The sequence below is a fragment of the Salvelinus alpinus genome, chromosome 21, assembly GCF_045679555.1.
Source record: "Salvelinus alpinus chromosome 21, SLU_Salpinus.1, whole genome shotgun sequence".
NCBI classification, from domain to species: Eukaryota; Metazoa; Chordata; class Actinopteri; order Salmoniformes; family Salmonidae; genus Salvelinus; species Salvelinus alpinus.
Genome location: NC_092106.1, coordinates 5,794,926 through 5,867,014, shown reverse-complemented (window position 1 = coordinate 5,867,014; position 72,089 = coordinate 5,794,926). Strand labels below are relative to the sequence as shown.

At 44.3% G+C, this 72,089-nt stretch overlaps 2 protein-coding genes across 2 annotated transcripts in view; both read right to left on the bottom strand.

Moving 5' to 3' along the window:
- The window catches only part of LOC139547670 (calpain-9-like), a 38,878-nt gene extending 6,515 nt beyond the window's left edge, over positions 1–32,363 (bottom strand). Inside the window, exons 1-17 of the mRNA XM_071356653.1 lie at positions 32,004–32,363; positions 27,113–27,182; positions 25,779–25,897; positions 18,671–18,804; positions 18,337–18,508; positions 18,011–18,100; positions 13,900–13,979; positions 13,564–13,641; positions 13,276–13,460; positions 12,428–12,654; positions 12,312–12,323; positions 12,060–12,139; positions 11,633–11,755; positions 11,513–11,549; positions 11,306–11,380; positions 11,167–11,212; positions 10,364–10,425 (exon numbers count right to left, since the gene is read on the bottom strand). Of these exons, the coding sequence (XP_071212754.1) occupies positions 10,364–10,425; positions 11,167–11,212; positions 11,306–11,380; positions 11,513–11,549; positions 11,633–11,755; positions 12,060–12,139; positions 12,312–12,323; positions 12,428–12,654; positions 13,276–13,460; positions 13,564–13,641; positions 13,900–13,979; positions 18,011–18,100; positions 18,337–18,508; positions 18,671–18,804; positions 25,779–25,897; positions 27,113–27,182; positions 32,004–32,201 (1,788 nt within the window). The 5' untranslated portion in view covers positions 32,202–32,363. The remainder of the gene's footprint in view (positions 1–10,363; positions 10,426–11,166; positions 11,213–11,305; positions 11,381–11,512; positions 11,550–11,632; positions 11,756–12,059; positions 12,140–12,311; positions 12,324–12,427; positions 12,655–13,275; positions 13,461–13,563; positions 13,642–13,899; positions 13,980–18,010; positions 18,101–18,336; positions 18,509–18,670; positions 18,805–25,778; positions 25,898–27,112; positions 27,183–32,003) is intronic.
- A 7,685-nt stretch (positions 32,364–40,048) lies between these two features.
- On the bottom strand, positions 40,049–57,426 carry LOC139547668 (calpain-9-like). Its single transcript, XM_071356652.1, has 22 exons — positions 57,110–57,426; positions 51,655–51,724; positions 50,578–50,696; positions 47,755–47,888; positions 47,385–47,556; positions 46,835–46,918; positions 46,619–46,704; positions 46,465–46,542; positions 44,644–44,837; positions 44,306–44,502; positions 44,194–44,205; positions 43,925–44,004; positions 43,700–43,822; positions 43,572–43,608; positions 43,389–43,463; positions 43,250–43,295; positions 42,619–42,680; positions 42,292–42,360; positions 41,565–41,643; positions 41,260–41,376; positions 40,724–40,776; positions 40,049–40,412 (listed from the first exon to the last, which is right to left on the bottom strand). The coding sequence occupies exons 1-22, from the start codon at positions 57,305–57,307 to the stop codon at positions 40,386–40,388; spliced, it is 2,112 nt and encodes a 703-aa protein (XP_071212753.1). The 5' UTR covers positions 57,308–57,426; the 3' UTR covers positions 40,049–40,385.
- Between the last annotated feature and the right edge of the window lie 14,663 nt (positions 57,427–72,089).

Below are 72,089 nucleotides of genomic sequence, written 5' to 3'. Positions count from 1 at the left end.
CTGACATGACCCAGACAGGGTTTTTTCCTACACTCCAGTGTGGCAATGATGTAATGGCCTGAAAATCAAGCTTGCAATGGTGACCCCAGAATGGGAAACAAAAACAGAACTTAGTCACCCACACTGAAAGTGCAGTTTAGGGCCTTTCTATCGTACCAAACTTTCATTTTCATTTGCGCCTTCTCCCGATTCTCACTGGCAAACTCACGGGCGAGGTGCAATCTGTATCAATAACTGCTAACGTGCTCCAACAGATTTGTTTTTGTGTTTAAGGTGTTGGCTTGCAACAACCTCTCTCTGAGCAAGCTCAAAGATTCATAAACAACCTTCCGTGCTGCAAACAGCAAGAGGAACCCCTTCATCACAGTCTTTCTCAAACTCAAAGCACATGTCATTAAAACGTCAGAGTGATGTACAATGTGAAACCGTGCAGATGTGCGTTCTTCTACAGCTACAGTGGCTTGCGAAACTATTCACCCCCTTGGCATTTTTCCTATTTTGTTGCCTTACAACCTGGAATTAAAATGGATTTTTGGGGAGTTTGTATCATTTGAGTTACACAATATGCCTACCACTTTGAAGAAGTGTAGTATCTGGGATCTACATCTGTTTATATTAGTTACTATGCTGTTACTAAGCAGTGATGTATTACGACAGTGTACGTTACTACACCTAATAGGAAATGCACATGCGCACTAGTGTGCCCGGGAGAACTGTAGAGCACGAGAGGTTTTGACTAAACGAAAACTAACTGTACTCCGTCTCCTGCCTGGTCATTTCTCCACAACACAAATATTACAGTGGCGACGAGGTGATTCAACTTCTTTAACGGACATTGCTTGAAGGGAAGAATGTTGCGTGAGTAATGAAACTCAAAATAATTATGTAATTCGTCAGTTATTTTTTATTTTCTTTCGCCAGTAAAAAACGGCTAAGCACTGCTAGCAGATACAGTGTTCAGGAGCTGCCAAGTAGCAAGACTATTGGAGTCCAGAATAGCGACACTGCCCTCTGGTGGTTAAATAAAATAAAATAAACTGTCATTGAACCCATTGAAATTAGGCGATCTCGGTGGAGAAATATTGTCAAGAAGGAAAAAAAAAAAAAGGAAGAAGGAACGTAACACGGTGTGTACATTATTACAAATGAGTGCAGTGAACGGAGTAATTGCAGAAACTTCTGAAGTGAAGAATTAGATGAAAATTAAAGAATACAAGGAATAAGGAAACTGAACAATTAACTGTGAAAATGGCAACCATTGGTCGAGTACCAGAGTTTGAGGCTACAAAAGAGGATTTTGGAGCGTTTTGAGGGTTGGAAGGCTGCAAATGAAATCAAAGATGAAAAGAAAGCAGACGTATTTCTCAGTGTTTTGGGTCCAACTGAGTATGGATTGCTGAAAGGTCTCATTGAACCAATAAAAGCAGTGGAGTTGAACTATGCAGAACTGACTGAAACTCTTTCAAGGCATTTCAAGCCTAAGCCAATTCTCATTGCAGAACGTTTCAGATTTTACCAACGTCACCAGAGTCAAGGGGAAACCGTGGCAGACTACATCCTTGCTTTGAAAAGGCTGGCAAGTACATGTGAGTTTGCACAATTTCTTGATGATGCTCTTCGAGACAAGTTTGTATGTGGTCTCACAGGTGAAGCATATCACAGAAGGCTTCTGTCAGAGAAGGACCTGACCTTTCGGAAAGCCTGTGATATCGCACTTGGACTCGAGCTTGCCCACAGGGATACTATTGAGCTATCGGGATATGCAGAACGTCAGAAAGGTGTTCATAAGGTCAGTGATGCACGTGGTGAAAAAGGCTCACAAAAGTCACACTTTTCTCAGTCCTGTCCTCAAGGTTACACAAGAACAAAGCAGCCCACATCTCAAAGGTCTAAGCCAAGTTGCTACAGATGTGGGGGAGATAATCATCAGCACAGTGAATGTCGATTCCAAAATGTAAAGTGCCACAATTGTGGAAAGGTTGGACATTTACAGAAAGTGTGTAAAGCCTCAAAACGCACAGCAAGAGCGCACAAAGTGTCAGACGCAGCACAAGAAGAGGAAGGTACAACTGAAACAGTATTGGAACTGTTCACAGTGTACACAGCTCAACAACAAAAAGATGGAATCTATCTCAACATGGAGTTAGCGGGAAAGCCAGTAAAAATGCAGCTGGACACCGGAGCGTCTGTATCTCTGGTTCCAGAGAGACTCTACAAAGAAAAACTGAAAGAGTGCCCTCTTCAGCCAGCGTCCATCCGCCTTTCTTCATACACTGGTGACACTATTCCTGTGTTAGGGCAGATCCAGGTACCAGTCCGGTATGAGGGGAAGGAGTGGACGCTACCGCTTGTCATTGTTAAAGGAGAAAAATCAGCCTTGCTAGGCAGAAACTGGCTACAAAAGATCAAGTTGAACTGGGGAGAAATCTTCAGTCTGAGAAAGGACAAACCAGTGAGTCAGGCTACACTCACTAACATGCTGGAGAAGCACAAAGAACTTTTCAATGATGGCTACGGCGAAATACAAGACTTCACAGCAAAAGTCAGAGTGCAAGAAGGAACCAAGCCTATCTTTCACAACCACGTCCAGTTCCCTATGCTCTTAAGGAAGCAGTAGAGAAGGAACTGGACCGCCTACAGAAGAATAACATAATCACGAAAGTAGCGAGGAGCGACTGGGCCGCTCCGATTGTTGTAGTCCCAAAGAAAGACAAGACCGTCAGAATGTGCGGTGACTACAAGGTCACAGTAAATCGCTGCATACTACCAGAGGAATATCCACTACCAAACGCTGAAGATCTGTTTGCCACTCTAGCTGGTGGGAAGGTTTTCAGTAAGCTGGACCTGGCATTCGCTTATCAGCAACTGAAGCTGGATCCGGAGTCAGAACAGTATCTGACCATCAATACACACAAGGGGCTATTCAGATTCAATCGCTTGGCCTACGGAATCTCGACAGCTCCAGCGATATTCCAACACACAATGGATCAGATCTTGGACGGTATAGACAACGTTGTGTGCTTCATGGACGACATCCTCGTGTCAGCACCAACCATTGGAGAGCACCTTGCTCCTGAACTATTACGGAAAGTTTGTGGCAAACTTGTCCACATTGTTGCATCCGCTTCACCAACTGCTGCAGGCCGATACAAAGTGGAATTGGTCCCCACAATGCGAAGAAGCATTCAAGACTTGCAAACAGCGTCTGCTAAAGAGCAAGTGGCTTGCCCACTACAACACAGAGATGAAGCTGAGACTCGCGTGTGATGCATCTCCATACGGAGTAGGAGCCGTCATCTCACATGTTCTATCGTCAGGTGAAGAACACCCTATTGCATTTGCATCACGGACTCTGTCACCAAGTGAGAAAAATTATGCTCAAATTGAGAAGGAAGCCCTGAGCATAATATTCGGAGTGAAGAAGTTTCACAAATACCTGTACGGAAGGAAGTTCCAACTGCTGACAGATCACAAGCCTCTGTTGGCCATCCTTGGACCAAAATCAGCTATACCAACCCTTGCTGCACTTCGAATGCAACGTTGGGCTCTGATATTGTTAGCCTACGACTACGAGATTGAGTACAGACGATCCAGTGATCACGCAAATGCAGATGCACTATCAAGACTACCATGCAATAGTGACTCCGACAGTGAAGATGATAGAGCAGTCTTCCAGATCTCTCTCATTGACGAACTGCCCATATCTGCTTCAGACATAGCAGAGGAAACAAGGAAAGATCCAGTGCTTTCCAAAGTCTTGGACTTAACATTAGGAGGTTGGCCAAACTTCGTAAATGACGATAAACTTCGTCCATTCATCGACAAGAAAGACCAGTTGTCCACTGATCAAGGATGTGTTCTGTGGGGATCAAGGGTGGTGGTACCTCAAAAATTCCAGAGGAGACTGCTATCTGACCTGCATGAGGGACATCCAGGGATCACTCGAATGAAAGCACTCGCTCGCAGTTATCTGTGGTGGCCTGGACTGGATCAGGACATTCAACAGCATGTAGGCCACTGCTCACCTTGTGAAGCTGTTCGCAACAAGCCTGCTGCTGCACCTCTTCATCCATGGTCCTGGGCTGCGACACCTTGGGAACGCATCCATGTGGATTACGCCGAGATTGACAAGCAACATTTCCTTGTTGTCGTCGATGTCCATTCCAAGTGGATGGAAGTGTTCCCTACTCAACTGACCACAGCTGAGAAGACCATCAATCTTCTCAGACACCTGTTCGCATCCTTTGGACTAGTCAAGGAGCTCGTATCGGACAATGGCCCTCCTTTCACGTCAAACGATTTTGAAATGTTTCTCAAGAACAATGGAGTAAGGCACATCCTGTCACCCCCTTACCATCCGGCATCAAACGGAGCAGCGGAAAGAGCCGTGCAAACCTTTAAGAAGGCCTGGACTAGACTCAAGGTTCAGTCTGTGCCCACCCACCTAAGGCTTCCCCGGTTCCTGTTTACTTACCGTAACACACCACACACAGTAACGGAATGTACACCGGCTGAACTGTTTCTGAGACGCCAACCACGTACCCGCCTGACATTGTTGAAACCAGACTTGTCAAGCACTGTGGCAAAGCACCAGCTACAGCAGAAGAAAGCTCATGACAGACACTCAAAGACTGTCAGAGAATTCAAAGAGGGAGAGAGGGTGATGGTACGTGATTTCAGACACCCCAAGAGCCTGTGGAATTCAGGTGTGATCTTGCAACGCAAAGGACCTTTGACTTACCAAGTCCAAATTGGTCATCGCCAGGTCAACGTTCATGTGGATCATCTGCTACGGTCCAACGCCCCAGCAGAGACACGCCGAGAGAACAATAACGACCCCCAGGACTATTCTCCTGACTGTGGACGTACGGGAGAGACAGAGCCTGACCTTCCACCCGAACCTGGCCCACCACCGGAAGCCCAGGAGGAGCGGAGATATCCTATTCGACAGCGAAAGGCACCTCAAAGCTTGACCTGTGAGTTGAGCTGTTTGAGGTAACAGACAGTAAAACAAACAAACACTTTAATATGTCCTAGATAAAAGGAAAGAAAAAGGACATTACCTGGGTTAGTTATTAGGACACAAACTCCATCTTCGGGGCAGAATAATCCCCTGGATTTGTGCTGGGCTCTGAAAAGTCTGCTTCAACCCAGTAGTTGAAAAATGTTAAGAATGCATTGTTCAGATATTGCATTAGTAGTTCCCTAACATATTTACCTTGTTCTCTGGGAGTTAAACACTATGGGGGAGGAGTGTAGTATCTGGGATCTACATCTGTTTATATTAGTTACTATGCTGTTACTAAGCAGTGATGTATTACGACAGTGTACGTTACTACACCTAATAGGAAATGCACATGCGCACTAGTGTGCCCGGGAGAACTGTAGAGCACGAGAGGTTTTGACTAAACGAAAACTAACTGTACTCCGTCTCCTGCCTGGTCATTTCTCCACAACACAAATATTACAAGAAGCAAAATATTTTTTTTTGTGAAACAAACAAGACAAAAAAAACTGAACTTGAGCGTACATAACTATTCACCCCCCCCCCCCCCCCAAAGTCAATACTTCGTAGAGCCACCTTTTGCAGCTGCAAGTCTCTTGGGGTATGTCTCTATAAGCTTGGCACATCTAGCCACTGGGATTTTTGCCCATTCTTCAAGGAAAAACTGCTCCTGCTCCTTCAAGTTGGATGGGTTCCGCTGGTGTACAGCAATCTTTAAGTCATACCATAGATTCTCAATTGGATTGAGGCCTGGGCTTTGACTAGACCATTCCAAGACATTTCAATGTTTCCCCTTAAACCACTCGAGTGTTGCTTTAGCAGTATGCTTAGGGTCATTGTCCTGCTGGAAGGTGAACCTCCGTCCCGGTCTCAAATCTACTCGCCAATGTCCAGTCTCTTGACAATAAGGTTGATGAAATCCGAGCACGGGTAGCATTCCAGAGAGACATCAGGGATTGCAACGTGCTCTGCTTCACGGAAACATGGCTAACTCAAGGGACGCTAACGGAGTCGGTGCAGCCAGCTGGTTTCTTCATGCATCGCGCCGACAGAAACAAACATCTTTCCGGTAAGAAGAGGGGCGGGGGGGTATGCCTTATGATTAACGAGAAGTGGTGTGATCATCATAACAACACACAAGAACTCAAGTCGTTCTGTTCACCTGATCTAGAACTCCTCACAATCAAATGTCGACCGCATTATCTACCAAGGGAATTCTCGTCAATCATAATCACAGCCGTATACATTCCCCCCCAAGCAGACACATCGATGGCCCTGAACGAACTTTATCTGACTCTTTGTAAACTGGAAACCACACACCCTGAGGCTGCATTCATCGTAGCTGGGGATTTTAACAAGGCTAATCTAAAAACAAAACTCCCTAAATTCTATCAGCATATCGATTGTGCTACCAGGGCTGGAAAAACACTAGACCATTGTTATACTAATTTCCGCGACGCTTATAAGGCCCTCCCCCGCCCCCCTTTCGGAAAAGCTGACCACGACTCCATTTTGTTGATTCCAGCCTACAAACAAAAACTCAAACAACAAGCTCCCGCGCTCAGGTCTGTTCAACGCTGGTCCGACCAATCTGAATCCACGCTTCAAGACTGCTTCGATCACGCGGATTGGAATATGTTCCGCATCGCGTCCAACAACAATATTGACGAATATGCTGATTCGGTGAGCGAGTTCATTAGGAAGTGCATTGACGATGTCGTACCCACAGCAACGATAAAAACATTCCCAAACCAGAAACCGTGGATTGACGGCAGCATTCGCGTGAAACTGAAAGCGCGAACCACTGCTTTTAACCAGGGCAAGGTGACCGGAAGCATGACCGAATACAAACAGTGTAGCTATTCTCTCCGCAAGGCAATCAAACAGGCTAAGTCTCAGTACAGAGACAAAATCGAGTCGAAATTCAACAGCTCAGACACAAGAGGTATGTGGCAGGGTCTACAGTCAATCACGGACTACAAAAAGAAAACCAGCCCCGTCGAGGACCAGGATGTCTTGCTCCCAGACAGGCTAAACAACTTTTTTGCCCGCTTTGAGGACAATACAGTGCCACTGACACGGCCCCCTACCAAAACCTGCGGGCTCTCCTTCACTGCAGCCGAGGTGAGTAAAACATTTAAACGTGTTAACCCTCGCAAGGCTGCAGGCCCAGACGGCATTCCCAGCCGCGTCCTCAGAGCATGCGCAGACCAGCTGGCTGGTGTGTTTACGGACATATTCAATCAATCCTTATCCCAGTCTGCTGTTCCCACATGCTTCAAGAGGGCCACCATTGTTCCTGTTCCCAAGAAAGCTAAGGTAACTGAGCTAAACGACTACCGCCCCGTAGCACTCACTTCCGTCATCATGAAGTGCTTTGAGAGACTAGTCAAGGACCATATCACCTCCACCCTACCGGACACCCTAGACCCACTCCAATTTGCTTACCGACCCAATAGGTCCACAGACGACGCAATCGCAACCACACTGCACACTGCCCTAACCCATCTGGACAAGGGGAATACCCATGTGAGAATGCTGTTCATCGATTACAGCTCAGCATTTAACACCATAGTACCCTCCAAACTCGTCATCAAGCTCGAGACCCTGGGTCTCGACCCCGCCCTGTGCAACTGGGTCCTGGACTTCCTGACGGGCCGCCCCCAGGTGGTGAGGGTAGGTAACAACATCTCCACCCCGCTGATCCTCAACACTGGGGCCCCACAAGGGTGCGTTCTGAGCCCTCTCCTGTACTCCCTGTTCACCCACGACTGCGTGGCCATGCACGCCTCCAACTCAATCATCAAGTTTGCGGATGACACTACAGTGGTAGGCTTGATCACCAACAACGACGAGACGGCCTACAGGGAGGAGGTGAGGGCCCTCGGAGTGTGGTGTCAGGAAAATAACCTCATACTCAACGTCAACAAAACAAAGGAGATGATTGTGGACTTCAGGAAACAGCAGAGGGAGCACCCCCCTATCCACATCGACGGGTCAGTAGTGGAGAAGGTGGAAAGTTTTAAGTTCCTCGGTGTACACATCACGGACAAACTGAACTGGTCCACCCACACAGACAGCGTTGTGAAGAAGGCGCAGCAGCGCCTCTTCAACCTCAGGAGGCTGAAGAAATTCGGCTTGTCACCAAAAGCACTCACAAACTTCTACAGATGCACAATCGAGAGCATCCTGTCGGGCTGTATCACCGCCTGGTACGGCAACTGCTCCGCCCACAACCGTAAGGCTCTCCAGAGGGTAGTGAGGTCTGCAGAACGCATCACCAGGGGCAAACTACCTGCCCTCCAGGACACCTACACCACCCGATGTCACAGGAAGGCCATAAAGATCATCAAGGACAACAACCACCCAAGCCACTGCCTGTTCACCCCGCTATCATCCAGAAGGCGAGGTCAGTACAGGTGCATCAAAGCAGGGACCGAGAGACTGAAAAACAGCTTCTATCTCAAGGCCATCAGACTGTTAAACAGCCACCACTAACATTTAGCGGCCGCTGCCAACATACTGACCCAACTCCAGCCACTTTAAAAATGGGAATTGATGGAAATTATGTAAAAATTTACCACTAGCCACTTTAAGCAATGCCACTTAATACAATGTTTACATACCCTACATTACCCATCTCATATGTATATATACTGTACTCTATATCATCTACTGCATCTTGCCATCTTTATGCAATACATGTACCACTAGCCACTTTAAACTATGCCACTTTATGTTTACATACCCTACAGTACTCATCTCATATGTATATACCGTACTCTATACCATCTACTGCATCTGCCATGCCGTTCTGTACCACCACTCATTCATATATCTTTATGTACATATTCTTTATCCCTTTACACTTGTGTGTGTGTGTAAGGTAGTAGTGTGGAATTGTTAGGTTAGATTACTGTTGGTTATTACTGCATTGTCGGAACTAGAAGCACAAGCATTTCGCTACACTCGCATTAACATCTGCTAACCATGTGTATGTGACTAATAAAATTTGATTTGATTTGATTGATTTGATTTGAAATCTCTGGAAGACAAACAGGTTTCCCTCAAGAATTTCCCTGTACTTAACACCATCCATCATTCCTTCAATTCTGACCAGTTTCCTCATCCCTGCTGATGAAAAACATCCCCACAGCATGATGCTGCCACCACCATGCTTCACTGTGGGGATGGTACTCTCGGGTTGATGAGAGGTGTTGAGTTTGCGCCAGACATAGCGTTTTCCTTGATGGCCAAAAAGCTCCATTTTAGCCTCATCTGACCAGAGTACCTTCTTCCATATGTTTGGGAAGTCTCCCACATGCCTTTTGGCAAACACCATTTTTTTTTTTAAGCAATGGCTTTTTTTCTGGTCACTCTTCTGTAAAAACCAGCTCTGTGGAGTGTATGGCTTAAAGTGGTCCTATGGACAGATACTCCAATCTCCGCTGTGGAGCTGTGGAGCTCCTTCAGGGTTATCTTTGGTCTCTTTGTTGCCTCTCTGATTAATGCCCTCCTTGCCTGCTCCCTGAGTTTTGGTGGGCGGCCCTATCTTGGCAGGTTTGTTGTGGTGCTATATTCTTTCCATTTTTTAATCATGGATTTAATGGTGTTCCGTGGGATGTTCAAAGTTTCGGATATTTTTTTATAACCCAACCCTGATCTGTACTTCTCCACAACTTTGTCCCTAACCTGTTTGGAGAGCTCCTTGGTCTTCATGGTGCCGCTTGCTTGGTGGTGCCCCTTGCTTAGTGGTGTTGCAGACTCTGGGGCATTTCAGATCAGGTGTATATATACTGAGATCATCTGACAGATCATGTGACACTTAGATTGCACACAGGTGGACTTTATTTAACTAATTATGTGACTTCTGAAGGTAATTGGTTGCACCAGATCTTATTTAGGGGCTTCATAGCAAAGGGGGTGAATACATACGCACACACCACTTTTCTGTTTTTAATTTTAAGTTTTTTTTTTCATTTCACTTTACCAATTTGGACTATTTTGTGTATGTCCATTACATGAAATCCAAATAAAAATCTATTTAAATTACAGGTTGTAATGCAACAAAATAGGAAAAACGCCAAGGGGATGAATACTTTTGCAAGGCACTGTAAGCTAGATATAACAGAGGTGACACCCATTCGATGTGGCCAATATGCTAATGAGCTAACATCCAGCCTCGATGATCTAGGATCAGTTTAGCCTTTTAGATCATAATCAATAAGATTATATGGACGGATCCTAGATCAGCAGATCTACTCTGACATGCTTTGTGGATACGGTTCCTGGCAAGAAAAACAAAGCCTGTGAGATGTAAGGGGAAAGGTTGTGACAACTGGCCAAATAAAAGGATACATCCTCTCCAAAGATGAGCTGTCTGCATGTCTCCAGTGGCAGCTGGTAGTCTTTCTCCAGAACTGAGAGAGAGGGAGAGAAGAGAGTAGTTTACGAAGCAGAGGATTGTAATGGTATACTAGCTATGAGGTTTTGCCTAGAAAAGTAATCTCTGTTTCCCCCATAAAATGTGTCTGTGTCTGCAACATGGTTTGACTAAATTAACATATCACCTTATAATGACAACCTGAGTTCATTAAACCCCCTAAGGTTGATGTCCGCGGAAATCGAATTAGCATAATAATAAAAAATCCCCATAGAAATCTGTCAGTTTAAGCCAGAGATAAATGTTTTTGCATTGGATGCGTCTCAATCCACCACATTCGCCTACGTCGCCCTTCCGCATCTGAGGAAAAAGGTGACAGAGCTAGAGCAGTGTTTGTCAGACCATGAGACATCCCCCAAAAAATCGGTCTTCTCCAAAAAATCTTCTGTAGCGTCCGAACGGTTTGCTCTTTGACCCCTACAAGCGTCTTGGGGCTCGTCTGAAGTTGGGCTCTACAATAATATGACTCTCACGAACACATACATGGTGGTTGTTGTGCTCTAGGACGCCCACAGGCCACACAAGATTCATCGTTTAGCTGTTGTTTCATGTCGTGAATCTGTTATTCAACGTGTTTGTATTGAACAATAGAAGTAAGGCCAAAAATAATTGTCTTTTTTTTCTTTTTTAATATATTTTTGGGATTCTTCAAGGGGTCTTAAACCCCCCTCCGGATTAGACAGGGCTTAGACTCTTATGGGTTCATTAATGATCTAACCTGAGTTAACCAGCTTCATGAACTCCTTAGCATTCAGCTTGTCATCCTGCCAGGGAGAGAGAACAGGAGGTTAAGACTGTCTAAGGGAGACATTTATCTTCTATGATTGAGTTAGATTTAGAGATGAGAGAATTCCTACCGGCCCCGCCACCTCATCAAAGGTCTTCTGTACTCTCTTGCGATCCTCTGGCAAGACTGGTGGCATTGACATTACCTGTGAAGGACACACACGCACACGCACACACACACACACACACACACACACACACACACACACACAGAGTTGGCTTGGTGAACTGGAGAGCAGGACTGCAGTAGAAGTAGGCTTCAGTAAGGTTTAACTTACCATGAGGAAGCCAGTGGAGCAGGTGAAGTCTTGGGTCCTGGAATACAAGGAGGAGCACCATCAGTCTGTTACTAATTATCTTCATCAGCATCATCCTCCCCCCCACCCTCCTCTCCGTACCCCAGATTGTTGCCAGTCTTGGAGTAGACGCGGAGGAAGAATTCTGCAGGCACGTTGGGCATGTAGGTGGAGGCCAGGATCACGTAGTTTCCCGGGTCCAGCCTCACCTTCCTCCACACAGCCCTACGGTGACAAAAGAAGAAGACAACCTCTATGGGGGAAAAAATGAATGGTAGTATATTTGGAGGTCCTTTTATGATTGTGTTTTTTGTATTTTTCTTTGTGTGTTTCCTATACCCCTGCCTTGATTGTAGTATCTGTGTAATTGCTTGGTCTTGTTATGCAGGGCTCTCTTGAAAAAGAGACATTGGTCTCAATGGGACTCCTCTGCCTAAATAAAGGCTCCAAAGAAAATCTAATAATAAATGTATTGACTGTTTTCATAAAAATGTGACATATTTGCAGCAAAGACTGGCTACTGAAGTACCTGAGGGGCTGGTACTTCCCAGAGCGCCCCACAGGATGCTGGTTAGAGAAGAAACTCTGGTCCAAACACAGGCCCCGGAGCTACGAGAGTGGGAGGGTAGAGGAGAGAGGAAAAAGGCAGAGATGGAAAATATGGAGTAAAGGAGATGGTGGAGAGAGAAGGAGCAGCGACCATGGTTGGTCGATTTTAAAAGTGTAGTCTAACTAAAGTAAATAGTTGTGTTTTTCAAATACTTTACAATAAAATACTCACCTCTGGAGGAACCTGCAGAGACAGGAAATACATCAGATTAACTGAAAATGTAGAACATTCACATTCACAGCACACACAGGGACAACACATTCTCTCTGTCTCTCTCTCTCTCTCACCCTGTAGATGTGGAAGGCGATGTGGAGAAAGTAAATTTTTTTCCTCTTTCTCCGGTCTTTCTGCAGTAGTTCCACCAGCACGGTGCACTGCTTTGCTTTCTTCTTCTGCTTCTCTGCCACCATCTTCTCCTCCGGGGTCATCTCTTCATCCTCATCTTCATCATCTTCTTCTTCCTTGTCCTGCTCGGCAAGGACAAGCTGGAACTGGGGATTCTTCCAGAAGGATCCTACGAGAGAGAGAGAAAGAGAGAGAGAGAGAGAGACAAAGGGATAGTTAGATAACGGGGGTAGAGACAGGTTTGATGAAAAGGAGAGGAGTAAATGAGTGGATGAAATTTCAAACATTCTGCCATTGGAACGAGCTGTTCTCCCTGACCGTCTGGTAGACGGTATCGGAGCATGAGGTCTGATACCAACAGGCTCAGAGACAGTTTCTATCTACAAGCCATCAACACTTGAACTGGACTGACTACCTGCTCTGATTCTCCCGAACCTTAGCACACATGCACTCACCCACACAAACACAAAACACACATTCATGCTACACACAAATCACAACTGTTGCTACCAGACTCTTATTATACTGCTCAGTTTATCCACTTCCCCGCATTCCTCCCTTCCCCAATACACATGTAAATATTGGACTATAAATTGTTCCTTCCTATATTATACTTATGCTAAAATGATTATTCTATTCCACAGAGCCATTTATGTTCGTATTCTTGTATTTTAATATTGATTATTGTTGTTGTATTGTCGAGAAGGAACCTGCAAGTAAGCATTTCATTGGACGATGTATACCATGTGTATCCCGCACTCATGAAACTTGAATCTTGAAACACACTCACGACGGTAACTACGACTGCCCCCTGCAGTGGAGCCCGATACCCAGGAGCCTTTGTGGGAGCTGAGGGTCCATGCAGAGGTGGGGGCAGCAGGTAAGTCGGGTGTGTCCTCGTCCACAATGGGTTCAGGGTTCATGCTACACAGCTCCACTGTGTCAAACAGCCTGTTGAAGTCCTCCACATTTATCCTGACACACAGAGAGGATACAGACTGTCAGTGTGTGTGTGTGTGTGTGTGTTATTTTTGTAGGTATGTTTGTGTCTACGTCTGTTTGTAATGCCAGAACCTACCAGAACTCTCCATCCTCACTCTTTTTCAGCTCAATCCTTTTCTTTTCAGCAGCATCCACATCATCCCAGTCTTTACTCCTAATAAAAAAGAACTCGCAATTAACCATCAAGTATTCTCACAGCTTGCTAGAGCATTGTGAACTGCGGTGGCGCAATGGTCTGAGCATCACGAGTTCAATCGTAAAAAAAAAAAAAAAACATTTTTGTGAGTGCCAAGGAAGGCATATAGCGACGTTTTATGGACCTTTCGAAACGTTCCAACATCAAAGTCTATTTCTATCAAAATGAAACATGTGCACGCACATACCTCGTACGTGCACACATACTCTTCCTTACTTGTCACTCCAGGGTCCAGAGTACTCCACAAAGCCCCAGGGATTCCTCAGCCGTAGCAACAAGGCCTCACCATCCGGCTTCTTCACCTGAACCACACACACAATGGTAACGCTTCATTTTAAGGGGTCCTTATTACAGTGTAGTAACACTATAACAAGTATTGCAATTCATTGTGATAATTCATAGTTACATCCTGTACTAACAGTATGTAACTGGTGGTAATTGCAGTCTGTAATCACAGAGAACGTTTGTTCCTGCACTACATGCCCAAGAGTATGTGGACACCTGCACGTCGAACATCTCATTCCAAAATCATGGGCATTCATATGGAGTTGGTCCACCATTTCCCCCACTCTCTCGCAGTTCGGCGTTCCAATTCATCCCAAAGGTGTTCGATGTCGTTGAGGTCAGGGCTCTGTGCAAGCCAAGTTCTTTCACACCGATCTCGACAAAACATTTATGTATGGACGTCGGTTTGTGCACGGGGGCATTGTCATGCTGACACTGGAAAGGGCCTTCCCCAAACTGTTGCCACAAAGTTGGAAGCACAGAATAGTCTGGAATGTCATTGTATGCTGTAGCGTTAAGATTTACCTTCACTCCAATTTGCATTCCGCCTCAACAGATCCACAGATGATGCAATCTCTATTGCACTCAATACTGCCCTTTCCCATCTGGACAAAAGGAACACTTATGTGAGAATGCTGTTCATTGACTACAGCTCAGCGGTCAACACCATAGTGCCCATAAAGCTCATCACTAAGGTAAGGACCCTGGGACTAAACACCTCCCTCTGCAACTGGATCCTGGACTTCTTGACGGGCCGCCCCCAGGTGGTAAGGGTAGGGAACAACACATCCTCCACGCTGATCCTCAACACGGGTGCCCCTCAGGGGAGCGTGCTCAGTTCCCTCCTGTACTCCCTGTTCACTCATGACTGCATGGCCAAACACGACTCCAACAGCATCATCAAGTTTGCCGATGACACAACAGTGGTAGGCCTGCAATGTCTGACTGTCTCGCTCTCCTTGAGCAAAGGCCTACTCGTCTCGCACACACGATGATGTAAACACAGACGCACTAAAATTCCAATCCAATCTTGGCTGAAATGAATTTCCCAGAGGGCCTCCCGAGTGGCGCAGTGGTCTAAGGCACTGCATCGCAGTGCTAGCTGTGCCATTAGAGATTCTGGGTTTGAGTCCAGGCTCTGTCGCAGCCGGCCTAGACCGGGAGACCCATGGGGCAGCGCACAATTGGCCCAGCGTCGTCTGGGTTAGGGGAGGGTTTGGCCGGCGGGTTTGGCCCACAAGGTCTCGTACTCCAGGATCGGAAAATGCTTACAAGAAACAAACAGATGAAGACAGATGTTGTCGATTTCCATTGTTAATGTTAAAAAGACGAGAAAAATACCATCGTTTTTTCTCTGAAATAGCTAGCGAGCTAACTCGGCTACTCACCATACACATTTGAGTCATCACTATTAAAATAGTTATTTTATGTTATTGAGTAGGTCTATACCTTTGTTTATTTGAATGAAATTATTAATACAACAATAGAAATCCTTATTATTTTGTAAGAAATGTAAGGTATTTTTACACGTTGCAATAAAGTTAACTAAAGTAGAAGCTCATCTTTTGTTTGTTTTCACTTGGTAATGAGTGCTAAGTAAGTATATGGCAATTGCTCATAGGTAACTTTTTATGTAGGTAACGTACTATGTAGGCACACAATAATTACAAGTAAGTACACCTCAAGATACACAGGATTTAGATAGTTCAAATTAAATGTAACAGCTAGTAATTACATTGTACTGAGGCAGATATTACATGCACTCTGTGTTTATCCTCTCACTTGGATGTCGCTTCCAGAAGTTTTCAAATGAAAGCCAGGCTGTTAGGATAGGTAATGTACTTCACAAGTACACATTCATTACAAGTACATTATCCTCAAGATACACAGGATTTAGCTCGTTAAAATGAAGTGTAACACCTAGTAATTACATTACACTCTGTGGTGTACTAGTGGGTTTATTCTCCAACTTGGATGGCAAGGAGGTTAATCTTGTCATAATGGCAACATACACATTATAAGTAATATCTTTATTATGATCTTGGATGACACCCGTATGGTAGTCAATGAGGTTCACCTATATTTGATCTGTTTTTGTAAAACAGGAGACAAAGGGCTGTGAGACAGAGGTTTAATCTTAGACACATGAAAAGTGGGATGTAGACGGAGGGTGCTGGGCAACAGAAGATGAACAGCAGTGGGGCTAAGGATTTTAGAGATGGGGAAAGCGCCGATAAAGTGGGGGGAATGTTTACGGGACTCCACCCTGAGGGGCAGATCCCGAGTGGAGAGCCATACCCTCTGCCGGAGACGATAGCGGGGGTCCGGTGGTGCGGATACCTGGAGGTGGTCTTAAGAAGAGCGGGCCGGGCTCTCTTCCGGGTACGAACATCTGGGCCGAGGGTAAGCTGACGTCTTCTTGCTCAGGGAAGAGCGGAGACTGGTAACCCAAGGAACCCTCGAAGGGCAAGAGACCAGTGGCCGAGCAGGGAAGGGTGTTGCAGGCGTACTCCACCCACACAAGTTGCTGGCTCCAGGTGGTGGGGTTGGCGGAGACGAGGCAACGAAGAGTCGTCTCCAGGTCCTGATTGGCTTGCTCCGACTGGCCATTAGATTAGGGATGAAACCAGAGGACAGGCTGTCCAATGACCCAATCAGGGTGCAGAATGCCTTCCAGAACCTGGACGAGAACTGAGGACCACGATCGGAGACCATGTCGACCGGAGGTCCATGGATCCGGAAGACGTGCTGTCCCATAAGCTGGGCCGTCTCCTTGGCTGAGGGCAACTTGGGAAGGGGAATGAAATGTGCGGCTTTGGAAAACTTTGGTAAAATTGAACCGAGTAAATAACAGAGCACAACGAGCCTGCCTTGAGTTGAGGCGTTTGGCGGTATGAAGATATTCTAGATTCTTATGGTCGGTCCACACTAAGAATGGGTGTTCTGCCCCTTCAAGCCAGTGCCCCCACTCCTCAAGGGCCACCTTGACCGCAAGAAGTTCCCAACTACCAACGTCATAGTTCCTCTCAGCGGAATTAAGGCGATGGGACAGGAAAGCGCAGGGATACAACTTTTGGTCCTGGGCAGAACGTTGGGATAGAACGGCCTCCACTCCAACGTCCAAAGCATCGACCTCCACCACGAACTGACGGGACGGGTCCTGATGGATTAGGATGGGGGCACTGGTGAAACTATCATTATTTTTACTGTGATGTCATTGAGGCCCCGGTAGTTGATACACGGACGCAGGGTTTTGTCTGTTTTTTCCACAAAGAAGAACCCTGCGTCGGCAGGGGATTCAGAAGGACGAATGCTCCCTGCAGCCAGAGAGTCCTCAATGTACTCCTCCATGGCCTTGGTCTCTGGGCCAGACAGAGAATAAAGCCACCCCCGAGGCGGTGTGGTGCCCCGGAGGAGATCAATGGCGCAATTGTCGGGACGATGCGGCGGAAGGGATGTGGCGCGAGCCTTGTTGAATACCTCCCGGAGGTTCTGGTACTCTGCGGGATCGGCGGAGAGATCCGAGACTTTTCCCAAGCCCGCAGGAGGATGTCTCGGGGCAGGCTGCGCCGCCTTAACACAATGTGCGTGGCAGAACGGGCTCCAACACAGGATAGAACCAGTAGCCCAGTCAAAACCACAGGAACATGAGGAGATTTAAATGAGTAGAAACTGTAAAGAGGCAGAAGGACATCCAGTGCATCTATCCACAAGAGATTACAGCCTTGTGACAGTTGTTACTGAATTGGATGCAGCTGAGAAGAAACATTAGTGAATTTTGTGGAAACTTGCCCATTTGTAACAAGCATTTGTTGTTACACCTCTGTAATTACAGACTGCAATTACCACCAGTAATTACAATTAACTACAATACTTGTTACAGTGTAATTACACATGTAATTCAACTGTAATAATGACCCCTTAAAATGTAGTCCTACTGGAAACGGAAACGATTATGTGAGCAAAGTGCAAAGATGTTCTCTCCAAAATGAGAAAGTGGATTCTTTTCTGATGACTTTAGCTTGGTGAAGCACAGTATGACACATACCGTGTCAGTGTCTGTGATGGCGTAGGCATGGCCCTTCACCAGTCCCTCTGCAGTCACTGTGCCTATCTCACGATAGTTACTAGCCTGTGGAGATACACAGCACATAGAGAGCAACTCACCACAGGTGCTGCACACACAGTGAGAATCACACTTGCCATCACAGTAGCTATTGACGAAGGAGAGGTGTGAGGAAGGTATGTAGCTATGTTGGTACAGCATTCATCATAAAGTCTATAAGTCATTCATGTGCCATGGGTGTGTGTGTGATTTGTCTGTGAGTGTGTGCATGCGTTCAGGTGTGTATGTGTGTGTCTGTGTACCTGTATGAAGCAGCTGAGCAGGCTGCCACGGGACAGGGCAGCAGAGAGGGCTCTCCACATGACCCTTGGGGTGCGTGAGGAGACAGGGAGGGAGTAGGCTATGCCGCCTGTGAAGTCCTCCATCGCCTCAGAGATATTACCCCCCTTCAGACTGCCATACGACCCGATCAGCCTGTGGTGTGGTAGAAGGATTGAGGAATGAGGGAGCTAAAGGGAGGTGATATTTTCACACACAGCCAGACACACAAACACTAAAATGATGTAAGACATTGCAAGGACGCATACATACATAAACACACACACACACAGACAGACGCATATGCTGGTGACTGACTTGGCATAGGCTTTCTCCACCAGGGCGCTCCAGTACTCGTTGCGGGTACAGGAGTAGCTGAAGAGCAGACGGCCCTCGCGTACAGGTAGCCTGTCATCTACTACCACCTCCACCCACTCACCATACTGCCAGAACTACACCGGGGTGGGGGGGGGGTTATGGATGGAGAGGGAGGTAGGAAGGGAGGGAGAGGGAGGCAGGAATAAAGAGGGTGGACAGGGAGGGAGGGAGGGAGGAAGGATGAGACATAAGGAGGAGGATGTAGGGAGAGAGCGAGGGAGGGAGGAAGTTAAAGGGGAGAGAGGAGGAGAAAGAGGGGAAGGAGAGAGACATTTAAATTTGATGTATTTCAAAATGTTTTCTGTTAAATGGGACATTAAGAACTTTAATATACTGTGGGTCTCAGAGTCATGGCTGAAGAAGGACACATCTAGCTGTTTTTTCTACGTTTCGACAGAACAGCAGAGTCCGGTAAGATCGGAGGGGTGGGGTGTCTCTTTCTTTTACAGGATTTAAAAAAAGAAGTACTCCCTTTTTTCGTGATTACTGTCTTGTCTCATCGCTGCAACTCTCCAATTGGCTCGGGAGAGGCAAAGGTAAAGTCATATGTCCTACGAAACATGACCCGCCAAACCACACTTCTTAACACCTGCTCGCTTAACCCGAAAGCCAGCCACACCAAATGTGTTGGAGGAAACACCATTCAACTGACGACCGAAGTCAGCCTGCAAGCGCCCGGCCCGCCACAAGGAGTCGCTAGAGCACAATGAGCCAAGTAAAGCCCCCACGGCCTAACCCTCCCCTAACCTGGACGACGCTGGGCCAATTGTGTGTCGCCCTATGGGACTCCCCATCACGGCCGGTTGTGTCACAGCTTGGTATCGAACCCGGGTCTGTAGTGAGGCCTCAAGCACTGCGATGCAGCGCCTTAGGCCGCTGTGCCACTCGGGAGGCCGGTGTGACTCTTTATTAACAACAACTGGTGTACAATCTCTAATATTAAGGAAGTCTTGAGGTTCTGCTCGCCAGAGTTAAAATACCTCATGATAAGCTGTAGACCATACTATTTACCAAGAGAGTTTCCATCAGTATTTTTCGTAGCTGTCTATTTACCACCACAATCCAATGCTGGGATTAAGACTCAATGAGATGTATAGGGCCATAAGCAAACAAGAAAATGCTCATCCAGAGGCGGCGCTCCTCGTGGCCGGTAATTTTAATGCAGGAAAACTTAAATAAATTTGACCTTATTTCTACCAGCATATCCACCTGTGCTTCTAGAGGGAAAAAACTGTAGATCACCTTTACTCCACACACAGAGACGCATACAAAGCTCTCCCCCAACCTCCATTTGGCAAATCGGACCATAACTCTATCCTGCTGATTCCAGGTTACAAGAAAAACTCAAACAGGAAGTGGCAGTGATGCGCTCAATACAGAAGTGGTCCGATGAAGCGGATGCTAAGCTACAGGACTGTTTTGCTAGCACAGACTGGAATATGTTCTGGGATTTATCCGATGGCATTGGGAGGTTTACCACATCAGTCACCGGCCTCATTAGTAAGTGTATCAATGACGTTGTCCCCACAGTGACCATACGTAAATATCCCAAACAGAAGCCATGGATTACAGGCAATATCCGCACTGAGCTAAAGGCTAGAGCTGCCGCTTTCAAGGAGTGGGACACTTTAGACACTTTACCAGGACGCATACTCAGACAGCTGGCAAGTCTCTTCACTGACATTTTCAACCTCTCTCTGACGCAAGTCTGTAATACCTACATGTTTCAGGCAAATCAACATAGTCCCTGTGCCTAAGTACGCCCAGGTAACATGTCTAAATAACTACCGCCCCGTAGCGCTCACATCTGTAGCCATAAAATGCTTTGAAAGGCTGGTCATGGCTCAATCTCTATAGCACTACACACTGCCCTTTCCCACCTGGACAAAAGGAACACCTACATTAGAATGCTGTTCAATGCTGTTCAAATGCTGTTCATTTCAAAGCACTTCATGGCTACCGACGTGAGTGCTACGGGGCGTTAGTGATTTAGGCAGGTTTCCTTCACTTTCTTGGGCAATGGGACTATGGTGGTCTGCTTGACACATGTAGGTATTACAGACTCGGTCAGGGAGAGATTGAAAATGTCAGTGAAGACACTTGCCAGTTGGTCCGTGCATGCTTTGAGTACACGTCCTGGTAATCCGTCTGGCCCCGCGGCCTTGTGAATATTGACCTGTTTAAAGTTCTTGTGCACATCGACTAAGGAGAGCGTGATCACACAGTCATCCGGAACAGCTGGTGCTTTCATACATGCTTCAGTGTTGCTTGCCTGAAAGCGAGCATAAAAGGCATTTAGCTCGTTTGGTAGGCTCGCGTCACTGGGCAGCTTGCGGCTGGGTTTCCCTTTGTAGTCCGTAATAGTTTGCGAGCCCTGCCACATCCGACGAGCATCAGAGCCGGTGTAGTAGGATTCAATCTTAGTCCTGTATTGACGCTTTGCCTGTTTGATGGTTCGTCTGAGGGCATAGCAGGATTTCTTATAAGAGTCCGGATTAGAGAGCATCTAATCCGGACGCATCTAATCCGAGAGCATCTTGACTAGCTCCATCACTGCTTGGTATGGCAACTGCTCAGCATCTGACCGCAAGGCACTTGAGCCAAACTCCCTGCCATCCAGGACCTCTATACCAGGCGGTGTCAGAGGAAATCCCTAAAAAGACTCCAGCCACCCAGTCATAGACTGTTCTCTCTGCTACCGCATGGAAAGCGGTGAACAGATAATAAAATGTCTACCCGGATAATTTACATTGATTTATTATTAATTGTTTTGCAATAACTCCCTTGCACTGGCTCTATGCACACTCACTATACTCTACCCACACACTCATACATACTACACTGACATACACAGATATATACTCACACACAGAAAACACACACACACGCATATTGATGCCACACACACACACACACACACTCACACTTTACATACGCAGCTGCTACTCTGTTTATTATATATCCTAGTCACTTTTACCCTTACCCACATGAACATACTGTATTACCTCAACTACCCCCTGCATATTGGCTCGGTACTGGTACTCCTTGTCTATAGCCTCGTTTGTCACTGCATTCAATAGAAGAAGATGAGGACCAAGGTGCAGCGTGGTAAGTGTTCATATTTAATTCAATAACCGAACACTAAACACAAAAATGACAAAAAGAATAACCGAAACAGTTCTGTCTGGTACAGATACGAAACAGAAAACAACTACCCACAAACACTGGTTGGAACAGGCTACCTAAGTATAGCTCCCAATCAGAGACAACGACAGACAGCTGCCTCTGATTGGGAACCACACCAGGCCAAACACATAGAAACACAACAACATAGAAAAAAGAACATAGACTGCCCACCCTAGTCACACCCTGGCCTAACCAAAATAGAGAATAAAAAGCCTCTCTATAGCCAGGGCGTGACATCGTTATTATTTGTATTGTATTACTATTTTCTGTGTTACTATTTCCTGATTGCCTAGTCACTTAACCCTACCCACATGTACATACTGTATTACCTCAACTAAACTACAGTACCTCGTACCCCCTGCACATTGACTTGGTACTGGTACCCCTTGTATATAGCCTTGTTATTGTGTTACTATTTCCATTTTTTTATTTTTTTTATTTGTCTTATATTTGGGCTAGTAAGTAAGCATTTCACTGGAAAGTCTACACCTGTTGTATTCGGTGCATGTGACCAATAAAATGTTATTTGGGGGGGAGGGGGGAGAGAGAGAGAGACACACACACACTGTGAGGTCTAGATTAAAGGTCCTCCTGGCTATAAGGGGATCAGCTGGAGAAAAACACTGGGCTGTGTGTGTGTGCGTGTGTGCATACGTGCATACATGTGTCCCAGGGTAGTAGCTACCTACAAGTCTGTACTACACTCCCAACATAACCCCTCCAGGTCTACTCATATGTACCCCCCCTTCCTTCTGTTCAACGCGTAAAGTCATGCCACACATACTTCACCAGAGAAAACCACGAAGCCATAACTCACGATCTCGATGAGGTTTTAATGTTTTCGGTCGACCAACATTATTACTACATGATAATAAGTTCGGGAATCCAGATAACATATTTTTTAATTAAACAAACCAAGTAACAGTTTCAGTAATCAATATTTTTAACCTGGACATTTTGAATGATCATAAAAGAATGAGCCCAACAGCAATCACTCTGGATTTTTAATTGCCTATAGGATGACATTTTATTTCTCAGATGACATCGGCTAAACGAACATCATTTATACAGGATTATGAGTTTGGAATCCATATAACATATTTTTTTATTAAACAAACCATGTAACATATACTGAGCGTACGAAACATTAGGAACACCTTCCTAATATTGAGCTGCACTCCCGTTTGCCCTCAGAACAGCCTCAATTCGCCGGGGCGTGGACTCTACAAGGTGTAAAAAGCGTTCCACAGAGATGCTAGGCCGTGTTGACTCCAATGATTCCCACAGTTGTGTCAAATTGGCTGGATTTCCTTTGGGTGGTGGACCAATTTTTTTTTTTTTTTATTCTTGCTACACACGTTAAACCGTTAAATCATTCAAATTGATTTTTCATTTGATTTACACAACATGCCTACCACTTTGAAGATGCAAAATATATTTCTTTGTGAAACAAACAAGAAATAAGAAAAAAAACTGAAAACTTGAGCGTGCATAACTATTCACCCCCCCTCCCCAAAGTAAATACTTTGTAGAGCCACCCTTTGCAGCAATTACAGCTGCAAGTTCCTTGGGGTATGTCTCTATAAGCTTGGCACATCTAGCCACTGGGATTTTTGCCCATTCTTCAAGGCAAAACTGCTCCTGCTCCTTCGATTCTGATGGGTTCCGCTGGTGTTCAGCAATCTTTAAGTCATACCACAGATTCACAATTGAATTGAGGTCTGGGCTTTGACTAGGCCATTCCAAGACATTTCAACGTTTCCCCTTAATCTACTCAAGTGTTGCTTTAGCAGTATGCTTAGAGTCATTGTCCTGCTGGAAGGTGAACCTCCGTCTCAGTCTCAAATCTCTGGAAAACTGAAACAGATTTCCCTCAAGAATTTCTCTGTATTTAGCACCATCCATCATTCCTTCAATTCTGACCCGTTTCCTAGTCCCTGCCGATGAAAAACATCCCCACAGCATGATGCTGCCTCCACCATGCTTCACTGTGGGAATGGTGTTCTTGTGGTGATGAGAGGTGTTGGGTTTGCGCCAGACATAGCGTTTTCCTTGATGGCCAAAAAGCTCAATTTTAGCCTCATCTGACCAGAGTACCTTCTTCCATATGTTTGGGGAGTCTCCCACATGCCTTTTGGCAAACATCATTATTTTCTTTATTCAATGGCTTTTTTTCTGGCCACTCTTCCGTAAAGCCCAGCTCTGTGGAGTGTACGGCTTAAAGTGGTGCTATGGGCAGATACTCCAATCTCTGCTGTGGAGCTTCGCAGCTCCTTCAGGGTTATCTTTGGTCTCTTTGTTGCCTCTCTGATTAATGCCCTCCTTGCCTGCTCCCTGAGTTTTGGTGGGCGGCCCTCTTTTGGCAGGTTTGTTGTGGTGCCATACTCTTTCCATGTTTTAATAATGTATTTAATTGTCACGCCCTGGCCTTAGTTATCTTTGTTTTCTGTAATATTTTGGTTAGGTCAGGGTGTGACAGGGGGGATGTTTGTGTGTATTTGTCTTGTCTTGGGTGGTTGTAGTGTCTAGGGGGTTTTAGTAGAGTGTATGGGTTTGTGTTGAGTGTAGGTATCTAGGTATGTCTATGGTTGCCTGAATGGTTCTCAATCAGAGACAGCTGTCATTCATTGTCTCTGATTGGGAGCCATATTTAAGGCAGCCATAGGCATTAGGTTAATGTGGGTAATTGTCTATGTTTAACGTTTGTAGCTTGTGTATGCACTAACGTTTGTAGCTTCACGGTTGTTTGTTGTTTTGTTTTGTAAAAGTGTTCGTTTTTCGTGTTTCGTCTTCGCTAAATAAAAGAAGATGTATTTCTCTCACGCTGCGCCTTGGTCCAATCCCTACTCCTCCTCTTCAGACGAAGAGGAGGAGAGAAACCGTGACATTAATGGTGTTTTGTGTGATGTTCAAAGATTCTGATTTTTTTTTATAACCCAACCCTGATCTGTACTTCTCCACAACTTTGTCCCTAACCTCTTTGGAGAGCTCCTTGTTCTTCATGGTGCCCCTTGCTTAGTGGTGGTGCCCCTTGCTTAGTGGTGTTGCAGACTCTAGGGCTTTCAGAACAGGTGTATATATACACTGAGATCATGTGAAAGATCATATGACACTTAGATTGCACACAGGTGGACTTTAACTAATTATGTCACTTCTGAAGGTAATTGGTTACACCAGATCTTATTTAGGGGCTTCATAGCAAAGGGGGTGAATACATATGCACGCACTACTTTTACGTTTAGAATTTTTTGGGTATTTTTTTTAAACAAGTACATTTTTTCATTTCACTTCACCAATTTAGACTATTTTGTGTATGTCCATTATATGAAATCCAAATAAAGTACATTCAAATTACAGGTTGTAATGCAACAAAATAGGAAAAACGCCAAGGGGGATGAATACTTTTGCAAGGCACTGTATATCTCTATTATGCTTGGGAATACTGCGGAACAGATTTCCAAAATGAAAAAAAGTTGGAGCTGATTTGCTGGAGTTTTTATAGTCATATATGTCCAACTATTAAAAAATACAAATCACCCACTGGCCAAATTCGGTCCACGGGACGGACGCCAGTTGAGGAACCCTGATCTAGTTACACCACCTCCTCCTATAACACACACTCTCTGTCATACACACACTAACACACTCCTCTGTTCTCTCATTCCCTCTGTTCCCTTGAGGACTCTTTCATTCCACCTCTCCATCTCTACTACTATTCTCAGTCCCACCTTTGCTTCTCTTGCTCTTTTCCAAGACCTGCTACTCTAATAAGATAGTAAGGGACATTCTCATTGCATTCACAAAAAGTGAGTATGCAGAACACATGTACACAGCAAACTCATGAACCCTCCCCACGTCTTACCATGAAGTGGAAGATGCCAGCATAGGATTCTGTCAGGCTCTGATTAGGTGGTACCACTTTGACAAAGAGATTGGGGTGCATGGTAAGGCAGGACAGGGCAGCCAGAAGCCAACAGTTACCTATTAGAAAAAGAAAGAGGCAATATGCATCTTAACTATTGTTATGATATGGGGTTTAGGTTAGTTTTAGCGAACAGTTTGGCAACACACTACCAGGTTGTCACTTCCACACTCCATCCCCAGGCAGCAGCAGCAACCAGGTCAAGGGCATTGCTCTGCCAGGAAGCCTTTATAAGCACATCAACTGCAGGTAATTATGGTGATCGCCAGCTGGCAGAGCCTGAGTTACTGATAAATCAGGAAATCAGATTTTGCGTGTCCATTTAAATCCTGTGTAAATACAGTATACTTCATAATGGCCTGTCAGCTTGAAACTTTTTAGGCTCATCAACAACAATACCATGATGAACCGTGTTAAGTTTGGCATTGACGTCTTAAAATACACTGAGTGTAGCAACATTAGGAACACCGTCCTAATATTGAGTTGCACCCCCTTTTTCGCCTTCAGAACAGCCTGAATTAGTCGGGCATGGATTCTACGTGTGGAAAGTGTTCTACAGAGATGCTGGCCCATGTTGACTCCAACACTTGGCGAAAAGGGTCAGTATCAGGGGATAACTTTATCTATATATTTATGGATATTTTGACGTTTTTTTATTATTAGTTGTACTTGTTTGACAATTTTAATGCAATGCTAGGAGCTAGTAACACATTTTGTCGCACCCACTATAACACCTGCTAAACTGTGTACGCGACCGACAAAATGTTTTTTAAATTTTTTATGAATTAAAAACTTTGACCTACCAGCACCATCACCCACTGTCACAGGACACCAACACCCACTTATCCCAAGGCGGCTCAACTGACCCTGTCCCTATGCTCAACTTACCCCATACCCGGAATAAGTTGTGCCAAGAGACCACTTTTTTTTGGACAAGCTATGTTTTCAAAACTGTTATGTTTACATGAATTCTGATTATTTCCAGGGATACACAACATCCTGAAATATATGTAGATGTCTTTGTTAGAAAGAATACTATATTTCCCTTGACATCGAGGCTGTATCACAACCGGCCGTCATTGGGAGTCCCATAGGGAGGCGCACAATTGGCCCAGAGTCATCCGGTTTTGGCCGGTGTAGGCCGTCATTGTAAATAAGAATTTGGTCTTAATTGACTTGCCTAATTAAATAAACGTTAAGTGTTAAGTGTCTACATATTACCGAAATGATACCCCATCCTATGATGTTTAAAATACACACACACACACACTTACCCAGCTGGCCCTGGCAGATATCGGTGGTGCACGTCGTGTCCTCCACAAACACAGCATTGGCACTGATCTCCTGCAGAGTGTGAGACAAGGGGCAGAGTTCAAGACTACAGTTTACCCCACAGCACATATTGCCGTTTAGTCTGAGGGAATGTGAAACCAATACAACACTAATTTCCACATAACAGTTGACTGGATGATGACAAGGCAATGTTACTGATGTAAACTGCCTCACACAAGTCTCATGGCTTCTCATGGCTTCTCGTCATTCCATCTCTGTTCTGCTTTTAGAGATCCTGTCCAGCAGTTTGGCTCAGACTCAGAGTCTGGTCTGTAAGTTCTCTCTCTATTCTCTCAACATGCTCTGTCCGTTCTGTCCGTTCCCTCTCTTCTCTCTGAACATGCTCCAGCAGATCAATCTATCTTTCTCAAAACTAGACCACACCTGACAGTGAGCAGCGTTGCCATGTTCGTGGTTTTCTAGCAAATTGGGCTACATTGAAAACGATGTCGTGGGTGAAAATGTCACGGGTTGCGGGTTTTTGGGCTATTCTAAATACCTTATGAAAAAGATTGTGGTCAGAGTGCAGTATATCTTCAGTATGCTGCAAATACTGTGCAGTATTACTGCAGTATGCTGCAAATACTGCGTCCAAAATAACGTTTTTTAGAGTTTAGAGTGCGGTATAAAGGCAGTACACTACAGTTATTCTACAATTACTGCGTCCAAAATACCACAGTCGACTAGTTACTGCACTTTTACTGCAGTTTCAAAACGGCTATCTTTTTTTTGTAAGGGCTGCGGCTGCCATCGCATTAATCTTTTTTATTATCTATTCATTTCACTGTGACCTGCTGCTAACTATCAGGCAGTGAGGCTGTTGCTGAGTGAGTGAGTGGTGGCTGGGAGGGAGCTTCATATAGTCATTGGAAGGGAAGGACAGGCTGGAGGGGTGTGTATGTGTGTGTAGTACTGTTGAGCAGCTGAGTCACATCAGTGAGAGGAGAACGCACATCATGACAGGTGATGTGAAATTTGACAACGAACAGCACTAGATAGCTACATACTTCTCCCTCAAAAGTATTCTTGGTCTCATTCTTTGCAACCTAACCACCCCCAGTCCTACCAATCATTACAGCCAACACAGCAAGGGAGAGAAACTGATCATGAATAATCCAACAGTTTCAGAGAGAGAGGGAGAGAGAGTTGAAAAATGTGCTTTCTCTCTGGTTATGTAGCTAGCTAGCTAACATTGGCCAGAAAGCTGAAGTCAGATGAGAGAGAGGGCGATGTGCAGTGGCGCAGAGGTGAGGACAGAGGAACCGATTTAGCACGCTAGTTTACTGGCTAGACACGATTCTACTGTCCGAATGCCAGGTAAATTGGGCAAAATATGGGAGAAAATATTGCAAAGACTGGGAAAGAGAACAGGTATAACGGAATGGATTAAGTGCATCCCAGGAGATGACAGAAAAGCTTACTGTAGGCATTGCAAATCAGAAATGTGAGTCCACGACGCCGATCTTATTTCTCATGCACAGACGGAGAAACAAGAGAAATGCTGCTCCATTTTTTTAATGCAAGAACATTGTTTGACACAGGAACTATACTCAACAAACATATAAACGCAACAATTTCAACTATTTTAAGGGCTTTATTACAGACAGAAGTACTCCTCAGTTTCACCAGCGGTCCAGGTGGCTGGTCTCAGATGATGAAGAAGCCGGATGTGTAGGTCCTGGACTGGCGTGGTAACACGTGGTCTGCAGTCTGAGGTCGGATTCTCTAAAATTACTTTGGAGACAGCTAATGATAGAGAAATTAACATTAAATTCCCTGGCAACAGCTCTGGTGGATGTTCCTGCAGTCAGCATGCTAGTTGCACGCTCCCTAAAAAAATGGAGACATCTGTGGTATTGTGTTGTGTGACAACACTGCACATTTTAGAGTGTCCTTTTATTGCCCCCCAGCACAAGGTGCACCTGTGTAATGGTCACACTGTTTAATCAGCTTCTTGATATGCCACACCTGTCAGGTGGATGGATTATCTTGGCAAAGGAGAAATGCTCACCAACAGGGATATAAACAAATTTGTCCAGAAAATTGGAGAAAAATAAGCTTTTTGTGCGTATGAACAATTTCTGGGATCTTTTATTTCACCTCATGAAACATGGGACCAACACTTTGCATGTTGCGTTTATACTTTTGTTCAGTATATGTTTGTATGAGAAAATAACACAGTTAAACGATCAGAGTTACAGATGGCTGCACATGTTGCATGCCACTCCAGCATTGCAACTGTAGATCACCTGAGATGTGTTGTTGAAGACATTGCAAAGATAGGAATCAATATCCACAGAACAAAATGCACAGTGCTCATAAATGCAGTTATAGGGCCTGCAGTGCATGAATAACTAATAAAGGACATTGGGAATGAATCTTACTTGTTCATTATTAATGAAAGTACTGACGTCACAACCAAGAGGCAACTGTGTGTGGTGATAAGATACCACAGCAAGAAACTCTCTCAAATCATAAGCACATTTGGAGGAATGATCAACATTCCAGCTGGTGATTCACTGACCATTGAAAATACTTATTTTCCACCATAATTTGCAAATAAATTCATAAAAAATCCTACAATGTGATTTTCTGGATTTTCTTTTCTCATTTTGTCTGTCATAGTTGAAGTGTACCTATGATGAAAATTACAGGCCTCTCTCATCTTTTTAAGTGGGAGAACTTGCACAATTGGTGACTGACTAAATACTTTTTTGCCCCACTGTATATACCACCATCAATGTTAGTGAAGCCCTCTGAAGATATTGCAACTCTGACACCAGATGGCTTGCAATCAGCGAGTGTGTCAATCAGGTACTGTCACGGTATGATGAGCTGAAACTGCACTGTCAGATCACCAAAGACAGTGAGAGAAACTATGCTGCAGAGCTACTTTACCTGTAAAGTCTCATTACCACTGACCCAGGCAACCTTGTGTACCTCAAGTTTCTGCGGCCAATCGTGGAAGCGTTGAACAGGATCAACAAACTTTACCAGCTAAATTCAGCCAATCCAGGAAAACTCATATCTGATCTAATGACCTTCTACTGCTCTCTTGTGGAACGAGTCATGATGCAACAAGAACACCACACCTGGAGTGAACTCGTGGAATTAGACTTAACAGATGAGCATCGCCTGCCGCTCGAGGCTGTGGACTTCGGGGTTCAGTTCCACCAGAGGAATAGACCCACAAAATGGTACAGGACATGAAAACCCAGTGCATAGACCACATGGTTGTTCTGATAAGGGAGATCAAGAAGAGACTTCCGGGTTAACATCAAACAACTGGAGGCACTCGAGTCTCTCTCATCCTGAGCATTGTGCTCAATGGCGTCAAGCCACGTCTAGATGCTCTCTCCTTCTTCCCTTTCTTCAAAAGGAGATCCTGGAAAGGCTGACCAACAGTGGAGTGAACCACACTCAATAACAGACCAACAAAGGAGGCAGTAAAATAGAAGGTTTAGGCTAGAGGTTAGGTTAGGCACACTGATGCTGCGGGGGAGAAAGATTTACAGGAACTTGCACATTTTGCTCTCTCTCCGTGCGTTCTTTGCCATTCAGCCACGCTGCTGTTGAACGTGCCTTCTCCCAGATGGCATCGATCAAAAAAAACAAGCTGAGAAACAGAATGCAGGGAAGATGCCTCGAGAACATCATGAGAGTCTGAGCCCACATGCGAAGGAACGTCAGCAAGGATGCTCTCATTGTTCACCGCTGACATCTACTCAGCACAACAGGCTGAGGTAAACGGGGACGAACCTCTTATCTAAAAGAAGAGCGGAAACAGACTGTAAATAGTTACATTTGATGTGAATAGTTTGGATCGGTGGAAGAAAAACGAACAGACAGAGTGGCAGTTCACAGCAGGAGGAGAGCGCTCTGGATACCGGCAGGGAGTTTGCTGAACACAAGAGAAAAGCAGGGCGAGCAACTTTTATAAGCGGTATTTGCGAGTCGACACACAGAGACCCTTCCTTCCGTCACCTATCTGTAAAGTCTCATTATAACCCTGTTTCTCAAACTCCTCCCTCATTATCTCTGTGTCTGTTGCTCTACTCTCTGTTGAGCAACATATGGGGAATGGCAGCAGCAACTTGTATGGGGATCACCCCATCCTCTATGGAGGGCTACTATCAAACCAGCACTGCTGTTTTGGTGACTACTTATCTCTAAACCCATGATAGACTATCAAATTATAGTAGTGATTGATTAATAGTAGAATACACCGTCTTGATGTACTGGACTCATGATGGATCTCCTCTCTCTTTTCTTCCCATCGTGCTCCAGAGAGAGGATGGATGACTGCGACATCAGGCTACAACCACACATGACTTATGAAGTAAAAGAAGCCTAAAAGCAAACTGTTGAGGCTTTTAGATTTGTATACTCCCGTTTAAAAGGAATACGATTATTTTAGAGCAATGTGACTCGTATTAACACTAGTTCACAATGATTAACATGGTGTTAACACCATTTCAGAAGAATGTTTTTTCCCAGAAAACATACCTCTTAATCATTCACTATGAATCACTTCTATAGTTCAGATTAAATCATTTGGTGTGATGAACCAATAACAAAAGGGAGAAATGCAAAGAACAAGGTAAAGCAAATTGACCATTAGTATTTAGATTGTCATTATGAAGACACCTATTGGATAAATGTGAGACGCAATTCATAATGTCAACATAAAAATTATAACATAGGCTACAGATATCCATAAAATGAGCATGACTATCACGAGTAAGAAGTTGGACTATTGCAATATAGAAGTACGTTTTTGAGCGTGACTATATGACTGGCAATCATGTAAACACCGATAGGACGGTAGCCTACCTTGGGTCGCAGCCACTTGATCTCCTTTTTGGGGTCTGGGTCGGTAGGCATACCGATGGAGCTCTGGTCCGGGGCGAAGGTTGTGTCAGAGAACAGCGAACCGGATTTAACGCACGCATCTAGGAGAGCTACATAGTCCTGGCCCCAAAATTTTACCGGGTTGGCAATGGATCCAGGTGTGACCTGCTGAGTCTCCATTTTCAATGGTAAAATTGAGATGAATTTGACAAAAATAGGCCTAGCAAATAAAGTCAGATTGAACCAACAGTCCTATCTCGATTTGTTCGTCTAAGATCCGTTTTGGGGAATTGTGCAACAAACAAATCCAGTTCTTAAATACACGCATAGGCCTACCCACCCACTTACTCGAACCATCTGGGAGAGGTATGCAGAGCCTCTGGGAAGTTAGTCAGCTGGAGTCGGGATAATGACACGGTACCAGGATCTTACTTAGAACTCTATTGTTAATCGTCCATTTGCATCATTTCCCGTGGTTAAATTAATCCCATGTCGATTAAATGTGTGATGGCCTATAACCGCTGTTTATTAAAACGTCAAGGTATTGTTTTCTCACACGCACATTTTCCTCTTCCTCCTTTAAACACATTATTTCACAATTCTTCTTCCACACATTGCCTGTATTTAGTTAAAACGGTCCTCTCCATCAAGCCAGTCATGTGGGGTCTCTGATGTGAGCGCCTTTTCGCAGTGCCCGACTGCAATCGATAGTAGGCTACTAAATGTTGTCACTATAGAGGGTAGTCTGTCTCTACTAGATGGGCGAAAGGGAAGTGGAGTTGAGGCCCATACAATTTTGAAGCACTACAAATGCCAAGAGACAACAAAGCGGGAAAAGTGATATAATCCGCAAGTGTTACTAGCCTAAAATGGACAAGGAGAGATGTATGCCTACGAATTAGTCTATACCGTTTTTTCCTTTCCATATATTACTATAGCCTTTGTTCATCTATAGGCCTACATGCAGGAGCTGATCATGTAGCCTATAGCATCACAGTCAGCACCACACCGGGGGGTGGGTGGGGGGTGAATGCATGGAGCGGGTGATAGGGGGCTTAGTGGGACATTTTAGGAGGAAGGAACTGTAGAAAAATGGGGAAGGATGAAAGGAGAAGAGGGATACATTTGGTACGTGTAAAATAACAGTTCAAATTTGGTTCAAATTCAGATGTTGAATTTCAGATGACTCAATACAGTGCAATACCTGTAAAGCTATCTCTCCGGGTTGAACGTATACAGACCCTGTGCTGTATTTGTTTTTTAGTGGAAAGAGAAACAGAGAGGAGTACCCCATCCTGGTACATGTGTATTATGTCTCCCGGGCCCAGCCTGGGCTAGACCACTGCTGTCACACTAACTCACCTCATACAGAAAACTCAGTCAGCTGAACCAGAATAGGCTCTATGCATTATACTGCCTCCCACACTCTATTTTACTTCCTACCGGGTTGCTGACTTGTTTTTATCATTAGCTTACTAGCTAGATAACTGTCGTCGATGCATTTCCGACTGAAATAGTTCGCAATGGCTACGTTTAAATTACATAATGAACAGTGCCTCTGTGTTCAGTTTCTACAAAATGTGATGGTATTATGAGCCTCCATAGTTTCCCGGTCGATGTAGAACTCAGAAAAGGGTGGTTGGTGGCAGTATGTTGTGACAAATTTACAGTCACCAAACACACAAAGGTGTGTAGTACACATTTCGTCGAGAGTGACTTTGTTGAGGGAAAGATGGGGGGGCGACAATACCTAAAAAGGGGTGTTGTTCCTACAGTCTTCTCGTGGAACTGGCACATTCAAAAGAGACCTGGTGTTTGGGAAAGAAGACTGAAACCTCCTGCTCCGAATGAGGGGGATGAAGAACAAGGTGCGCTGCCTACGAACTGTGCCGTCTCTTGATCCGGTCCAGACACATGATTACTGTGCAGTCCTTGAACCTGCAGCCCTGGACATGGCCCTAATGGCAAAGCATGAGCATGTAAGAGAAATTGAGGAGCTTCGAGCTAAGCTGGAGAAACTGTTCGCCCAACACAGCTTTGGTCTACAGCGATTTGCTGGTTCTGACGATGATATACGTTTTTACACAAGGTACAGTAATGATTTATTATTATCCATTATCCATGATTTCCATTATTATCCAATAAAGAACATGTTCATTATTATTTAGGGGCGGAAAGTAGTCTAGTGGTTAGTGTTGGGCCAGTAACCGAAAGGTTGCTGGATCGAATCCCCGAGCTGACAAGGTAAAAAAATCTGTCGTTCTGCCCCTGAACAAGGCAGTTAACCCACTGTTCCCTGGTAGGCCGTCATTGTAAATAAGAAATTGTTCTTAACTGACTTGCCTATTTAACTAAAGGTAAAATAATAACAAATGTAAAACTAGACTAGCATAAGTAGGAACATTGAATGTATATTGTCTTTACATTAGTTTTCAGTTAACACCCCAAAATTCTCCCAGGTCGTTGCTGCAAATAAGATTTGGCTCTTAGTCCACTAACCAAGATTATTATTTTTTAAACAAATTCAATGCTGTGAATTACAGTACGAATTGCAGTAACAAGAAAAACAGGCTACAATAGCAGCTAGGTCATGTCTAGTGCTACTTGATGCTTAGAGAAGATGGGCAATAACAGTAATGAGCTTTTTTGGTATTCAAATACTCTGGGTCCATCTTTAGATTTGCAAACTACACCCACCTGATGGCCTTCTGGCACTTGATTGAGCGGGCAGCAGAGACCAAGTTAATAAGAGTCCCAAGCACCAATCCATCTGAAACAAGTGTTACTGGAAGAAAACCAGTAAGGGACAACTTCATTAAATACAGTACTTAATAGAGAATATTATTTGATCTTACTGTAATTGTTAAACATTGTTTACTTTTTGTGTTATGAACCGACTGTAAGGACTATATTGTACATGTCACGCCCTGACCTTAGTTCCTTTTTTATGTTTCTATTTTGGTTTGGTCAGGGCGTGAGTTGGGGTGGGCATTCTATGTTTTGTGTTCTATGTTTTCTATTTCTGTGTGTTTGGCCGGTTGTGGTTCTCAATCAGAGGCAGCTGTCTATCGTTGTCTCTGATTGAGAACCATACTTAGGTAGCCTTTTCCACTTGTGTTTTGTGGGTAGTTGTTTTCTGTTTTGTATTGCTGCACCTTACAGGACTGTTTCGTTTTCGTTCATTCTCTTTGTTGTTTTGTTCAGTGTTCTGTTTTTTTGAATAAATTTACATGAACACTTACCACACTGCGCTTTGGTCCGACTACTCTTCATCCGAAGACGAATATCGTTACAGTACTAAAATGGTTTTCTTTATGTTCAGACACTGCCATCAATTGACGAGTTCTTCTTGTTTATGACTCATCTGTCACTGTGTCTGAAGCAGAAGGATTTAGCCCATCGGTTCAGCATCCACCAATCGACAGTGAGACAGATTATCATCTCTTGGGCCAACTTCCTCTACTGTCTGCTTGGATCAGCACGGATATGGGTCCCCAAGGAAACCATCAAAGTCCACCTGAGTTCAAGGACTATCCAGACACCCAGGTAGTGATGGACTGCACTGAACTCCGCTGCCAGACACCATCTTCACTACTACTGCAGAGTGAGGCATTTTCTTCCTACAAAGTCACACTGTACCATTATAAGGGCATGTTGGGAACGTCACCACATGGAGCTGTCACTTGTGTCATCGTTGTATGCTCGTTGTATATCTGTGAGTGACAAGGAGATCTTCAAGCAGTCTGGAATTGTTTCCTTACCCCCCCTGACATGGCCATTAAAAGTCAAATAAAATCAAATGTTATTGGTCACATACAGTACACATGGTTAGCAGATGTTAATGCGAGTGTAGTGAAATGCTTGTGCTTCTAGTTCTGACAGTGCAGTAATATCTAACAAGTAATCAAACAAATTCACAACGACTAACTTATACACACAAATGTAAAGGGATGATTAAGAATATGTACATGTAAATATATGCATGAGCGATGGCCGTGTGGTGGATAAGGGCTTTTTCGTAGATGACATTGTTCCGTGCAAGGTCAACAGGCCAGCCTTTCAAGACGCACACAGATGCCAGTGCATGAGGTTAGGGAGTCCCAATCCATTGCCAGGCTGAGAGTGCATGTTGAAAGAATGATCCGCAGAATAAAGGAGCTGTTTGACACGGTCATCCCCCTGACCATCTCAGGCAGCATCAACCAATTATTTGCAGTGGCGTGCCTGTTGGTCAACTATCAAAACGGACCTTTGGTCAGAGCCTGGGCCAAGCCAGTGTAAATGAACACGTGTTTATTTGCTAGCAGCAAAATAATAATTTGTTTATCTACGACATGTATCAATCATTTGTGTTGCAGTGAATATCAGTTTGTGTGGAGCTTGTATTGGCTTTAATTGGGCAATGAGTAACAGGGGTGGGGGAAAGAAATCAAGTAAACACAGAATAGCCAGAATGCAAGATTGAATACAATGTCAGAGATGTGTAATTGATTAACTGAACTGTTGAACATTTGCTGAAATACATTTTTTTAAACAAATCTATTCTACTGTAGTTTTCTTCACGAGAACATCAATACTTATTTTTCATGATACCACTAAACTTGGCACCCATGCAGGGGATCCATTCAGGTGCGAGAGACACTTCTGCAAGTAGTGGTAAAAATAAATGTGGTCAACCTTCTCTCTTATAGTTTTTGAAACATGTAGATCTTTATATATCCTTTCAACTAGGATGTCCTCCTGTGCACAGATTACAAAAGTCACACCAGCTACAACCTGTGAGAAGGATTTGACCTTGCACCTGCCAGTAGTAAGCATGCGATCTCTTCAACTTCAGCTCTCCATTCTGTATCTTCAGGTAAGGGGAGTCAACATAACTTGGTACATTTGGGCACTTGACCTCTAAGAGTCCAAAGTGTCGTCTTACACTGGGATCAAATATGATGCCGTCTGGAGAGGATCCTAACCACGGAGCATCTGGGTGCACTACGAAGCCACACGGAAAGAAGTTAACATTTTTCAGTGTGCAGTACTCCTGTACAGCCACTGGCTTCATGGCTAGCCCCCTTCATCTTCATGGTCTGCATACCAGATCCCTTGAACATCCGCTCAGCTAGCCGGTCAGCTGAGGTCTCTCCCCGGACATGGCAAACCTATCAAACGAGAGGATGTTATTCTCATTCTCCTGAGCTGATGCCATTCTGGGTTGCTGCTCTGCTCCCTTGTAGCAACCTGGACTTTGTGTGACATCTCCTAGGTTGTCTCTAATGCCTTGACGTGGAACTGCTCCTGATGGCTAAGGACGTAAGCACACTGGGAAGCCTGAAGCCTGTAGCCATCTAATGGAAGTATTGGTGGAGAAGGAGCATCGGCAATCTTCACAATTTCCCGGGTCTTTGGCTGTGGAAGTTGATAGGACAGAACACTGCCGGCTTGCACTGGCCCAAAGGCAGACTCAACCAGGGGCACGTCAGCTGACATGTCCATTATTGTCACAAGAGGGGCAGTAAGTGGAGTAAAGTTGGCATACGTTTCTGAGACGTGGAGAAGGTCCATGTCAGGCATGTATCTGTTGAGTGCTTTGTAGAGAGAACTTCTGCAAAACATGTTAAAACCTTAACATCAGGTTGGAGAGATTACTATGACAAAGACTCATGTAACTTTTCCAGAAACAGCACAAGCCCGGAAGTTCAAATAAAATTGATTCAAATATAGAGATTTATAGATGATTATATATTTCCCCTCAGTCTTTGTCCCAAACATTTGTCGTTACATCGTAAAGACGGCACTTTTTAGGCTTATCATCTGGATACAAAAAAAATCACAAGAAAATGTTTTCTAAAATGTTTCCATTCTAGGAACCTCCAACTTTCCTTATTCCATCAGCACACGAGTTAGTAGGTTTACGGAACTCTATCCCATCAAACGGACCTGGTTTCACACCCTAATTAACAAGGATTTACTGTTACATAGGCTGAATACTTTTCAGGTGCATTTTTTAATTGATATTGATACTCACAAGTGTTCTTGGCTTGTGCCAACGCTGTTCTGTGTCTGTGCAGCTGTGAACTGGTGGTGCAGCAGGAATGTTTAGTTGAGAGTAGTGCGCTGTCTGGTAAAGAAGGGCCACCAGCTGATTGCACCTAGCACTTCCTGCAACACAGCAGCAGTGGCTTTGGACCTATCACTGGTACGGAGTGCTTTAACACCATCTGTAAAGTGAAGATACGTGTTATGAATGACTTGAAGTGAGAAACAAGAATGATGCGGCCCATAAATAACAATAAACATAGTAGTGTCTAGTCTTCTTAACTAGGGGCTCATTTAACTACACAGGAATACATTGTGTCTCAGTAACAAAATGACCAAACACAGATCAACAGATCTTTACCAAATAACCTTTTAAGTGGGCAATTCTAAATTGGGATTGGGACCCATCATTAATATCTATCTACTGATAAGATTAAACGTTGACACTGTCTCCAACACATTTTGACCATGATGACAGTGTCCCACAGGAGATGTTTAACAAGGTCCCTAGTAGCCATCTTTAACCTTTCCCTACTCTCATGCTGTGCGGTGTCAATGTATCTTTGTTAGATACCGTGTAGAAGACATGAACAACAATTATTTTTAGTTTGCAAATATAGCTGGCAAGCATAATTTTTAAGCAAGCTAACGAAAATATGTAACAGGGTTATATTGGTGGTTTCCCTTGCCACTTTATTGTTAAGCCAATGGGTTTTTGGTTATAGTTTTGTCTTGCCTTCACCTACTCAACATGGCATCTTATTGGCTGGTTTGCGTAGCTTGCTTACGAGGGGGGATGTTTCAGTTAGAATCGTCCCAGTGAACAAGCACCAAACCAGTTGGTTGCAAAGCACTGTATGTCAAAAGTGATTTTTATACTCCCAAGTGATGATTTAAATGTACAATGTATATCAATTTGTTAGTAAATGTTATTCGAACATCACATATAATATGCAGTGTTTTTTGGAGAATATTGGTTGTGCATTTTGTTGTAAAGAATTCCCGCCAGTACTAGCTAGCAACTTACTGTGTCTGGTGGGGGCGGGTTCATATATTTTGTACAAATACACACACTCAAGTAGATTCTGTCAACGTTACATACTTTTAAGAAGTAACTAGCTAGCTACAGTTACTAGTTAAATTAGCTAGCTAGCTAGCTAATATGATTGTAGCTAGCCAACGTTATATCTGTCACTGACTTGGTACTCACCTTCATAGTTGTCTATGTAGCTTCCTATATATATTCCTATATATCTTGAACCCCTTTTCGTTCTTGCTAGCTGGAGTCTCCGAGGCTGATTTAACAATTCAATGTACACCATTAATATTAATTTGAGGCAAGTCCTGAAGACGCCTAGTAAAAAAACTGAGATATAGTGGTAGTAATGTTATATCGTCGATAACAACTAGACTGACTTCCGTTCTATAGTATGCGCCACCGGAAATTGCCACACCGGTAGGAAGTGTGCTTAGAACGTTCAGTCATGGAATGTGCATAAGGGCTATTCAGAGAGAGCGAGTCACATACACATCTGTCTACTATGCCCCCTTTCTGTTCCGAGGTGGATGGACTGTTGCCGGGGGGAACCTGTATGTAGTCCCCTACAGATGAACAGGAAGCTGTGTCTAAGCAAAGCTTCTATTTATAGGAGCATCAGGCGAAAGGACAAGAGCATACATGTTTGTTTGTGTTTTTGTGACTTTGAGAGCACACAGGGTAACAGAGGGAGAAGGAGGCAGATTGTGAGAGAGTTACTAGAGAGAGCGCGAGGGAGGGAGGGAGCAAAGGAGGGAGGGAGCGAGGGAACGTAGCGGAGGAGGTGGCGAGTGCGTGTTGATGCTGTACGTGGCGTCAGTATGATAAGAATAGAGACGACGCGTGCAGCGCGGCTGAGACATCACCTTCACTCCCTCACCAGGGCAGGCCTTACTCACCGTGTATGTGAGGCTGGGCTGTATTTATAAACACAGAAATAATTTTACATTATCGAAGCGGATTCATTTTTACAACATTTTTATTTTTGGATACATTTCAACTACAGAGCTTCAACTACATTTTCACTATTTAAAACTCAAATAATGAAAGGTTAAAGAAATACTTGGCTGTAGAACTGAAAATACTTGACTCAATTGCTGAAAATACTTAGCTGATATGCGGGGTATCGTATGGTGACAAAGGCCAGTGGCTGTTTGTGTGTGTGTGGTGTGCGTGTGCGTGTGCGCCTGTGTGTGTGTGGACGAGGGCGCCGGTGGAGGCATGATGTTATCATGTGGTCCTGGTCAGACAGAATGCCCCTGCAGTGGCCACGCAGAACCCCCCTTTACAGAGCACGCTCACACGGTCAGCAGTCGGAGCAGCCACTGTAAAAGAACAGCAACTATTCAGGGTTAGAGGGCATTAGTAAGGGTATAGTCTGTATTAAAGGTCAAGGTACTGTATAAGTTAGGCTTGAGGATATGGTCTGGCACAGGACGGGTTAGGGTAAGGTTATGGTTCATGTTTAGTGTCATGTTAAGATTTAGGGTTGAACCGAGATCTGGACATGGCGTTAGGGTTGTGGTTGAGGGTAGGGAAATTATTTAGGCTAGGGTTAGGGTTGAACCAGGATGTGGACATGAAGCTAGGCTTAGGGCCAGGGTTTTGGTTGATTTCAAGATCAAGAAGGACTCACAGTATTGATTCCTCCGTCTTTGACCTCAGGGTTGCTATCTGATTTATACAGGGCTGGGGAGAGGGGACACAAACAAATAAAAATCAAATCAAATGTTATTAGTCACATGCGCCGAATACAACAGGTGTAGACCTTACAGTGAAATGCTTACTTACGAGCCCCTAACCAACAATGCATTTTTTTTTAAACGAGTAAGAATAAGAAATAAAAGTAACAAGTAATTAAAGAGCGGCAGTAAAATAACAATAGTGAGACTATATACAGGGTACCGGTACAGAGTCAATGTGCAGGGGCACCGGTTAGTTGAGGTAATATGTACATGTAGGTAAAGTTATTAAAGTGACTATGCATAGATGATAACACAGAAAGTAGCAGCAGGAAGGGGGGGGGGGGGCAATGCAAATAGTAGCAATTTGATTAGATGTTCAGGAGTCTTATGGCTTGGGGATAGAAGCACACAATATTAAGGCTGAATATCAGAACCTGCAACAAAACATAGCTCTCCTAAGTGTGTGTGTGTGTGTGTGTTGAAATACCGAATAGCTTGCGCAGCCTGGTGACACAGGCCACAAAGCCATGGAAAGGCAGGTGCAGCTCCCCAGAGCCAAACCTCTCCCACAGCAGCTGTATGACCTGGCCATCACACTGCACACCTAGCAGGAAGGAGGAAGAAGAGAGGGGAGGAGAGAGAGATGTGTTGTTATCCATTCAAGAGTGGAGTAGAAGGTAAACTGTAACAACGATATGGAAAGTGAGGGAGTGAGTGAGTAAATTAGTAAGTGAGTGAGTGAGAGAGTGTAAGAGAGTGAGAGTGTGTGTGTGTGTGTGCGCCTGTACGCACCAGCAGCCTGGAGGGCCAGACTAAGCTCAAAAGGGCTCATAGTCCCTGAAGAGTCCTGATCAAACTTGAAGAAGATGGACTGAAAGAGAGAGAGAGGTCAATGAAGGATGGTTGAGTAGCTGTAGCTAAGTAATATCACTAATTATAAACCGGGTATTTTGGGTCCTGGATGCTGATTGGCTGAAACAGCATTTCAGCCATGTGTATATCAGACAACATACTTTGGGTATGATGCAAGAACACTATTATGTTGCTAAACAGTTTACAATAGCAATAAGGCACCTCTGTGGTTTCAGGTATATGGCCAATATAGTTCATTTCGTTTAGTTTATTAGTTCGACCATTTAAAAAAAAAACAAGCACACATAAAACTTGAAAAAGCCATAGATGCACATGAATAAAATCATGGAGGATAACACACAATAAAGTCTGGGACTTATTTCCATTGTGGTCCTCTTGAGACAAGATGGCTAGGCAAGATCGAACACAGTTAAACACAGTATGGCAGTGAAATAATCAAACAAAAACAGAGAAGAAGAACATCGATCTCATCATTCCAGTTACCATGGCTAAGGCCAGTATCCAGGCACTCAGCGTTGCGTCGTGCTCAACAACAGCCCTTATCCGCATAACAACAGCCCTTATCCGCTGTATATTGGTCAATACACCGCACCCCCATGGGCTGTATTGCTTAACATATTGGGTTTTGTACCTATAGCAGTCGTACCTGCAGACTGCGAAGAGAGGCCAGCACAGGCTCTGTCTGCTCTTGGGTCAGACTGCTACGCCCCCCAGTCTGACACGTGGGTTAGGGACAGCTCTCAGACACAGACAGAGGCGCTCAACAGTACCAGGGCCCGTATCCACAAAGCATATCAGTGCTGATCTAGGACCAGTTTAGCCTTTTAGATCACAATGAATAAGATTAAATGGACAAATCCTAGATCAGCAGATCTACTCTGACATGCTTTGTGGATACGGGTCCTGGCAAGAAAAACAAAGCCGGTGAGATGTAAGGGGAAAGGTTGTGACAACTGGCCAAATAAAAGGATACTTCCTCTCCAAAGATGAGCTGTCTGCATGTCTCCAGTGGCAGCTGGTAGTCTTTCTCCAGAACTGATAGGGGGAGAGGGGAGGAGTGAACGAGGCAGAGGATTGTATTGGTATATCTAAGCAATAAGGCACAAGGGGGAGTGGTATACGGCCAATATACAACGGCTAAGGGCTGTTACGCACGCTGAGTGCCTGGATACAGCCCTTAGCCGTGGTATATTGGCCATATACCGCAAACCCTCAAGGTGCCTTATTGCTATTATAAACTGGTTAGCAACGTAATTAGAACACTAAAAATAAATGTTTTGTCATACCGGTGGTATACGGTCTGATATACCACAGCTGTCAGCCAATCAGCATTCAGGGCTCGAAGCACCCAGTTTATAATAGCAATTAGGTTTCACCTAGAGAAGTCATCTCTGTTTCCCCAAAAAGTGTCTACCTGCTAGAGGAAACCTTGCTACTCTGCTCCCCCTAATGTCGTTTACTGGTACTGCATTGTAAGAATATTCCCCTCAATAGGACCAACATACAATAGCTGCACCCTTCATTACAGCAGTTTATGGAGTTCTGCACCCTGGTTTGACTAAATTAACCTTATAATGACAACATGAGTTCATGAATGATCTAACCTGAGTTAACCAGCTTCATGAACTCGTTAGCATTCAGCTTGTCATCCTGCCAGGGAGAGAGAACAGGAGGTTAAGACTGTCTAAGGGAGACATTTATCTTCTATGATTGAGTTAGATTTAGAGATGAGAGAATTCCTACCGGCCCCGCCACCTCATCAAAGGTCTTCTGTACTCTCTTGCGATCCTCTGGCAAGACTGGTGGCATTGACATTACCTGTGAAGGACACACACGCGCACACACACACACACACACACACAGTTGGCTTGGTGAACTGGAGAGCAGGACTGCAGTAGAAGTAGGCTTCAGTAAAGTTTAACTCACCATGAGGAAGCCAGTGGAGCAGGTGAAGTCTTGGGTCCTGGAATACAAGGGGGAGCACCATCAGTGTGTTACTAATTATCTTCATCAGCATCATCCTCCCCCCCACCCCCCCACCCTCCTCTCCATACCCCAGATTGTTGCCAGTCTTGGAGTAGACGCGGAGGAAGAATTCCGCAGGCTGGTTGGGACTGTAGGTGGAGGCCAGGATCACGTAGTTTCCCGGGTCCAGCCTCACCTCCTTCCAAACAGCCCTACGGTGACAAAAGGCAAGAAGAAGAGATACAACTTATATTGACTGTTTTCATGAAAATGTGACATATTTGCCGTGACGACTGGCTGCTGAGGTACAGTACCTGAGGGGCTGGTACACCCCAGAACTCCCCACTGGCTGCTTGAAAGAGAAGAAGCTCTGGTCCAGACACAGGCCCCGGAGCTACGAGAGGGGGAGCGGGGAGAAGGAAAGGGGAAGAGAGAGGAAGGCAGAGATAGAAAAGAGGGAGAGAAGGAGGTAGTGGTGGAGAGAGGGGGGCAGCAGACATGGTTGGAAGATTAAAAGCCATGTCATTGTCTAACTAATGAAAATATGTCGTTTAAAAAAAATACTTTATATTAAAATACTCACCTTTGGAGGAACCTGCAGAGACAGGAAAGACGTCAGATTAACTGAAAATGTAGAACATTCACAGCACACACAGGGACAACACATTTTCCCTCCCTCTCTCGCCCTTTCTCACCCTGTAGATGTGGAAGGCGATGTGGAGGAAGTTGATTTTCTTTCTCCGGTCTTTCTGCAGTAGTTCCACCAGCACGGTGCACTGCTTTGCTTTCTCCTTCTGCTTCTCTGCCACCTTCTTCTCCCCCGGGGTCATCTCTATATCATCATCATGCTCGGCAAGGACAAGCTGGAACTGGGGATTCTTCCAGAAAGATCCTACAATAGAGAGAGAGAAAGAGAGAGACACAGAGAGAGGGGGGGGGGGGGTAGAGGAGGGATTGTTGAAAAGGAAAGGTAGTAAATGACAAGTGGATGAAATTACAAACATTCTGCTTTTGGAAACACACACACACTCACGAGGGTAACTACAGCTTCCCCCTGCAGTGGAGCCCGATACCCAGGAGCCTTTGTGGGAGCTGAGGGTCCAGGCAGAGGGGGGGTCAGCAGGGGAGTCGGGGTCAGTGGGTGTGTCCTCTTCCACTATGGGGTCAGGGTCCACACTACAGAGCTCCACTGTGTCAAACAGCTTGTTGAAGTCCTCCGCACTGATCCTGACACACAGAGCGGATACACACTGTCAGAATGTGTTTGTGTGCTGTTGTTGTAAAGTGTGAAACTAGATGAGATGTAGAGTTAGAGTGAGAAGCATTTATTAAAGTGTCACTTCACAATGATACAATAGTTGACAATACAAAAGACAGATTTAAAAAAACACAATTGTGGACCACTCAAACAGTGTTGAGACACAAAAAGCAGTCATAGTCAAACATGGTACAGTATTTCATTTGGAGTCATCTATAATACGTACAGTACATCATCTATACATATCAGTTATTATACATGACGTTATATATACACATGTATGCATAAAGAAAAACAAAGTACAATCGATAAAAGGCGAGATTGGTCGATGTACAGTGCCTTCAGAAAGTACTCACACCCTTTGACTTTTTCCACATTTTGTTGTGTTACAGTCTGAATTTAAAATGGATTAAATTAATATTTTTTTGTCACTGGCCTACACACAATACACCATAATGTCAAAGCAGAATTAGGTTTTTCTAAATTTTAACAAATGAATAACAAATGAAAAGCTGAAATGTCTTGAGTCGATAAGTATTCAACCCCTTTCTTATGGCAAGCCTAAAAAAGGGCAGATGTGTAAAAATGTAATATCCCTTTGAGCATGGTGAAGTTATTAATTACACTTTGGATGGTGTATCAATACACCCAGTCACTACAAAGATACAGGCGTCCTATCTCAGTTGCAAGACAGGAAGGAAACCGCTCAGGGATTTCACTATGAGGCCAATGGTGACTTTAAAACAGTTACAGAGTTTAATGGCTGTGATAGGAGAACACTGAGGATGGATCAACAACATTGTAGTTACTCCACAATACTAACCTAATTGACAGAGTGAAAAGAAGGAAGCCTATAGAGGATACAAATATTCCAAATCATGCATCTTGTTTGCAACAATGCACTAAAGTAATACTGCAAAAAATGTGGCAAAGCAATTCACTTTTTGTCCTGAATACAAAGTGTTATGTTTGGGGAAAATCCAATACAACACATTACTTAGTACCACTCTCCATATTTTCAAGCATAGTGGTGGCTGCATCATGTTATGGGTATGCTTGTAATCATTAAGGTCTGGGAAGTTTTTGAGGATAAAAAAACAAATGGAATGGAGCTAAACACAGGCAAAATCCTAGAGAAAAACCTGGTTCAGTCTGCTTTCCACCAGACACTGAGAGATGAATTCACCTTTCAGCAGGACAATAACCTAAAACACAAGGCCAAATCTATGCTGGAGTTGCTTACCAAGAAGACATTGAATGTTCCTGAGTGGCCTAATTGCAGTTGTGACTTAAATCTGCTTGAAAATCTAAGGCAAGACCTGAAAATGGTTGTCTAGTAATGACAGACAACCAACATTTCTGTATTTCATTTTCAATAAATTTGCACAAAAACAATCAAACATGTTTTCACTTTGTCATTATGGGGTACTGCGTGTAGATGGGAGAGAAAAAAAAGCTATTTAATACAATTTGAATTCAGGGTGTCACACAACAAAATGTGTCCACAAGGTGTATGAATACTTTCTGAATGCACTGTATGTGTATGTATGTGTTTACATATGTTTGTGTCTACGTGTGTTTGTAACCAGAACATACCAGAACTCTCCGTCCTCACTGTTTTTCAGATCAATCCTTTTCTTCTCAGCAGCATCCACATCATCCCAGTCTTTACTCCTGCAATTACACACAAAGGATTACATGCCTGTGTAATGACAAAATGAAACACACACACACACACACAATTCCTCACTTGTCACTCCAGGGTCCAGAGTACTCCACAAATCCCCAGGGGTTCCTCAGCCTCAGCAACAAGGCCTCACCAGCCGGCTTCTTCACCTGAACCACATACACACACGCACACACATGCACACGCACACACACACAGACAAACAATTATTTGAGCAAAATGAGAAAGTGGATTCTTTTCTGATGACTTTAGCTTGGTGAAGCACAGTATGATACATACCGTGACAGTGTCTGTGATGGCGTAGGCATGGCCCTTCACCAGTCCCTCTGCAGTCACTGTGCCTATCTCACGATAGTTACTAGCCTGTGGAGATACACAGCACATAGAGAGCAACTCACCACAGGTGCTGCATACACAGTGAGAATCACACTTGCCATCACAGTAGCTATTGACGAAGGAGAGGTGTGAGGAAGGTACATAGCTTTGTTGGTACAGCATTCACCATAAAGTCTATGAGTCATATTTGTTCCATGGAAAGTGACAAGGGGATACCTAACTGAATGCATTTAACTGAAATGTGTTTTTCTCATTTAACCCAACTCCTCTGAATCAGAGATGTGCGGGGGGCTGCCTTAATCGTCATCGGCGCCCGGGGAACAGCGGGTTAACTGCCTTGCTCAGGAGCCGAACGACAGATTTTTACCATGTCAGCTCTGGGATTCAATCCGGCAACCTTTCGGTTTCTGGCCCAACGCTCCTACCTGCCAGGCTACCTGCCACCCCATCGGGTGTGAGTGTGTGCGTTCTTGCGTGCATGTATGTGCTGTACCTGTATGAAGCAGCTGAGCAGGCTGCCACGGGACAGGGCATCGGAGAGGGCTTTCCACATGACCCTGGGGGCGCGGGAGGAGACAGGGAGGGAGTAGGCTATGCCCCCTGTAAAATCCTCCATCGCCTCTGAGATATTACCCCCCTTCAGACTTCCATATGACCCAATCAGCCTGCTCCGAGATAGGCGTAGAGGGAGCATGAGAAAGGGGTGTGTGGAGAGAAAGGGGGAGGAGAGAGAGTGGTGTGGGAGAGGAAGGATTGAGACACACACGAACGCTCAAATTATGTACGACATTACACACACACACGGATGCATGGATGGACGCACGCACGCACACACACACACACACACACCCCGGTTGACTGACTTGGCATAGGCTTTCTCCACCAGGGCGCTCCAGTACTCGTTGCGGGTACAGGAGTAGCTGAAGAGCAGACGGCCCTCGCGTACAGGTAGCCTGTCATCTACTACCACCTCCACCCACTCACCATACTGCCAGAACTACACGGGGGGGGGGGGGGGGTATGGACGGAGAGGGAGGCATAAAAAGGGTGGACAGGGAGGGAGGGAGGAAGGATGAGGCGTAAGGAGGAGGATGTAGGGAGAGACAGGTAGAGGGAGGGAGGAGGGAGAAGGGAAAGAGATATATATTTGATGTGTTGCATAACAGTGGGCAAGTACAAGCCTGCATCACTTGCCCATAAGCAAGGCTGTGTGTGTGTGTGTGTGTGTGTGTGTGTGTGTGTGTGTGTGTGTGTGTGTGTGTGTGTGTGTGTGTGTGTGTGTGTGTGTGTGTGTGTGTGTGTGTGTGTGTGTGTCAGGGTAGTAGCTACCTACAAGTCTGTACTATACACCCAACATAACCCCTCCAGGTCTACTCATATGTACCCTTTTTTCCCAACCAATGCGTTAAGTCATGCCACACATACTTCACTGAGAGGGCCAAGTCACCTGAGAAAATATTAACGCAGTCCGTCAATCTAAGTAACATAATTTAAAAAATCCCCATCAAAATCCGTCAATTTAAGCTAGTGATATCTGCATTGGATGAGTCTCAATCCAACGCATCCGCCGATGTCGCACTTCCACATCTGTGGTGAAAGGTGAAAGGTGAAAGGTGGCTGAGCTAGAGCGGTGTTTGTCAGACCATGAGACATCCCAGAAATCGGTTTTCTCACGAAAACGTCTATAGCGTCCAAACCGTGCCCTACAAACTAATGTGACCCCACTGTGGAAAGGGGAGATTCTCACGAACACGATGGTGTTCTCTGTTTTGCAAAAGTCTGAATGCTCGGATCAACTCTACTCCTCGGCAAGAGCGTCCGGTGTGCACTCTGAACACTCCGAGAGTTTACGAATGAACAATCTGACAACGCTCTGAGTTTACGAGCGCCCAGAGTGTACTCTGGCACTCCAGATTGAATTCATGAATACACCCGTAGTATAAACCAACCTTTAGTCTTGAAATCTTTGGTTGTTTAGTACATGGCTTTACATGTGAATCCTTAAAGAGATGGGTGGGGCTAAGGCTTAAGATGGTGTGAACTATGCTGAATGGGTGTTGACAAAGAAGAGCTCTCCAGTAGGTTTACCAAAACATTCAAGGGACATTTTCTCAAAAGTGATGTTACAAGTTTATCAACTTTCAAAGCAGAATTACTTTCCCATTGTTCCTCAACTGTAGTGTCTGATATACCATTTTCTAGCTCTGAGTCTCTACTTTTATCCAATGTAAAAAACACCATTTCAAATTTTGCTACATATGACCGAATCGAGCCGGTCGGTCACAAAGGGGTCCTAAAATTCTAAAGCAAATAGATAAATGATCCATAGTACGACCATATTAAAACAATTCCGTATGTAAACTTAGAACCCACCCTCCCCCCAGGGGTAAAGCAATTAGAGAAAATCACTAAGGCATAACTCATGACTTCTATGATGTTTTAATGGTTTAATGAGACAATGTTTTAATAATCAATCTCTTTAATCCTGACACAATTGGTTCAGAGAAGATGCCTTTGAGGCAAATGTAAAATATTAAATGATAATGACGATAGGGGCAAGTGTGCAGAGACGAGAGCGAATGGGTTAGAGGTGTGTGCACAACGTGAGTGTGTGTGAGTGTGTTTGTGTGTGGGGGGGTAATTAAAGATCACCCTCATTAGTGAAGGGGTAGGCTGAGGGGGGGAGGGGATCATCAACTAGATTTTGCCTCGGGATGATTTTTTTCTTGAGCGGATGGTCAGGGGGCCTGAACATAATTGCAAATAATTTGTAGACTGCAAATTGACCACAATTGTCACGTTCTGACCATAGTTCTTTTGTGTTTTCTTTGTTTTAGTGTTGGTCAGGACGTGAGCTGGGTGGGCATTCTATGTTGTGTGTCTAGTTTGTCCGTTTCTATGTATGGCCTGATATGGTTCTCAATCAGAGGCAGGTGTTAGTCATTGTCTCTGATTGGGAACCATATTTAGGTAGCTTGTTTTGTGTTGGGGTTTGTGGGTGGTTGTCTTCTGTCTTTGTGTTCTCTGCACCAGATAGGACTGTTTCGGTTTTGCCACGTTTGTTATTTTGTATTTGTGTAGTGTTCACGTTTATCGTCTTTTATTAAACATGTTGAACACGAACTACGCTGCGTCTTGGTCCGATCCCTGCTACACCTCCTCTTCAGACGAAGAGGAGGATGGCTGCCGTTACAACAATAAGCCCAAACAGATATAGTATTTGACTAAAACGTAAGCATTTCAAACCTTGTTTTCAAACCTTGCTTGTATACGATCACATATATCTCTCTATTATGCGTGGGAATACTTTGGAACAGATTTCCTAAATTAAAATCACTTGGAGCTGATTTGCGGTTGTTTTTATAGTCATTTATGTCCAACTATAAAAATATATATATAAAAAAATGTGTTCACCATATTTGGCCCACGAGCCGCCAGTTGGGGAACCCTGATCTAGTTACACCACCTCCTCCCATAACACACACACTCTCTGTCATAACACACTCCTCTGTTCTCTTTTCATTTCCACCATATTGCAATCTTCAGCCCTGCTTTTACTATTCTCGCTCTTTTACAAGACCTGCTACTCTAATAAGATAGTAAGGGACATTCTCATTGCATTCACAAAAAGTGAGTATGCAGAACACGTGTACACAGCAAACTCATGAACCCTCCCCACGTCTTACCATGAAGTGGAAGATGCCAGCATAGGATTCTGTCAGGCTCTGATTAGGTGGTACCACTTTGACAAAGAGATTGGGGTGCATGGTAAGGCAGGACAGGGCAGCCAGAAGCCAACAGTCACCTATTAGAAAAAAGAAAGAGACAGGCCAAAGGAATATGCATGTTAACTAGCAGTATCGATTTGATTTGATTTCAGTTGATTCTACATGTATTTTTAATTTCAAATAATTTCCTGAGGCTTGTGGAAGATATGCCACTGCAGAGTTCCCACACTCACACTTTCTCCCTACCAAACACACCCACATGCACACACGCACACACGCACACAAACATGCCTGTACACACACAGGCCCATTCCTCTCTAACCGTAAACAGCTGCTATGTGTATTCGTGTAGAGGAAAGAAAGAGGTGTTGATGTTTGACGCACGTATGCGCACACACACACACACACACACACACACACACACACACACACACACACACACACACACACACACACACACACACACACACACACACACACACACACACACACACACACATTGCCATCAGATTCATCACACAAACCTTGAGGACAAAATGAATCAAGCAACAAGAAAGCAAGATGAGCATTCTCACCATTTCACACAAATTAAAAACAGACTGGGCGTCACATGAAAAGCGGTCACAAACAAATCACATAGTTTTTGATCTGAGAAAGGGGTGTGATCACAGGATCCCGACTCCCTTTAGACCCACAGATACTCCAAAAGGAGGTTGGGACTGGGAGACTGGGAGGTGAGAACACGAATGTCACCCCGATCCCCCTGCTATTGGGCAATGGGTTTGGAGCGGAGCCCCCGGGGCGATGTGGAGGGGTGACATATTCAGTGTGATTGATAGTGATCCTCCAGAATCACTGAGAGACTGAACCATACAGAGAAGAGAACCAGGATCTCTCAACCCCATTCCCAGGAGAATAGGTTTGGAGAAGTGAGGGTAATCTGGTTATATAGGAAAACTGTGGGTTGGAGTTAATTGTCTACGCGTTACTGAAATGATACCCCATCCTATGATGTTTAAAACAGCACACATTTACCCAGCTGGCCCTGGCAGATATCGGTGGTGCACGTTGTGTCCTCCACAAACACAGCATTGGCACTGATCTCCTGCAGAGAGAGAGACAAGGGGCAGAGTTCAAGACTACAGTTTACCCCACAGCACATTTTGCCGTTGAGTCTGAGGGAATGTGAAAGCAACACAACACTCATTTCCACATAACAGTTGACTGGATAATGACAAGGCAATGTTAATGATGTAAACTGCGTTACACAGGTTGTTATCTCGTCATTCCATCTCTGTTCTGCTTTTAGAGATATCCTGTCACATCGCGCTCCACGAGTTACTTCCGGCGCCGACAGAGATGGCCGCCTCGCTTCGCGTTCCTAGGAAACTATGCAGTATTTTGTTTTTTTATGTGTTATTTCTTACATTGGTACCCCAGGTAATCTTAGGTTTCATTACATACAGTCGGGAGGAACTACTGAATATAAGAGCAACGTCAACTCACCATCATTACAACCAGGAATATGACTCTCCCGAAGCGGATCCTGTGTTTTGCCTTCCACCCAGTACAATGGATCTGATCCCAGCCGGCGACCCTAAACAACGACGCCGTAAAAGGGGCAAACGAAGCGGTCTTCTGGTCAGGCTTCGGAGACGGGCACATCGCGCTCCACTCCCTAGCATACTACTCGCCAATGTCCAGTCTCTTGACAACAAGGTTGACGAAATCCGAGCAAGGGTAACATTCCAGAGAGACATCAGAGACTGTAACGTTCTTTGCTTCACAGAAACATGGCTCACTCGAGAGACGCTAACGGAGTCGGTGCAGCCAGCTGGTTTCTTCACGCATCGCGCCGACAGAAACAAACATCTTTCTGGTAAGAAGAGGGGCGGGGTGTATGCCTTATGATTAACGAGACGTGGTGTGATCATAACAACATACAGGAACTCAAGTCTTTCTGTTCACCTGATTTAGAATTCCTCACAATCAAATGTCGACCAAGGGAATTCTCTTCGATTATAATCACAGCCGTATATATTCCCCCCCAAGCAGACACATCGATGGCCCTGGACGAACTTTATCTGACTCTATGTAAACTGGAAACCACACACCCTGAGGCTGCATTCATCGTAGCTGGGGATTTTAACAAGGCTAATCTGAAAACAAAACTCCCTAAATTCTATCAGCATATCGATTATGCTACCAGGGCTGGTAAAACCTTGGATCATTGTTATACTAACTTCCGCGACGCATATAAGGCCCTTCCCCTCCCTCCTTTCGGAAAAGCTGACCACGACTCCATTTTGTTGCTTCCAGCCTACAAACAGAAACTAAAACAGCAAGCTCCCGCGCTCAGGTCTGTTCAACGCTGGTCCGACCAATCTGATTCCACGCTTCAAGACTGCTTCGATCACGTGGATTGGGATATGTTCCGCATTGCGTCCAACAACAGCATTGACGAATACACTGATTCGGTGAGCGAGTTCATTAGAAAGTGCATTGACGATGTCGTACCCACAGCAACGATTAAAACATTCCCAAACCAGAAACCGTGGATTGATGGCAGCATTCGCGTGAAACTGAAAGCGCGAACCACTGCTTTTAACCAGGGCAAGGTGACCGGAAACATGACCGAATACAAACAGTGTAGCTATTCCCTCCACAAGGCAAACAAACAAGCTAAGTGCCAGTATAGAGACAAAGTAGAGTCGCAATTCAACAGCTCAGACACAAGAGGTATGTGGCAGGGTCTACAGTCAATCACGGATTACAAAAAGAAAACCAGCCCCGTCGCGGACCAGGATGTCTTGCTCCCAGACAGACTAAATAACTTTTTTGCTCGCTTTGAGGACAATACAGTGCCACTGACACGGCCTGCTACCAAAACCTGCGGGCTCTCCTTCACTGCAGCCGAAGTGAGTAAAACATTTAAACGTGTTAACCCTCGCAAGGCTGCAGGCCCAGACGGCATTCCCAGCCGCGTCCTCAGAGCATGCGCAGACCAGCTGGCTGGTGTGTTTAAGGACATATTCAATCAATCCTTATCCCAGTCTGCTGTTCCCACATGCTTCAAGAGGGCCACCATTGTTCCTGTTCCCAAGAAAGCTAAGGTAACTGAGCTAAACGACTACCGCCCCGTAGCACTCACTTCCGTTTGAGAGACTAGTCAAGGACCATATCACCTCCACCCTACCTGACACCCTAGACCCACTCCAATTTCCTTACCGACCCAATAGGTCCACAGACGACGCAATCGCAACCACACTGCACACTGCCCTAACCCATCTGGACAAGAGGAATACCTATGTGAGAATGATGTTCATCGACTACAGCTCAGCATTTAACACCATAGTACCCTCCAAACTCGTCATCAAGCTCGAGACCCTGGGTCTCGACCCCGCCCTTTGCAACTGGGTCCTGGACTTCCTGACGGGCCGCCTCCAGGTGGTGAGGGTAGGTAACAACATCTCCACCCCGCTGATCCTCAACACTGGGGCCCCACAAGGGTGCGTTCTGAGCCCTCTCCTGTACTCCCTGTTCACCCACGACTGCGTGGCCATGCACGCCTCCAACTTAATCATCAAGTTTGCGGACGACACTACAGTGGTAGGCTTGATTACCAACAACGACGAGACGGCCTACAGGGAGGAGGTGAGGGCCCTCGGAGTGTGGTGTCAGGAAAATAACCTCACACTCAACGTCAACAAAACAAAGGAGATGATTGTGGACTTCAGGAAACAGCAGAGGGAGCACCCCCCTATCCAGATCGACGGGACAGTAGTGGAGAGGGTAGTAAGTTTTAAGTTCCTCGGCGTACACATCACGGACAAACTGAATTGGTCCACCCACACAGACAGCGTTGTGAAGAAGGCGCAGCAGCGCCTCTTCAACCTCAGGAGGCTGAAGAAATTCGGCTTGTCACCAAAAGCACTCACAAACTTCTACAGATGCACAATCGAGAGCATCCTGTCAGGCTGTATCACCGCCTGGTACGGCAACTGCTCCGCCCACAACCGTAAGGCTCTCCAGAGGGTAGTGAGGTCTGCACAACGCATCACCGGGGGCAAACTACCTGCCCTCCAGGACACCTACACCACCCGATGTCACAGGAAGGCCATAAAAATCATCAAGGACAACAACCACCCGAGCCACTGCCTGTTCACCCCGCTATCATCCAGAAGTCGAGGTCAGTACAGGTGCATCAAAGCAGGGACCGAGAGACTGAAAAACAGCTTCTATCTCAAGGCCATCAGACTGTTAAACAGCCACCACTAACATTTAGTGGCCGCTGCCAACATACTGACTTAACTCTAGCCACTTTAATAATGGGAATTAATGGAAATTATGTAAAAATGTATCACTAGCCACTTTAAACAATGTCACTTAATATAATGTTTACATACCCTACATTACTCATCTCATATGTATATGTATATACTGTACTCTATATCATCTACTGCATCTTGCCATCTTTATGTAATACATGTATCACTAGCCACTTTAAACTATGCCACTTTATGTTTATATACCCTACATTACTCATCTCATATGTATATACTGTACTCTATACCATCTACTGCATCTTGCCTATGCCCTTCTGTACGATCACTCATTCATATATCTTTATGTACATATTCTTTATCCCTTTACACTTGTGTGTATAAGGTAGTAGTTGTGGAATTGTTAGGTTAGATTACTTGTTGGTTATTACTGCATTGTCGGAACTAGAAGCACAAGCATTTCGCTACACTCGCATTAACATCTGCTAACCATGTGTATGTGACAAATAAAAATTTGATTTGATTTTGTCCAGCTGTTTGGCTCAGAGTCTGGTCTGTAAGTTCTCTCTCTTCTCTCTGAACATGCTCTGTCTGTTCTGTCAGTTCCCTCTCTTCTCTCTGAACATGCTCCAGCAGATCAATCTATCTTCCTTAGAACTAGACCACACCTGACAGTGAGTCAGCTCAGGTGTAGCCTACATCTGTCCAAGAGCAACATCCCAATTGTACACAACTAGACCTACTCATATCCCCATCAAACTCAATGCATAAGGTCAATATAAAAGTTAGAACATAGGCTGCAGATGTCCGTAAGATACGCATGACTATCATGAGTAAGAAACTTGACTCTTGCAATATACAAGTAGGCGATGTTTTTGAGCGTGACCGCATGGCTGGCTATCATGTAGTCCAGTGGTCACCAACCGGTCGATCGCGACTGGTCCATCTTCAAGGTATTCCTACTCGATAACCAAACATCCCTATAGAAAACCCAACGATAAAGGCTTCCGCGCCTTTTTTTTCGTTATTCCTGTTGCGCTGTTGTAGGTAGATGCACTTGATTCAAAAGCCCTGCGCACCGGGTAGGCAAAGTGTTCCATTTTTAACCATTTCATTTGTCTGAAAATACATGGTCCGACAACGCCACCCTGGCGGACCGGGAGATCTGTGGCTAAATCGAGTGCGCCTATACTGCGCTGGCAAATCCGATAGCACAAATCACCGTGCCTATAGCTTCCACACCCTGGCTACAGCAAAGTTTGATATTAGCCTATGTGAGATGTAATAACTTTTAAAACGATGACTAGAGAGACTGTCAAAGAATACAGCAAATCGCTGCTGTTCCGAGTGAGTTCATGTCTACGTTTTTATTCGGTAGTGTCAAAACAGTTTTTATTTAAAACTATTGCAAAACAAAACGTGCTTCTCCCTACTTTCACTGGCGCTGCAATGAATGAGTAGCCAAGTGTATTATTAGCATTTCGTCCTGTCTATTTTAATATCAAGGAATATTTAACTTCCTCTGTTCATAGGAACAACATGAATTTGTGCATGAGGCAGATGCAGTGTGACTCGAGTTTCGCCATCAGGTGGAAGGTGTCCCCACTCTCTGGTCAGTCTCACCAGAGGAAAGGAAGGAGAGCATGGGCCGTGAGATCAGGGACTCTGCTGCTCTCTCCCTCCGCTAAGACTAATGCCGGGTTCAAAACAACTCGGAACATGGAAATCTCCGACTGCAGAGTATTCAAGACAATTGGGAACTCGGGAGAAAAAAAAATCTGACTGGGAAAAGTCGTGTTTAACGGTTATCCAACTCGGAATTCAAAAATCGGAAAATCTAGAACTCCGACTTTCCGATCTGAAAATCACTGATGTCATGATTTGAAAGCACCATGACCATCAGATGCAGGTAGCATCAGTCCAGTAAAAGAAAAATGCTAATCATTTCAGTTGCTACACCAACTGAACCATTTTGTTATCAAAGATCGAGTTTTAAAATATAATATGGTTTGAGAAGAACAATATTGGCAGGCCAGGCATATAGCCAATATGCTGTGTTAATGTATTAGGCCTACTGCACAAACCTCATTCCTACAGAACAGTTTTTATTAGGTTAAACATTCTGTGCGGTAGATCTCGTCTTGCTTTTTGACTGCGAAAGTGATCTCGACTCTCTTGATGTAAACACGGATAGGACGGTAGCCTACCTTGGGTCGCAGCCACTTGATCTCCTTTTTGGGGTCTGGGTCGGTAGGCATACCGATGGAGCTCTGGTTCGGGGCGAAGTTTGGGTCAGAGAACAGTGAACCGGATTTAACGCACGCATCTAGGAGGGCTACATAGTGCTGGTCCCGAAATTGAACAGGGTTGGCAATGGAACCAGTTGCGAACCTCTGAGTCTCCATTTTCAATGGTAAAGTTGAGATCAAAATAGCAAATGTCTATGCTTATTTTGGGGGGACTTGTACACCAATCCCAGTTCTTAAATACACACACTCATTCACCTATATGGAGACATAGAGGCGCCTCCCTTAGTCGAACCGTTCCAGCAAGGTATGCAGAGCCTCCGGGAAGTTTAGAATGTTCACATAGATTTAACGCTATCAAGGTCAATTGTGATCGAATCAACATAATATTAGCCACGTTCAATGCAACATACTGAAACAAAACGAACTATGCCAGACTTAGTATGGGGGGGGGGGGGGGGGCGACACATATATTTTATGGAATTTAACACAAATTATACCCGCCTACACAAGAGATTGTGCAGAGCGCATCGGAGTAGGATTCAATTGCATTGAATGGCACAAGCGAGTAGATTACTCTTGTGTTGAGATCAAGGCGAGTTATTAGTCCAGTTATACAGTAGCTCATTTCTGGTCAGAAATGGTGGAGTGATTGCTTCATACAAAAGCACAACACGTGTACATTTCTAACCATCTGAAAAACGAGTTAGGTAAAGAGGTATTTGTATGTCTTAAAAGGGGCGGTGTTGTATTTTGAGTCAGGCTTGTATAAGCTAAGGAGCCAATAGGCAGAGAGAGGGTAGCATACATTTTTGTCATTCACCTGTTTGAGCCCCACCGGTTTTGTTAACTGCTTAGCATTTTATTTTAGCATTAATTCGTGTCACATATCAGTTTGCAAACAAAAACAAATGTATTGAGTGAATAAAGCCGCATGCATACAAACACGCACCTTTTTCTTGCTCTCTTGATTAATGCAGCTCCAAAATGCAGATGTTTCCGACCTGAAAATCACTGACGTCATGATTCGACCTTGTTTTTTCCCAAGTTCCCAGTTGTCTTGAAAGCACCATAAATCCAGAGAATGACAGACTTTCATGACAAAGTTCATGTCTTAATAATCGAAATTACGGATTGCCTCTTATCTTCTCATCGTTCCCTTATGCCATAGTTTGCACATCTCAATTGCTATAGGTCTACTGCTTCTATAGGTCTATCTCATCAGTATCTTATTCATAATTTTAGGCAATGTTGGAATGATTTCATTGTTTTGCTTACATTGTGTATTATAATTAGCACATGTGCTTTTCTTGACAAGGAGGAGATTCTATATAATGTTGTTGGGTCTGTAACCATGTTTACCAGTGACAGTCTTTTCCCATTGAAAAATTTGTTTTCAACAAAAAGGTCAGTAATAGACCCATGTAATTCCAGGGTTGTTTTGTTTGCGCGATACGCTGTCTGTGCGTCGGTATATTGTATATGAAAGTGAATCCTCATGACTGTATTTTCCTTCCTTTTTAGACCACATAGGCCTAATAAAATACTTCAAATGGTAGGCTAACCGTCTCTCTCTCGCTGCGTGTGTGTGTGTGTGTAACAGTATAACTTTAAACCGTCCCCTCGCCCCGACACGGGCGCGAACCAGGGACCCTCTGCACACATCAACAACTGACACCCACGAAGCGTCGTTACCCATCGCTCCACAAAAGCCGCGGCCCTTGCAGAGCAAGGGGCAACACTACTTATAGGTTTCAGAGCAAGTGACGTAACTGATTGAAACGCTACTAGCGCGTACCCGCTAACTAGCTAGCCATTTCACATCCGTTACACTCACCCCCCTTTCAACCTCCTCCTTTTCCGCAGCAACCAGTGATCCGGGTCAACAGCATCAATGTAACAGTATAACTTTAGTCCGTCCCCTCGCCCATACCCGGGCTCGAACCAGGGACCCTCTGCACACATCAACAACAGTCACCCACGAAGCGTCGTTACCCATCGCTGCAAGAGCCGCGGCCTTTGTGGAGCGATGGGTAACGACGCTTCGTGGGTGACTGTTGTTGATGTGTGCAGATTTTTGTTTAGTGTTGTGTTGTGTAAGTATGCATCTAAAAGAAATGCTGAGTTTGCCCCACCAGGATTTACATGCTAAAATCGCCACTGGTAATAATAATAATTTTAAGGGAATAATAATGCATTTTATTTGATGAAATGGTTTCTTGCATCAAACACAATACAACAACATGTTCAGTTACCTCTTAGTCTGGAGGACAAGTGAATGAACAGGTTAATGTCAAACCCTGCACGTTTTTTCAGAAGTGTAATCGATTGTCGACATTGAACACCCCAGATTGGCTACTACTGTTGGCTGAATTAAATTACTATTTCCTTGTTAAAATGTTATGGCATGCATTTTCTCCATTGTTTTTGATAGTAGGCAACTGATAGGTCTACACGATTATCAAATAGCCACAGTAGCCTTCCTAGCCACAGTTAAAACTGTTACTTAAAGCAGGTAGGCTTCAGCCTCAGTGTTCACAGTAAACGCGCACCGGAAGTTGCACAGAATTTTCACAACGTTCAAGTTTGCCGATCTGAAATTTGCTCAGTGCCCAAAAAATTTGAGGGAACATTGGATCTGACACTTGTTTTGTCCACACGAGGACTCGGACTCTCAAAGAGCCCTTCAGTCTGTCACTGGGCCGTTCTCCATCACGCCTGATTAAATCGACGATGAAGACAGGAATAATTATGACCAGAGCTAAACAAACACAAATAATAGCGACACAAACCCATAGAATGGTCCCTTTTAACTCCATTATCCGCCTGCCCATTATTTCCGTATGGTCCTTGATGCCGGGATTATACACATCCCTAATAACAAAGATCGTCGACCCGCCCTACCCATGCCGACACTCCCACACCTTCCGCGACCCTTTTGATCCCACGAACAGCAGCCGTCTGACGAAAACTGTCGCCGCAACTATTTAAAAATATATATAAATATTGTTTTTTTTCTTGAAAAAAAGATAAATAAATAGGTCAGGGAAATGTACAATATGAACAACCAACAGAAATGAAATAAATAGAAATAGAAGATGACAGATCACATTTCAACATGCTGGTAGGCTACATCAAATGTAATTATACAATTCTACAGTGCAAATACTATTTTTGTTATTATGTAAATTGAGGGAACTTAGGCTACAAATTCATAAATGAAGACTTGAAATCTGGGCTTCTTCTTTGAAAATGTACATTTATGAATATAGATTTGACTCAGAAGTAAAAAAAAAAATATTTCAGACGGTCTTTTAGTCAGCTGGAGTCTGGGTAATGACATGGTGCCAGGAGCTGACTTTGAACGGTAGCCTATTATTTATCGACCATTTGCATAATTTTCTGTGGTCAGGCAATCCCATGTCGATTAAATGTGAGTGTCGATTAAAAAAGTATGAAGAACAGGCTGTGTGTGTTCTCGCTTTCTCGCTTTCTCTCTCTCTCTCTCTCTCTCTCTCTCTCTCTCTCACTCACACACATTTTCCTCTTTTTACTTCAATCACATTATTTCACACATTCTTCTTCCACACAGCCTATATTTAGGCACCATAATTGGGGAGGACGGGCTCATGGTAATGGCTGGAGCGGAATGCGTGGATTGGTATCAAACACATGGTTTGTGTTCGATGCCAAACACAAGGTTTGTGTTCGATGCCATTCCATTTTCTCCATTTTAGCCATTATAATGAGCCCGTCCTCCCTCAACATCCTCCACTGATAAACCCCGAATTGCTGATGTTATGTATTGGCCAATAAGAGGCTTTGAAGACACCGGCAGCCATTTTGGTAGCAGGAATGAATGGAAATCAAATTACATGCACCTCTTTGTTGTAGTGGGGACAGTAACATTATTACTCTCTAAAAAAAATACTCTTAAGGGATAGGTTTTTATAAACAAATATATAGTTTTATGTTCAGGTCACATATCCTAATATAATTTAAAAGTAGGCTAAGCATTAAGGTGTCAGTAATAGAATATACTTGTCAAAAACTAATAGATAGTAGACCTTAACGCATTTCTATAGATTTCAAAATCTTTTTTTACTTTGGGAGGAGTACCAAAATGGCTGTGTGGTGGCTTGAATACATCGCCCCGTCAGTCATCCAGGGTTTATAGGTACTACACGTCATTGGCTAAAACCAGAGAGTAAGTGGCGAAGCGAGAGGATTTACTCGGCCCAAAATCTGTCCACGAAGTGAGGGCATTTTTTATGTAGGTCAACGAGAGTGTCAAACTCAACCAAAAAGGTAATAGCTAATTTTTTACATGAGGCTTATTCGATCTAATTTAAGTTTTGTAATGGTTAGGTTGTTAGGAATGCACTGATATAATTGGAGGCATGTTGCATTTTGTCAACTTTGAAAAAAGATTACTTTATATCGGAGTTGTGCCTGTTGTTCACATGCGCTCCAGCGACTCCTGTGGCGGGCCGGGCGCAGTGCGCGCTAACCGAGGGGGGCGGGTGCACGGTGTTTCCTCCGACACATTGGTGTGGCTGGCTTCCGGGTTGGAGGCGCGCTGTGTTAAGAAGCAGTGCGGCTTGGTTGGGTTGTGCTTCGGAGGACGCATGGCTTTCGACCTTCGTCTCTCCCGAGCCCGTACGGGAGTTGTAGCGATGAGACAAGATAGTAATTACTAGCGATTGGATACCACGAAAATTGGGGATAAAAAGGGGATAAAATTTAGAAAAAAAATAAAAACAAAATATGAATAAGAAATAAAAGTAACAAGAAATTAAAGAGTAGCGAGACTATATACAGGTTGGGGGGGAGGCAATGCAAATAGTCTGGGTAGCCATTTGATTAGATGTTGAGGAGTTTTATGGCTAGCTATTTAGGAGCTTCTTGGACCTAGACTTGGCGCTCCAGTACAGCTTGCCGTACGGTAGCAGAGAGAACAGTCTATGACTAGGGCGGCTGGAGTCTTTGACAATTTTTAGGGCCTTCCTCTGACACCGCCTGGTATAGAGGTCCTGGATGGCAGGAAGCTTGACCCCAGTGATGTACTGGGCCGTACACCGTACCCTCTGTAGCGCCTTGCGGTCGGAGGCCGAGCAGTTGCCATACCAGTCAGTGATGAAACCAGTCAGGATGCTCTCAATGGTGCAGCGGTAGAACCTTTTGAGGATCTGAGGACCCATGGCAAATCTTTTCAGTCTCCTGAGGGGGAATAGGTTTTGTCGTGTCCTCTTCACGACTGTCTTGGTGTACTTGGACCATGTTAGTTTGTTGATGATGTGAACACCAAGGAACTTGAAGCTCTCAACCTGCTCCACTACAGCCCCGTTGATGAGAATGGGGGCGTGCTCGGTCCTCTTTTTCCTGTAGTCCACAATCATGTCCTTTGTCTTGATCACGTTGAGGGAGAGGTTGTTGTCCTGGCACCACACGGACAGGTCTCTGACCTCCTCCCTATAGGCTGCCTCGTCGTTGTCGGTGATCAGGCCTACCACATGTGGGGTCTCTGATGTGAGCGCCTTTCTCGCACTACCAGACTGCAATCGATAGTTGTCTACTACATTTCGTCACTAGATGGCAGTCTGTCTCCGCTAGATGGGCGAGAGGGAACTGGAGTTGCGGCCTATACAATTTTGAAGCACCAAGAGATAATAAAGCAGGAAAAGTTATGTAATCCGCAAATGTTACTAGCTGGCCATAAATGGGAAAAGAGAGATACGGTTTATGCCTACGAATAGGCCTAAGCTATTTCTTCTTTCCTTCTATGACGATAGCCTATGTTCATCTAGGCTTACATGCATGAACTGATCATGTAGCCTAGGCTCATTGACCCTAAGTAGCCTAGCCTATTCAGTGCCATAACACTGTCATAGGTAATCCGCAGGTTAATTATTCATATATAAGTGACGGACTAGGCTCAATTGCCCTTACAAGATTGATGCCCGTTGTGCAAGGTTCCATGAGGACAGCGTTTCCCAAAATCGGTCTTGGGGTTCCCAAAAAACATTTGTTTTTTTACCCTAGTACTACACAGCTGATTCAAATAGTCAACGTTTGATGATTAGTTCATTATTTGAATCAGCTGTGTAGTGCACCCCTTGGGGTCCCCAGGACTGAGGTTGGGAAACCCGGTGTTAAGATTAGACCAATGTTCCCTCTAAACTGCGTGCAAGGGAGAATACAGGTGAGAGAGAAAATGGCAGAAGCAGATTTTCTGTTTGAATCAGATGGCGTGTTGAGTGGATTCCAGTGGCGAATGCAAAAGGAAATAAGAGAAGTAAAGTGGTAGTGGAATCTAGTAAATTCAAGCCTAGTTCTGATTTTTGGAGTAAGGGTTTTGGATCGATGTTGCTACTTTGTATTGGATAACACCACAATCATTTGGGCTTGCTTGGACTCATAAAACGTCTTCAATGTAGGGCTCATAACATGTATTTAATGTATGGCTCATCAGGCTCCGGTCACATCAGACTATAATTTCCATGTCGAACTAAGCTCTACTCAAATCCATACATGTTAATATTCTTTATACGCTTTAGAATTACACTTCCGTTTTGGGCAGGATATACCAGGTTACCCGTGAGAAAAGTGATTATTCTCGGGATGGAACATTTGTAATACCGGGAAAATATTCTACCCTAGTCTGTAGTATAGTCTTTTGATTTTTGGGGCTTCTGGTGAACCATGATGTGCAGGCATAATCAAAGTGACACTGAAATAGCGCACTTGCCAGATACTTTTGGGTGTCTATAGGTTTCCATCCAATTGGCAACAGATTTGCATGCAAATATTCTAACATCTGCATAAAAACAATATGCACATTTCAGGGTTTCCTTTACGAAAATTTGGCGCGGGGCAACGTGACCGGGAAGATTTAAATGTACCATACATTTGAGAAATTTACCAGACATCCATATGCATTCAAATCCGACTTGGCGCAGTCAGCACGATCGAAAAACTAGGGTTATTGGCCAAATGATCCACATTTACGTGTCCTTAAAAACAGCCTATAACAAATTTAAAAAACACTATTGCTTGTGTTTTGATATGTAGCATATGCCAAACTTTATAGCCAATTTATTTTTTTCATTTTTAGGCTACTTTCCTAAAGCCATGATTGTCCACCTCACGGTTCAGCTGTTGGAGATTTGAACACTAAATGCATCAGGGCATTGCATACATAGGCCTATAGGCTTAGGTGTCTACTGTATGATATTGATATATATAAAAAAATATGGCCTATATAAAGAATAAAAAGCTTAGGCTTAGCCCCAGAGATAGAGATAGGCCGGCGGCATGCTAAGACACCGACATGCATGTATTTATGTTAGATGGTTACTGTGTCTGCTATACAGATATAGATGTACAGAAAGAGGCTAATTCGTACATTTCTTATCAGAATATTTTGTATTAAGATGAGCATTATATTGTTAGATTATAGGAGTAACTCTGGTAGGCCTGAAACATTCTTCCTCGCCTTAAATTCAACTGTCGGAGTCAGTCTTAAACTAAATACGGAGTACACAATTAAAAATACAGATCTAATTTAATTTAGCCAATGAAAACGTCTCAACAGAATTAAACAAAACAGGTTTCACATATTTAAAGAACTGGTTTCGATTAATAAATAGGCGTATAATAATAATGATAAACAACAATAATAATAATAATAATAAAACAAATTGTTATAAATACATTTTACTTCCAAAATTGCATCCTACCTGCATTCTTTTCATCTTAGTCCACTACAAATTTACAATTTATATTAAATTCCCCTTGTAGGCTTTTCACTATAACCATACTGTTTTTTCTCTTTCCATGGCTGCTCTGTTGTTCTCTCTCTCCTCAGCAGCAGGCGCACGTGTGCGCAAGACGTGAGAGAACCGAGAATTCAAGGTGTAGGCTATGATAGACAGCCACTGCTGTACAATTCGGCCTGCTACAATTGTATTTATCTGCTTTAAAAACAAATCTGCCAAATGTTGACAATTACCAGCTAAGGGAAAGCCTGGAGCATTTTCCCGCTACAGTTGTGTTTCCATCAAATTGACTTGTTACAGATACTTTACTCACATAAAAAGGTTGGAAGGAAACCTGGTTAATGTCTGGCCATTTTGAGGATGTTGGAATGATATTTTGGATGAATGAATGTGCGCATGCCTACAGGATACTTTTGAAGTAGCCTAATCAGATGTTTATGCCACATATAAAAGGTAATACATTTAGATAGATAAATTATAAATATTTAGGCTATATTTAAGCTTTAGGTTCTAGGCGCGTGAGGAACAGCCGAGGAGAGGAGGCTGCGCGTGTGAAGCTTTTCTGAGGAACTGGGGCTGCCGGGAGCAAATGTGTCGACATTATTAGAGGACGAGTTGGGAGAATGATGATCTGCAACAGACAGTAGTAAAAATACAGCCGGACTGGCCTGCTACTGTGCCTTTCCTAGGCCTTATAAACTGTCGAGTAGACCCACAACGGATCCAAATCTAATGAAGCATTCAAATCACAGGGCTTTTGTGCCATTTTTCAAATGCCATTTTTACTGCAGCCTAGAGTAGGCTACAATGTTGTACTCACACGAAAACAATAATGCAATTATTAATTGCATTGTGGTGTTGTAGGCTAGTGTAATGTCGTGTGTGTAGGTGGCAGGGAAGTCAGGCGCAGGAGAATCGAACTTGGTATAAATGGAGTAGTTTAATAGCGTTTAACAGAACTCCAAAACCAAGGTACATAATAAATAAAAGTGGGTACAACAACCCGTCGCGCACCAATCCATAATACACGAGCATACAAACCAAACAAGAGGAACTCCTTCATCCCAATCTTTCTCAGATTCCAAACAATATTTACGTAGCATAGACTTCAGTGTCTGACGCTCACGCTCACGCTCACGCTCACCCTGAGACTCTGGGTGATATGCGCTTGCCACACCGTGCGTAATTGACAAGGATTTGAGGGGAAACAGAGGGTTAAATACATAACATGTAATGAATGGGATTGGAACCAGGTGTGTAGGAAGACAAGACAAAACCAATGGAAAATGAAAAATGGATCAATGATGGCTAGAAGACCGGTGACGTCGACCGCCGAGCACCGCCCGAACAAGGAGAGGCATCGACTTCGGCAGAAGTCGTGACAGCTAGTCTAGGTAGGATAATTGTATTGTCCCTTAACAAGATCAATAGGTGAGATTGTTGAGCTGTGTGTCTCATGTCTTCACTGTTCTTTCATGTGCAAGGATGCACCTGGCCTTTCCTCTGCCTATCAGCTATTCCTATTGTTCTTGTCAATTCACTTAAAAAAATGATTGGTAGATCTGGATAAACAATCCACCTACCACTATTGTCACTTTGAATGGTGGATAGAGGGCAGGATAAACCGTTAGACTGGTAGACTATACTGACCTGTGGTATAGTAAAAGTTAGCACACGGAAAAGGGTAGTGTAGTGTATAAGGGTACCAAAACACCTTGATTATAGGGGGAGGTGCGTGCAAGCAGATGAGGAAATGTGGCTAGGATGTAAGAAATTATATATAGTAAAACCTGCAAAAGAGCCAATGTAAACCAGGAAAAAAAGTACTACCCTCCCCTGTGCCCAATAAATAACTACACATCCCTCCCCAAAGCAAAAATAAAAGTTTGACAACCCTCCCCTATTTTGGACCATCCCTCCCCCCAGTAAATTGGAATATGTCCTTTATTTCTCCTTGGCTGTCCCATCTATGCCCCCTCCACTGAACCTCCACTGCCGTTCCAGCTCAAACTGCCTCAACTTCATCCCAAGATGGCGACTTTCAATCTCCATCATTAAAATGTTTTGTTTGCTCTTCTACTTTTTATGTGCTTTGAGATTCTTTGAAAAGCGCTGTATGTATACGTATAAAGAGGTTTACAATTAAATCTAGCTTCTTATCAACGTTTGTCAAAATAAGAAAGTCAATTTTTTGCTCAAGGTAAAGTTATAAACAGACTTATTCTGTGAGGGTGTTGGTGAATGGAAAAATGCGGAGTCAGGCGCAGGACACAGATATGAGTAATAGTTTGAAAGTTTACTCAAAATAAAAATAATGTTCCAACAAGGAAACAATACAAAAATAATCCAGAGCACAAGAACACGAAACCACATGACAAACAATAACGCACAAAACAGAGAGGAAAGTCAGAGGGTTAAATAAGGAACATCATTAATGGAATGGAAACCAGGTGTGTATAATCAAGACAAAACAGAACGAAAATGAAACATGGATCGGTGGTGACTAGAAAGCCGGTGACGTCGACCCCCGAACGCCGCCCGAACAAGGAGAGGGACCAACTTCGGCAGAAATCGTGACATTATTTAAAAAATATACAAGATCGTCCCAGAATTTGGATATTAAAAAAGGTGACACAGCGATCCAGATTCATTACCACAAAAAAAATTGATTCTTGTCCACATCTGTGAACTGTGAAGGCATATATTGGATATATTATGTAGCGCCTTCAAATGTACTTCTCTAGCCTTATCTCAGGAATCAAGGTAAGACCCAGATGCAGACACGTCAAATTGACAATGGTTTAATAATCCAACAGGGGCAGGCACTAGACAGGTCAAGAGAAGCAGGGGTCAGTAAACCAGAGGTGGGGCCACGGTACCGGACGGCAGGCAGGGTCAGTGGCAGGGGCAGGCAGAGTGGTCAGGCAGGCGGACTCAGAGTCAGGACAGACAAGGGTCAAAACCAGGAGGGTGAGAAAAAGAGAGACTGGGAAAAGCAGGAGCTGAGAACAAAAACACTGGTTGACTTGACGAAGAAGACAAACTGGCAACGAAAATACAGAGAACACAGGTATAAATACACAGGGGATAATGGGGAAGATGGGCGACACCTGGAGGGGGGTGGAGACAATCACAAGGACAGGTGAAACAGATCAGGGTGTGACACCTTATTTGGTATACAAAACCTGTAAGGTGTTCACCATGCTTTTTTTCAAATGTATGTTGTCAATTACTGAATACGAATAAAACTTCCCTCTTGGTGTCGCCGCCACTAGTATCGTGTCAACTGCACAAATTATGACATCACTTTTGTATGGTAAACCTTCAACATAAAAACCTGCATTTCAAAACATTGCAAGGAGGATTTTTATACAATGTCAATTTTTTTGTGTGCTTATAAGCAAATGCAAAAAGGAAGTTATGAAAACAATTAGAAATATGTTTTACAAAAAACTTTCTTAAGACCACTATCAAAAAATACAATGTTCAGACTGATACGTCCACAATATTGGGCTGTAGAGAGAAAACTATGTGCCAAGGTAAAAATGGGGTTGGAAATACTCATTAGAGTCTGCTATTTCTTGGGGGACTGAAATCGAAATACCCAGCAGCACTTTCTACTCCACCCATTCCATTGGCCACAATGGAAAACACTGTATACATGTATGAGTTACATATTGGCTTATAGATAAAATAAAATAAAACGATTCTATGTGCCGAGGTAAAAGTGGGGTTGGGAATATTCAGTAGGGTCTGTAGTTAATAGTAAGCTAACTCTATGTATGTTGACTCATCTGACTCATCTGATGTCAAAAACTATAGACCTGTATCCCTTCTTTCTTTTCTCTGATCAACTTTCTCGTTATCTCTTTCAGAACGATCTTCTTAGCGTAACCAGTCAGGCTTCAAGACAGGTCACTCAACCTAGACTGCTCTTCTCTGTGTCACGGAGGCTCTCCACACTTCCAAAGCTGACGCTCTCTGTTCTCATCCTCCTAGATCTATCCACTGCCTTCTACACCATGAACTATCAGATCCTCCTCTCCACCCTCTTAGGGCTGGGTGTCTCAGGCTCCTACCTGGCAGGCCGCTCCTGCCAGGTGACGTGGAGAGGATCTGTGTCTGCACAACATACTCTCACTACTGGTGTCCTCCAGGGCTCGGTTCTAGGCCCTCTCTTATTCTCTCTCTACACCAAGTCACTCGGCTCTGTCATATCCTCACATGGTCTCTTCTATCATTGCTATGCGGATGACACTCAACTACTTTTCCCCTTCCCCCCTTCTGACACCCAGGTGGCGACATGCATCTCTGCATGCCTGACGGATATCTCAGCTTGGATGTCGGCCCACCACCTCAAGCTCAACCTCGACAAGACGGAACTGCTCTTCCTCCCGGGGAAGGCCTGCCCGTTCAAGACCTCTCCATCATGGTTGAAAACTCCACAGTGTTGCCCTCCCAGGGTGCAAAGAACCTTGGCGTGACCCTGGACAACACCCTGTCGTTCTCTGCAAACATCAAAGTAGTTACCCCCTTCTGCAGGTTCATGCTCTACAACATCCGTAGAGTACGACCCAACCTCACACAAGAAGCGGCGCAGGTCCTAATCCAGGCACTTGTCCTCTCCCGTCTGGACTACTGCAACTTGCTGTTGGCTGGGCTCTCTCATGTCACCCCGCTCCTCCGCATACTCCACTTCCTTCCAGCCGAAGATCGCATCCACTACAAGACCATAGTGCATACCTACGGAACAGCAAGAGGAACTGACCCTCCCTACCTTCAGGCTATGTTGAAACCCTATACCCCTCAACCCACCTCAGGTCTCTTGACCCTCCCACCCCTACAGGAAGGACAGCTCCTGCTCAGCCCAGTCTAAGCTCTTCTCTGTCCTGGCACCCCAATGGTGGAACCAGCATCCCTGCCCATCTTAAGAAAACACCTGAAACCCTACATCTTCAAACAGTATCTTAAATAATCCTCCTCCTCACCTCGACCCCCCCCCCCCCCAAAAGAAACCAGAAATCTTAACCAGCACTTGCACTTAACCACCCCCGTAATAAAGAGATGCTCTGCTTTTTTTACACCGCACACCAAAAAGTAAGTTTTGCAGGCTCTAGTTTAGTCTAATCTTGATTATTGTCCAGTCGTGTGGTCCAGTGCGGCAAGGAAAGACCCAGTTAAATTGCAGCGGGCCCAGAACAGAGTGGCACGTTTTGCTCTTAATTGTAATCAGAGGGCTGATGTAAATGCTATGCATGCCAGTCTCTCTTGGCTGAGAGTTGAGGAGAGTCTGTCTGCATCACTTATTCTTTTTATAAGAAACATTAATGTGTTGAAAATCCCAAATTGTTTGCATAGTCAATTTACACACAGCTCTGACACACACACTTATCCCACCGGACATGCCACCAGGGGTCTCTTCATAATCCCGAAATCCAGAACAAAGTCAAGAAAACGTACAGTATTATATAGAGCCCTTATTGCACGGAACTTCCTTCCATCTCATATTACTCAAATAAACAGCAAACCTGGTTTCACAAAACAGATAAAGCAACACCTCGCGGCACAACGCCTCTCCCCTATTTGACCTAGATAGTTTGTGTGTGTGTATTGATATGTAGGCTACGTGCACCTTTAAAAAAAATGTATGTAGTTCTGTCCTCGAGCTGTTCTTGTCTAATGATGGTCTGTATTATGTCATTCTGTATTATGTTTCATGTTTTGTGTGGACCCCAGGAAGAGTAGCTGCTGCTTTTGCAACAGCGCATGGGAATCCTAATAAATACCAAATACCCCCCATTCTTCTAGCTCTGACACTACTCACAGCTAAGTAATTAAGGAAGAATGCACTTTCTATGCCTCTGATATGTGGTTGTCCCACATAGCTATCTTAAGATGAACGCACTAACTGCAAGTGACTGAAATGTAAAATGTAAATGGGTGCTGCAGAACAAAGCTCATTGATTTGTGTAAATTCTTGCTGAGGTCAAGGAATGTGCGTTCCTCACTGAGGACCATGTATGTTGCATTGATCCAATCTCTAATAGAATATGGAAGGATAGTGTAGAGGCAGCCAGGACATCACTGAAAAGGCTTGATGTCTGGCGCAGCTGAAAATGAAATGTCGGGTTAACGTACAGGGACATGGGGTGTCTTACCCCAAGAAAGGGGCACAGCGGTCTAAGACCAACGCGTCTTATACGCATTTAAGGAGTTTATGACATCTTGCATACTCGAAACCCTAAGGTTGGCTTGGAGAAAACTCACTGGAGCATCACATACAAGTAAATACGGCAATATACCTGGATCTGGTCTATGACTGTTGTTGTCATGTTGTTGACAAGCTTGTTGTTATCCTATGGTTCGTACTGTAGCTGTATGAGACATGTTTTAATTACCCCTGAGTGGGCTAATCCTATTGGCGCAATGCGTAGGATCTATTTGTTTCACGCCAGCAACCCGGGTTCAATTTCCTGTCTGTAGCCTCCATAAATTGTGCAGGGAGAACACTTGCCGAACACTTGCCGACACGTGCGCAGATGTTTCCGCTTGGACGGGTTTGACATGTCATACCTGATCTACATATGTATATTTACTCCTCTGATACAGATCCTTCCCTCTCTTTGGAGCTTTGTCTATGTCCATAATAGTCTCACAAAAGACTAACGTCCTGTCTCATCCCTGGTTTGCAGCTCTGCCTCCGCGGACCTCTTTAGCCAACCGAAAATAAACGAAACAAGCTGGATGTTAAAATACAACACAAACAAAGATTAAGTGTTGGAGAGGGCATACAATCTCCCAGCAGAGGAAGGTGATTATGAAGGGGTCCTAAAATTCTAAATCAAATAGCTAAATGATCCATGGTGTGACCATCTTAAAACAAAAGCTTAGTAGGGGGGAGGGGAAAACTGAAAGGCTTGGAACTCTCTTTCTTATTGGTCTATTAACTAATTTACCGCATGGTGATGTCACCCTGGAAGGCCAAAACTCAAGCTGAAATTTCAGGCAGTCTTTTCAAATAGCTCTTACACTAAAAGGGCACTGTCTGTCATCATTTTCACAATTTAATAGTATTATTCCAACCTCATAGTGTGGAAATATATGTATCAAACACAGGAACATCTTTGACTGCACTGGGCCTTACTGTTTCATAAGCCTGCCAT

What these genes read in the sequence shown, in the direction of transcription:
- LOC139547668 (XM_071356652.1), bottom strand. Translation starts at nt 57,307, where the DNA reads ATGGAGACTCAGAGGTTCGCAACTGGTTCCATTGCCAACCCTGTTCAA. An exon ending in TGCTCAGCTGCTTCATACAG is followed by an intron (nt 46,919 to 47,384) that starts GTACAGCACATA and finishes GTATCTCCACAG; the next exon opens with GCTAGTAACTATCGTGAGAT. An exon ending in TTGATGAGGTGGCGGGGCCG is followed by an intron (nt 43,296 to 43,388) that starts GTAGGAATTCTC and finishes TCTCCCTGGCAG; the next exon opens with GATGACAAGCTGAATGCTAA.